General features: G+C 40.2%; 1 protein-coding gene across 3 annotated transcripts; it reads right to left on the bottom strand.

Moving 5' to 3' along the window:
• Window positions 1-43865: 43865 nt before the first annotated feature.
• On the bottom strand, window positions 43866-67315 carry asb7 (ankyrin repeat and SOCS box containing 7). 3 transcript variants are annotated; one of them, XM_039794585.1, is made up of 5 exons: window positions 67094-67315; window positions 66170-66280; window positions 59425-59636; window positions 57605-58210; window positions 43866-45934 (listed from the first exon to the last, which is right to left on the bottom strand). In XM_039794585.1, exons 2-5 carry the CDS (start codon window positions 66205-66207, stop codon window positions 45795-45797), a joined length of 996 nt encoding a protein of 331 aa, XP_039650519.1. In that variant the 5' UTR covers window positions 66208-66280; window positions 67094-67315; the 3' UTR covers window positions 43866-45794. The 3 variants fall into 3 exon arrangements, with proteins under 3 accessions (XP_039650519.1, XP_039650520.1, XP_039650518.1); XM_039794586.1 differs by lacking the exon at window positions 67094-67315 and having other exon boundaries at window positions 59425-59673; XM_039794584.1 differs by lacking the exons at window positions 66170-66280; window positions 67094-67315 and having other exon boundaries at window positions 59425-61494.
• Between the last annotated feature and the right edge of the window lie 4774 nt (window positions 67316-72089).

The raw sequence follows: 72089 nt of genomic DNA, 5'->3' as shown, positions 1-72089 counted from the left end.
CCGTGTGTGTGATACTAGGCTCCACAGCAGCATTTCTTCAGACAGACACTTCCACTCCATACCTGCTATGTGTTCAGGGCCAACATATATATATCAGATACAAATCACAATGTACTTACATGTTTTTTTTTAACCTACAGTTTAATATTTATTAGGGCTGGGTTAACGCGTTATTATCACGATAACTCATTAATTAATTTATTGTAAAAGTCTGTTGCTCACAGGCTTTGATTTTGTAAAAGTCTGTTGCTGACTGCTGCCGCGCTTACAGGAACCGGAAAAGAAAAGAATTGGTGGATAAACAAACATGGAGAAGGGTACAGAACTTTTACATGGCCATTTTCATTTTAAAGTTTTTCCAGACGGCGCAGTCGACAGAACCAAAGTTATTTAGTACTTCCAGTCTGAAATATTGCCTAAGTGCAATACACACAGTTGATACCAACAAATCATTCAACGAAACAAACAGTGGCGCGTCGGCAGACTACGTTAGATGCAGCGTGTGGGAGAAGTATAGATAAACAAAGGCAAGAGAAGCTAACAAATGCCATAGCGAAGTGGATAGCTACAGACAGCAGGCCGATTAGTGTTGTGGAGGACGTCTGTCTGAGAAACATTCTGAGAATCTCAACAAATGACGGCAGTTATGAGATTCCCTCAAGACGCACCATCACAAGAAGAATACACGAGTTGTATGAAAAGGAGAGGACTGCAAAAGTGACAACTTTACAACGTTCACCCGCTGTTGCTCTCACTGGGGACTACTGGACATCACTGGGTAATCACCATTACCTCGAGTTACAGTTTTAATGTTATAATTGTGGTTCAGGATTTTGTTTTTTTTATATATATTAGGGCTGGGCGATATGGCTGAAAACTGTATCACGATATAAGTGTTTCATATCGGTCGATATCGATAATTATTGATATTTTTTATGACCTATTTAAAATAAGGACCAGGAGAAAAATATATTAAATTTAAACATTTTTATTTTAAACTTAACCTTCCTCTGATTATAATCCCCTCAGTTATAAAAGCAGAAATGTCAACACAACCATGGAAACCACTCAAATAATTAAAATGTAAACATAAGTCTAAAATCACAGTGAAGAAAGAATAAGTAAGAATTGCTTAATAAGGTGTAATAAAATGGTGCAAAGTGTTAAATATAAACATAGAGAAACCTGAAACCTGAGAAGAACTATTTTCTGCAGGTTTAGTGCTAGGTTGGTAACCTGGCTTCTGGACAGTGCTCAGCACGTCTGCCTCCGTTATTTCTTTGTAGCGTTTAGTAAGGCGCTGATGCAGAGTACCTCTCCATGGCGGTCTGCTACTTGTGCGGTGTAGCAGCTGCAGATGTTGTTGGACGTTGCTGGCGAATACGGCTTTGCTCCAAAGTGTGAGCGCGGCTAAGGTGGTTAAACAAGTTTGCGGTAGTGTTGCTGGGGACGACGGTCAGACTTATAAAATCCCCAAAACTGCCATACTGACTTTTCCTGTTTTATAAACAATTCCCTCGCTCGCTGCAGCACTCACTTTCCACTTATCGCTACACGCCGCCGGTTCTGTTATTGTAGAATGGTAGAATCCAACACGAGACAGCAATGTGGCGCAACCAAACATGATACTGTTACATGATTGGCTGTTAGAGTGTCACTCCCTACGTTGCTAGGTTACCAGAGAGGGAGTGCCTTTGTTCATGCAACCAAACTTGCTTTGCAACTTCTGGTTTCTTCCGAAGAAGAAAAACAAGTTATCGAACGTTTTATCGAACGCATTTTCTATTGATATTGATTACGTGTCTATCGCGATACATATCGTTATTGTTTTATCGCCCAGCCCTAATATATATATATATATATATATATATATATGTGTGTGTATAACAAACAGGATAACATGAATGCCCTGGCAGTGGCAATAAGCTTTAATTTTGTATTTGCTTTGAATACATTGTTTAGATTTACACTAAATATTTTATTTAACTGCTACTGTATTAACAAAATGCTGATGTTAAGTGTTTGCAGAACAAATGTTATGGCACTTTCGTTTATATGGCAGAACATTTAAAACAAAATTGCGCTATACACTACTTTTGACTTCATTATTGGATTTTCCGTATAACAATGCAATTAATCAGGGAAATCAGGGAATGGAAAACTTTTAATCGTTGCCCAGCCCTAATATTTATACAAGATTATCCATAAAAAACATCAGTGAGGGACATCCACAGTAGAGTACCAAAAATAAATCTGTGCAACCCTGGACCCCAGCAAGCCGGACAGAGACACGTGGCTTTAACACTAAGTACGTTAAATTGATTCCATAACAACAATGTTGAAGTATGTAATAAAGTATATAAAGTATAAAAAAATAAAGTATGTGATTTCAAAGAAGTGTTTGAGAGAGGCTGTGTCAGGCAGGCAGCAGTGGAACAGAGAGAGGCTGGGATGCCAGCAATGTTCTGCCTCAGTGGCCTGTGCATCTGGCAAGAAGTGCTTTCACAACGAAATTAAGTCTTGATAAAATGGTCCATCTAACAGCTGCTTATGGTATCGGGACTAAGGCTATCAGAAAGAGCCTCTTTGTTTTCTCATAGTTGTGCACAAGGTGGCCAAACGTCACACAGCTGACCCCTGCTAGCTGCTTGTCTCCTGGACCAAGCGATAAGATAAAGAGTCCCTTGAGTAAGCCCAGTGGAAATGAGCCAATGGCAGCTCCTGGAATGCCTTCTCATTTCCTGGAGGACTAATATGTTCCATTCATCTTGCAACAAGTCAAATCTTTTTCTTGACAGTAATTTGCTTAGGCATTGCGGGGGGGAGAAGACAGTGTCCCCCCTCAATATTTAGAACACATGCATTTATTTTCCCAATGAAACATGAAAGTAGTGGAGGACTTTTATTTCGACAAACTGCTAGAGCACGACTCATAGACGCAACAATGCCTCTGGTAAAGTACAGGCTGTATGTAACCTTGAATTCAATGCTTGCAATCTGCCATAAAAAGGAAAGAAGAAGAAGCGATAATGAGGCTCCGCTTCGATAGATACTGCAGGGAGAGCTGCCTGCTGCTGCAGGAAGAGTCTCGGAGATGGACTGGAGTAAACACGGCAAAGCTGCTCTTATACAGCTGTAAATTAGAAAAGGAAAAAGATACATAAAAAAAACACAATTCTAAGGCCCATCCCAGTTCTCAGTTTGTACATCCCTTATTCCTCTAATCTTGTCTTATTCCCACCTACAGGAAATCCAAGAGGAGGAGTTGAGGCAACAGGCATATGAGACATCCTTGCCTCAGAACTGTCATTTTAGAGCAACATCAATTATTTATGTCGTGTGATACGCCGCTGTATTTCATGATCCGTCAGATGAGCATTAGTGTTCATGACAACTTCATACTTTTTTTAATTTTATTTAACACACACACACAAATATAATATATATATTGCAGCAAAGTGGATATTGCAATAGCAAGAGGCATCAGTAAAAAAATGCTAGATATAATAGATCAGAGAATAGATAAAAGATATAATAAATATGTACAGTAAAAAAGCAGTGAACGGTAAAAAAAAAGCAGTGAACAGTAATAAAGAAAGTAAAGAATAAAAAAGAAACCTGGGGTTGTTCTTATTTTCCTCTATTAATGATGAGTAATAACCATAGGCTTCGGCTTAGGCCTATGCTACCTTCAGACTCAGCCAAGAGTGCATGAATACACACTGGTACACTTGTCCACGGCACCTACTACTCAGCTTTGTAGTGGTTTAGTAGTGGAATAGTACAGTATTTAAGGGGACCGCAAGGATGGTGTTCGATGGGGGGCCGGTCTGGGCCAAAAATACCAACGCAGATTGTTTTGTCCCAGTCTAGTCCTGAGAATCCTGAGAATGGTACCAACAAGTCTGTACTCTTCTAATACAATATAAATACATTGGCAGACTGTGTTATTTTGATGTGGCCTGGACCAAGGGGCTCCCTTTCTCACATAACATTACCAAGACTCCTACAGAACTTTCCAAACACAATTATTTTGCATTAATCCATCATAGGGGATATGTGGACATACTTGACATATTTGATTTAGTTAGGGCAGTATGGAGGTGCACTATCAGGTAGGACAGGAAGAAACATTTTGATAATTTTAGACAGCACACAAAGCTGTAGAGACTCCTGACAAAGCTGCTATTGTTCCTACAGTCTGAAGGCTTGCTGGCCCACAGAGGGATGGCATTGTTTTATCATGTAATGCTACCAGCGATCTGTTCAATGATAGCACCCTATGTTTGGTAAAGTAAGACAGAAGTATATCACAGCCACTATTGGGTCACCTCAGCTCAGTGTAGTGTTTGAATGAGTCCTGCTGAAAACAAATGGAGGCGAAAGCAGAAACCACCTTTTAAGATGGCATTCCGGAAGGAAAAAAGAAAGGAGAAATAAAGAAAGAAAAGGGAAAATGCCTTTTGTAAAATGATACAGAGTTCAGGGGAGATGTCTAACAAAGTGCAATTTTTAGATTGTCCTGTTTCTTGTATATTTTATTATTTGGTGGGGGGCAGGGTGACCAATCAAATATGCATGAATTAAAAATCTTACAGCCCCTCCAAGCTAAGCAGGCACACACATGTTCACTGCTATCCTCTGAAAGATAACGCCCTGGCACTGTGCCAGAGAGAGCGGAATGACTTGAACAGGCTTGGTAGTGATTATTATCTGATGATACTTAGTTTCCACACAGGAAAAAGAAAGTATTGTCAGATTATCTTCCAAATCCTACTCAAATAGTCCCAAAATATCAGTATATTTGATTTGGTATTTCAATATGTAATAAATCTGTAATACAACTGAAATAATGACACTGAAATAATGACACTTTTTTATATTGCTGATGATAATCAAATGATACCCAAAATGAGAAATAACCATTATCTCTTGTCTAGACCACACAAGTCACAACTCCAGCATTAAGCTTGATTTATACTTCTGCGTTAAATCTGTGCCATTGCTACGTACGTAGGTACGTGGAGACACGCCAGACCCTACGCCATAGCCTAACGTGCTCCTCTAGAAAAATGTACACGTTGCGGCGACGCACGTCGCTCGGCCGTGGCTTGGTAGCGTTGCATTTCCCCCACTCATTTCCTGGTTCTCCTTCTCCATAAACCACATGAATTTAAAGAGAGGGTTAACTTTTCCTGCTACAGATTTCCCACTGTAGTCAGAAAGCACAGGGGAGACACTTTGGCTACGTTCAGACTGCAGGCAAAAGTGGCCCAAATCCGATTTCTCTTCTTCAGAAGTAGTGTGAACACTCAAATCTAGCCCAGATCAGATTTTTTCAAATCAGATTCAGGCCACTTGCATATGTGGTCCTGAATCCGACCCAGATCAGATTTTTTTCAATGCGGCAACCAAGGCGGATTTGATGCGACTTTTACCTCAATAACCCTCGCTGTGCCCTCTCTCTCCGCGGGGAGGGTCGGGGCCCCCTGCTCCCGGTGCAGCTGTCAACCTGGGCGGACTGTCCTCAGTGTGCCACAACCGCGTTGCGTCGCTAGGGCGGGGATCGGCTCACGTAAAAGGCCATGTCAGCAACCCACCCGACCCGTCTGTAAACATGGACCAAGGAGTTTAATGTGCTTGCAAGTCAGAGGTGGTGCCGGCTGAGGTGGGATCCTGGTCCCTCGGGGTCGGGTTAACCACCGGCCTGTCTTGTAGTGTTAATTTCGTCAGACGAGACAAGACTAAATATGTTCGTCAACGACCTTTTTTTCCATGACTAAGACGAGACGATGACGAGACTGCGGCAATGTCCAAAAACGCTGACTAAGACTAAATTAACATGCATTATTGTTGACGAAAAAAGACGAGACTAAAATGTTTGGCATAAAATAAAAACTAAGATAAAATCTCTCTTCATTTTCGTCTACAATCGCTTCACTTTTTCATCATGAGATAGAATATTCAGCTGTTACTGAGACCCGTACGTTACGGGACGCGCGACAGGCCCCTAACGACCGTATTCACCGGACCGAATCGCCTGCGCTTCTCTCTGATGCCCTAATCGGACGTTAGAGTCAACCGAAACATCGCTGCACGGGCGCTGGTAGTTAACACTACACTTGGCAGCAGGTAACGTTAGCCTACCGTTAGCTAGCAGTTGGATTTAACACAGTTAAAATGCTGACAGCTAAACGGTGTAAGGTTTGTCTCTATTTTCAACACGAGACGTACGACAGTCTGCACCTCGCCAGTTTCGTGCTGCATTTATTTTATTGTAAAATATCCTTTCCTCATGCAGTGGTTGTTTTTGTCGTTAAGGAAGAGGCTCAATATTTATATAACTTGTTTATTTATATATATATATATATATATAAATATATATATATATATAGCATTTATTTATTTATTTTTATAACTATTTGTCTGAAATGGTTATCAGAAATAATTTATTTAAAAAAAGACTAAAATGGCGAGACTTTTAGTCGACTAAAACTTGACTAAGATACCTTGAGTTCTCTTTTGACTAAAACTAGACTAAAATGATGAGACTTTTAGTCGACTAAAACTTGACTAACAAAAATTTTTGGCACAAGACTAAGACTAAGACTAAATTAAAAATAGGTGACAAAATTTACACTACTGTCTTGCCCGCACCGTCGGGGTGGTGGAGCGTGAGGGCGTGCGAGGGCGAAGCCAGAGGAAACTCTGGTGCAGGCCAGTAGCGGTCCTGACGTGCAAATCGGTCGTCCAGTCACACAGACCTCTGGAGTGAATTTGCAGCCATAACCCCGCAAAAGGCCAAAATAGCCAATTTGTACCTCTTTCTCTTTATTCTTCTCCTCCTCAGCATCTGCTCATTAATATTATGGCTGCCATTACACAAACATTTTGAAATAAAAGCGAAAATGCTTACTTCCTCCATAACCTTCCTAACTTTAGTGCAACAGCGTGCTGTATCTGATGTCATTGTTATTGTTCTTTTGCGCATGCGGGTCATTTCAAAACCACAAACAGTTCACACTGGAATCTGATATAGGCCACATTTTAGAAGGTAATGTGAACAGCCAAACAAAAAATCGGATCTGAGCAAACGTTTTTGACGCCTTTTTTTCAAGGTTTTTTTCCAACGTTTTAAATTGTAAAATTTTTCAAAAATTGAAAACGGGTCAATGTGATCCGAAGTCAACACGATGGTATTAGACTTGCGGTGTGAACGTAGCCTTTGTTTCTTTCACTATGACTCTAGAGTCGCTACTTTCTCCGACGCTAATCAACGTCACTTTCTCCCTCGCTCTATCACCCACTCCCCACACACACACATGCCGGGTCGACGCACACACCAACGGATAAGTATAAACATCAACGCGTTACTTAGTAACGCATTACCGGCATCACTGCTTTTAACCATATCTCCTGCCCTGCTCCCGATTGTTAATTTCTCCTGCTAATCTCCCAATTTCAAGTAACATGACTCAAACGGGTCTTTCACAGTTTCTGTGATATGTCCAGACTGTAGGTTATGTCGTGGTACTACCTGGAAACCCAGCACAAACAATGCGCCTTACGTGCAATGCTATTTCTGTCCTCTTTGTAACCCTAACAAAAGCCATTACTATCTGCCGCATATATGAAATGACTGAGGAGAGTAATAAGGCTCTAGCCCAGCCCCAAATGGCCACCACTGTTGACACGGTTCAGCCAAACTCCGGTGGGTGGCACAACAGGTCAAGACATAAACCTCAAGCAGGCCAGTGTGAGGCCAGATCCATTACAAACTGCAGTAACTGTGGAGGCAACCACGCAGCACAGAAAGACAAATGTCCTGCCTTTAGGCAGCAGTGCCATAACTGTAAAAAATGTAATCATTACAAAAAATGCTGCAAGTCCATGTCACGCAGCCAAAGCTATGAACACAAGGGCTACGCAAAGAGAGGGGACTGCAGAAAATCGGTTCACCAGTTAGAGCTGAAAGAGCCTGATAACTGTAGCAGTGATGACACTTTCTATGTGGATGGTGTTGAAGTGGACACTATAAATCCCCAAGCAGAGGATCAAGATGAAGGGTTTGTTACACTGGATGTATACGACCAACCAATCGAGATGAAGGTTGATACAGGTGCAAAGTGCAATGTGATATCAAAAGACACTTTCCAACAGCTGGCTAATGGAAAGCGGCCAGTGGAGCACAGCAAAAATGCCAACCTAGTGGCTTATGGAGGCAGCAAAATAGAGACTATAGGCATAGTCACACTGCCTTGTTGTTTAGATGGACAGCAACACACATTGCCCTTTTTCCTAGTGGACCGAGATGTAGTGCCACTACTGGGATTTAGTGCGTGTGTGCGCTTAGGAATTGTCACAATGAGCCCACACGTTCATCAGGTCAGCACCGAGAGCAATGCTGATTTTACCAAACAGATCCATGTGCAGTACAAAGACTTGTTTAGTGACGAGCTTGGAGAACTCCCTATTACATACTCCATGACACTGGATCCGGCAGTACAACCAGTAGTTCGTCCAGCACACCGCATCCTGGTTGCAATGCAAGCACGAGTCAAAGCTGAGCTCAACAGCATGCAGAACAAAGGCGTCATAACCACAGTTTCTGAACCTACAGATTGGGTTTCTTCCATGGTTGCAGCACACAAAAAGGACAAACAGGAAATCAGGCTGTGCATCAATCCAAAGGACCTCAACACAGCCCTGAAGAGACCTCACTATCCAATGCGCGGCGTGGAGGACGTTGCTACCCAGATGTCAGGTGCTACAGTGTTCTCTGTGCTAGATGCAAAGAGCTCATTCTGGCAAATAAAGCTTGACCATAAGTCATCATTGCTGACCACATTCAGCACCGCCTTTCCGGCTACAGATTCCTCCGCGATGCCACCGCCCGGGTAAGCGTCAGCAAGCGAAGTGTTCCAGCGTTCAATGGAACAGCTATTTGCAGGGTATCCATGTGCCATCATAGTTGATGACATCATCATAGGAGGCCGTGATGCCGCAGAACACGCAGCGCGCCAACCTAAAAAGGCGCTTGACCGGGCACGAGATGAACCTCAGGCTAAACCCTCTCAAGTGCAGGTTCCGCCTGGACCAGGTCTGTTATGTGGGTCACATATTCAACAAACGAGGGCCTCAAGGCCGACCCGCCAAAACAGTGGCGATCACAAACATGCCAGTCCCTCAGGATGTCCCAGCCATGCAGCGATTCCTTGGTATGGCAACTATCCGGAAGTTTATCCCAAATCGCATGATATCGCTGCAACCTCTGATACAGCTCCGACACGTACACACAAAAGAGCTGCGTGGTGGGTTTCCACAGCATACACGAGCGTTTGATCTCGCTTGTTCCAGCTATAATTCTGTCTGTCCTGTCAGCATTACGACGTCACACCACACTGACCTGTGATGCGTCGTGTTATGGACTCCCATCCTGCATGTCTGCAGGATGGGAGGCCTGTTGCTTACGCGTCTCGCACGCTCACAGACGTGGAAACCCGATATGCTCAATTCGAAAAGGAGCTGTTGGCAGTGGTGTTTGCATGCACCAAATTCAGGGATTATGTGTATGGGAAGCCTACGGTCATTGAAACAGACCACCAACCCCTCGTCACAATCCTGAAGAAGCCCATTCACACTGCTCCTGCCCGACTGCAAAGGATGTTACTGCAGTTACAGGCTTATGACATCACACTAGTCTACAAGAAGGGGAAGCACATGTATCTAGCAGATACCCTATCACGAGCTCCAAACAAAACTGTCTCACAAAGTCAAGCCGCAGACGACACGTTTGAGGTGATGTCTGTTAGTTTCATCTCAACCAACAGGCTGGAGGAGCTCCGGACCCACACAGCACAGGATCAGGTGCTACAGACTCTCAGCACAGTCATCCACCGAGGATGGCCTGGCAAAGAACGCAGCGTCCACCCTTCCATTCGTCCATTCTTCCCTTACAGAGACGAGCTGGTAGTGGAGGATGGGATAGTTATCAAGGGCCACAGAATGGTGATTCCCCACTCTCTATACAGGGAATACATCAATATCATCCACAGAGGTCACCCAGGCATAGAGTCAACCAGGCGCAGAGCCAGGAGCACAGTTTTTTGGCCGACGATGAACAACAACATTGCAGAGGAGCTGCTGTTGTGTTCTGTCTGTAATAGCACCAGACCACATCAGCAGAAGGAACCCCTACAACCGCATCCAGTTCCAGTCTTGCCGTGGTCCACGGTGGCCACTGATATGTTTGAGTGACACGGACAACAATACCAGGTGCTGGTAGACTCATACTCAGGGTGGTTTGAAATTGACCTCCTCCGTGACGCAACCTCAGCAGCTGTGATCACAAGGCTGAAAAGACACTTCTCTGTTCACGGTACGCCTCACACCCTCATCACAGACAATGCGAGGCAGTACACAAGCCAACGTTTCAAAGACTTCGCCGGGCAGTGGGACTTCAGCCATGTTACCAGCAGTCCGGAGTATCCACAGTCAAACGGTCACGACAGACACGCTCAGCTCTTCCTGTCAGCAACAGACACATCAAGCCGCCCACTACAGCCGCTCGCGGAGGGACAAGTCGTCAGGATGCAGACCATCAAGGGACACGACCGTCTGGGCACTGTGAAAGGAAGGTGCAAGGAACCACGCTCCTACATCATTGAGTCCGATGGAGGGACCTACAGGAGAAATCGCCGTCACATCCTTCCCGTCGCTGAGCCACCACCACGACAGGTCGACCCTGCGGACCTCAATCGTCAATATGCTGACCCAGTTGCACCAGTCTCCCTCCCACGCTACAGACACCTTGCGTGACTCCGGTTACACCTCAGCGATCCACCATTGAGCAGCAGAGGCCTGCAGCTCAATCTCCCACAAAGGTAGCACAAGGTAACTCGCTGTATATGACATGCTCGGGTCGCATTTGCAGGCCAAATCCAAAATATGAACAATGAACATTGACTTATCATAAGCTAAAAAAAATATAAAAAACACAACTTTGCACTGGACTCTATGGAACTTTGTTTATATGTCTAGTTGAAGTGCTTAGTATATAGCCTTCATTGTTGAAAATGTTTACAGCCACCTATTCAGGTACTGAGTTCACCTATGCAGTATAATTTGTTCACCTATGCAGTATAATTTGTTTGATTATCGTTCGAGAATATATTAAGATGGTTCTTTGAAACTGCTACTCATTTTCATTCTATAAAACAATGTTACCAGGTTAAATAACAGCCATGCTATTGTTTTGCTAGTTAATGCCTAGTCTTTCAGTCTATTCTCTATAGGAAACACATACTAAAGAAAGGGGATGTAGATAATTCTGGTGAATTATTATGTTTGCTTTCTGTATGGACGCTACGAGACACCGTACTTTAGGAAGTGCACATGCGCAGTGGGATTATAGCTCTGTGTGTGCACGGCTCCCCGCTAGGTGATGCATGAATGCAAGATGACGCCCATTACTTGACTGAATAAGTTCTACATGGTTTCTGGAAGTTTATAAATAAACTCAACCACTTGGATTCATAAATTAAAGACTCCTCATATATTTCAACACTCTTGTTGCAAAACCTCACCGTTTCTAGCTGCTAGCCAAGTCAGCAAACACCATGCGTTGGCAAAGTATGGCAAGCAGACTTTAGCCTAGAACATGGTGGGGAAAATGACGTTAGCAAACATGCTAATTATAGCAAACAAAAACAGGCTGTAGTAGCACAGGGGGGAACTGCTAACATCGTCTCTCTCCAGTGAATACAGACGTGAAGCCCTGTTCATTACAATTAGAGTTGCCCAGTGGCGCACAAAGCACTCATGGAGCTAAAAAAAATACCTGAACCTTTGCTTTGCTTCCGCATTGTGCCGCCCATGACATAATGATGGACATGCACACTAGCAATTCCTCTAACATCTGCCTCCCAGCCACGCTATCTTCCAGAACGACAGTTTGCATTGTAATAGCAACACCACGTATTTCTTTGGATGTATTGGATGTATTTATTCTCTAACGTAAAAACATTGTGTTTTTGTTGGTCCTCATTGGTTAAATGCTTACCAAAATAAACCCCTGAATGTATTAAGAGAACCAAGAAGATGTAATCACTATGTCGTACTACTAGCTACCGATAGCTACTAGCCGATAGCTGGCAGTTTGGTAACAGAGACATTAATTACGTTACATCCACGCTACAGGCTTTACGGCATACCACCCTGTAATGTTACTTACGAAACTGAGCTGAATATAAACTTATTTATTATTCACGGTGACAGCATACACATTCAGCAGCATGGCTTCAATCACTTCCTCTACTCCACTACTGGCATACTTATATACTGATCAGGTAGCTATGCCAACACTACACTGTAAAAAAAAGAATTCACTGTATAATTTTACGGATTTTTTCCGTTTTTTTCTACATTAAGTTTTAATGCCATAAAAATACAGAAAAATACAACATTAAATTATTATTAAATAAAGGTTGTAGTCTGTAAATTGTTATAATTAGATAATATAGTTGTTTAACAGGATAATTCCATTGCTTAATGGTGTCATGAATCCAGCATCCTGAGCCTGTTTTGCCTCTGTTTTGTTTGTTGCTCTAACCTGAAGTTCGTTTTCCTGAGTTTTCCTGAACACATCCCGGCTGATTCACCAACTGATTACACCTGCTGCTATCTACACACCCGGTCCTGATTACCATCCTCTGAACTACATAAGCCGTGACCAGACATTCATTCCCTGCCGGATCGTTAGTGTAAACAGTATGTTTTTGCTCTTGTATCAAGCTCCTAGTTTTGCTAAGTCTTTTGCTGTTTTTGCTCTTTTTTTGCCTATCGCTAATCAGCCGCCTGTCTTCTGCCTACAGTTCTACACCTGGATTATCACTCACACCTGCCTGGCTGTCGACTTCACTGCAGTACCTTTGGATCAGCACTAAACCCTGCCACCTTCCAGCCTCATTCCCTGCCGACCAACTGGACCAATCAGTTTCCACATTCTATTCCAAATAAATACTCACCTTGTACTCCTACTTACCTAGTCCTGGTCTGCTTCTGGGTTCCTGCACTAGACTAATCCTGACAAATGGTCTTGAAAGTTAAACTACAATGAATGTTATGTAAAAAGACAAAAAATAACCATAATTTTACTGTGTAAAATTGAGGCATCTTTCTGTTTTTTTACAATTAAACCTTAAATTTAATGTAAAGAAACGTTAAAAAACAATCGTGAAAAAAACGGTAAAAAGTCTGGCAGTAAAATTTGCTAAACACTTACCGTGAAATTACAGTAAAAAACCTTACATTATTCTACAAAGAATTTCTTTTATAATACAGATATCTACTGTACATTTTCTGTATTTCCACAGTCCAACTACTGTAGAATTAAAAAGAATTGTAATCATAAAACATATCAAGAATGTTAAACAAATGTATAAATGTGTACAAACACTGAAAAATATTGCAAAATACCTTAAAATTACATAATTTAAATAAACTGCTGTTTTCATATGGTTTTCTTTGGTAAATTCACAAGATTATCCAATCCATACACAAGAACTCCCTGTCAGTGCAGATTTCTGGATGTAAAACACAAAATGTCATATTAACGTAAACTTACCCTCTTTGAAAGCCCATTAATAGTATCTTAAAAGCTTTAGGCATTTATTTTATATGATTATCCAATCTATTTACAGTAAATTCCTGTTTAATACTGGTTTTATACTTTACAAAAAACACCAATATATGATAATAACTTTCAGAAACATTATTTTATAGTCATTAGTTTATATAAACATTATCAGTAATTACAAGCAACTCTTCAATAGGTCTACAGGCTTTTCCCGTAAATGTATAAGGGTTTACTTTATATAAACAATACTTTATAGTGATTAAACGCAATTATTCAATATATCTACAGACTTATCCCATTAATGTACTGTATGTTTACTTTGTAAAAACATTTGACATTATTTTCAATTAACTACCAATATATGCATCAGAGACTCTTCAGAGGGTAAATATTGGTAAATGTATATGGGTCCATTTTAGCTTATTCAATGTGGTCTCATACATACTGTGTGTTAGTGTTTTAGTCACTGTCAAACATCCAGTATCTCTTAATGCAAGTCTACTAAATTCTAGCCATATAGGACTTGTATTTAGCTTTGCAGTTATTTGAAGAGAGGTTAACAGAGGTACTGAGACAGGTAGGACCAGCCATACCCATTTAAACCCTCACTGCATGGCCTCAACAACTCCACAGCACAAACCCACAAGCAATTGTTTAAGTATAGTTGGATCAATGTAATTATATTAGAAACTACAATACTGTAATATTTTGCAAGCATATTTATTGTGATGCAAGCAGTAAAACAACTTGGCAGCAAACAAGCTTAAAAGCTGTACTGCACAAAATCACCACTGGGGCAATGCGGAGAAAGATGCTGTACAATAATTTTAAATAGACACAGCAAACATTGTATTTTAAAACTAAATGCCTCTTTCACATGAATATTTTGGCACAGTGACATGTCTTTAAATAATCAGACATTTGGTACCTTTTAATAGAAGCACAAACTGTAAAACAACTCGGCAGCACACAAGCTTAAACAAACGCTAAAGCTGTACTGCAGCTAATCACCACTTGGGTCCCATATGTGGTATTAAAATTGGTAACTATGGAACAATAGCCACAACCATTGACCCAACTTTCTTCCAGTGTTGACAAATCTGGTTTCCCTTTGTGCATTCCTCTAGTCCTGGTGTTTCTGGATTCTCTATAAACATACAGAAACAGAAAGATAAGGGACGCAATTATAATTAAAGCTGCCAAAGTATTAAACACACCCTCATCCCTATCCTAAAAAGGGTTTTGTGACTTTGAGCATCCTGCCTCAATTCTGTTTAAAAAAAATTGACACAGGAAATGCAAAATGGCGGACTTCCTGTTGGGCAAAATCTCGTAAAAGAAACTCAAGTGTGAAGTTTCTGATGTGAGCAACGATCCACCAAATTTCATGAAGGTCAAAGTAACTTTGTCCAAAACACAATTGAGCCCCCAGGCCATGCCCGACCCCAGTCACTGCAGAACATTGGATTTCCCACCAGTTTTAAGGTTCATGAGGACCATGAAAAATGCTTTGAAAAGAATATGAGCAAAAACAATAGGTTCCTAATTAGGGCCCTAAATTAAAATAACAGACAAATTGAGCAATGGCTCGTTACCTTGACAATTAACATTATAAACATAGCTTCTGTTGAGTGTAGGTTCAATTAGGTGGGTAAAACCTTTCTCACCAAACATAAACACCTTCTTCCTTTCATTTCATTTTTTATTTGTGAAGGGGACATTAAATCAATCACAAGTAATCAAATGAATTAACAACAAACATCTCACCAGTCACTCCATCCAGTCATGCTCTGAAATCTTCGATATGAGGGACAGGACCAGGGGATTGACTGCGAGAATCTTCTTCTTGCCTTGCTTCTGTACTTTTGAGCCCTTGTCCAGATTGATCTTGAACATGCATCTGTTAGAACAGAAATAGCCTTTTTATGCACTAGTAACCACAATCTTGACTTCAGAATAAATGGCTAGCACAAGTTAAAATGCTCATTTTACTCCAAAGGATGTTGGTCTTGCCACTGACGAGTTGACATAACATATGTACATTGCTAAATTAATTTCCTTGTTTCTGATATGAAGTGAGATGTGTGAAACGAACATCTCGCATTTACACAAAAAACGTACAGCAAAAGACATTCAAGTATGGTGCAACAATTGGTCACTCTAAAGTCGCTGAAAGTTGCTTCTGTTTCAGTCCTGTCGGCTCTCCACAGCGGGCGGGGCTGCGGCTAAGTTCTCCTTGTAAATGACGCACACAAAGTTATTCACACACACGAATGGTGGACGCAGGAAAAAACGGAGAGGAGTCTGTTATTACATGATGTAATATGACCGTTCCCTAGAACTGCCACACAGTTTCAGAAATAAATCTGCCATCAAGTTTATCAACAGGGTAGCGTCCATCACTCAACTACTGTAACATGTACTTGCACATGAAAGGGTTAATATACTTCCATCACTTACCACACAGAACTATGCATGGGGTTGTGGGAAGATGTTGAGTGTCCACCTCTGTTGAAATAGAGGTATCAACACTGAAGAACATCTTGTTCTGATCTTCCTTGATGTGGGCTAAAAGCATCAGCACAGCCCCACAGGAATCTTCACCCACAGCCTGTATTTGAGGTAGTAGTTTTGCTGCAAGACTTCCTTTTCCCGGGCACTGACACTTGAAATATCCCAGGACCTTTTTGAATTTGTTTTTCATGGCCTCTTCAAATTCGTCATTTATATGGACAGCTGTTAGTTGGCAGAAATGAGCCTTCAATCCAGTAGTGAGGAAAAGGTAGGACCATTCTTCTTTCAAGGTCTGTGTGTCTTTTTCATTTAGAACATCTCTTCTCTGGGAGGAAAATGTGTTGATCATCAATGTCTCTATTTTCTTCTCATCTTTCTCATTTTCCTCAAACATTTTGTGTAGTTCCTCTTTCATCTTCCTCTGGGCTTCATGATTTACAGGTTGCAGATCTGGGTTAACACATCCATATGCATCCTTTCTTCGTCTCTTCCTTATAGTGTTGTCATCACTGCTGGGCTGAGTCATCTTTGGTGGCTCCATCCTTTTGTAGTTGTCCACTCTGCATTGTAGTTGTTTGGTTATAGAATCATAGCCGCTACCCACTTGATCTTCAATCACATCCTTGAAGGAGTTAGGATAGGCCAACACCATCTTGTGGGCAATTTCACTCAGGTGCTTCTTCACAGGATTTTTGCAGACGGCCAGGATTTCTGCAGTAATCAACCTGATGATCTCTCTTCTATCCCTCGAAGTTGGCCGTTTATTCTTCTCCAGAGTACTCTTTATATGCGAAGGCATTATATTCCATGGTATGTTGAAGTTGAAGTGCCAGTTATTGTCCAGTTCTGGTTTTCCCGTCTCACAGATCCTGGAGCTTTCAGTGGTAGAGGCCATTTCATTTGTATCACATTGACCTGTAATACAGTAAGCCATAATAATTATTAGTAAAGACATGAAAAATTAGGGCTGGTTAATAATTTAATATAAATTTATCGCAATATAATATTTTTCAATAACGGTAATATGATTTTAAAACACATTTCCGATATTTCGATATAATGTACATTAAAGCATTTGTTACTGACAGCAAAGAGCAGCCATCAGTCCATTTTATTTAATCCGCGCAGATGAGAAGCCCCTGACTGCAGTGTGCAGTTCGGGGTGGTGCTTGGCCCTTCCGTCTCCTTAGCCAAACCAGCGGCTGTAAAACCATGGATAAATTCTTTTGAGTGCCAATTACCAGTTTCACTATCAGAATGTGATCCATTTGGCCTAAATTGGATGTAATGGAAATTAGCTGGCCCGGTCGGCGGAAGTCAACACAGCGGAACAAAGAAACCTCAACGCCAACTACCGTTTTGGAGGTGTAATTGCAGAGCAAGACAGACACTAACACACAATGCTATAAATAATACTGTTACTAATAGTAATAATACTAGTAGTAGTATTATTAGCAGTGGTGGACAGTAACTAAGTACATTTACTCAAGTAACTAACTGTACTTATAGATACTTATTAAATTACACGGATTGAGGGCCAAAAAAAACAGGATCAGGACCTCCCTATTGTCACAGAATGACCAGGAGTCAGACTGGAGGCAAGTGAAGCTGAGCTTTATTTACAAAATCCGGAGATGTTTTGAGCCAGGTTTGCACCACAAATCGCCCCATCTACAGCATTAATTGGATGAAACCATGAACATCCCCTACAGTTAAAAGTGTACATAGCAAATGTACGCACGTTTATTTGTGTTAGGGCAACATCTTGGAGTGGACAGGGGTGAGGAGGAGCTTGCAGGTGAGCCTTGGCAAGAGTCGTCCAATGGTACATCACTTGTACCATTTCTCTCTGAACTGCTACTTTGCCCTGTAGAGATTCAGTGAAAACATTCATCTTTGCATGTAGTCAAAACAACAGGCACAGAGGAGTATCTTATATTGTTGTGTGCTTGCACTGGCCACCACCTCTGGAAGTGCACTACTGTGAGCATGGTTTGGATGTACATGAACACTGAAGACAACAACAGTGAGCGCACAAACTGAAACTTAAATAATGAAGATTAAAAGGTCTAGTGTTTAATATTTAGGAGGATCTATTGACAGAAAAGCGTTATGTTTTTATTACCTTAGAATGAGCCATTTCTATCTACATACACCGCTGGTCCCCCTTACACTGACGTCACCATGTTGCACCGCCATGTTTGTACAGTAGCCCTAAACAGACATCTGCTCTACATAGTGAGTTTTGTCGATTGATGTTTAGAGGCAGCTTACGTCGTCACTAAGTTGAATACGTACAACGAAGAAATAGTAGTGGTAACTTAGTAGTAGTAGTAGTAGTAGTAGTAGTTTATTAGAAGTAAGAAGAAAAATGAATTGTGTCGGCCACTTCTCCTATGCGCTCATAAAGGAGGGGTGAGCGGTGGACTAAGATGTTGGTTGTAATTTGCAACCTCTCCTCTAATTAGTCATTTTCCTACTTTTATGTATTAGAATTATTTTTGAAAAATACACAAACGTCCAGTACCGTAATAACAGTGATCTAATATTAATCCCAAGAATAATAACATGTATTGTTGACTCTACACTGTCTACTATTGGAAAGTCATAAAATGTACGGACGATTTGTTCTTAATTTTTGTATAATATATTTGAATTAGTTTTGTTATCAGGTTCATGTGGAATGTATTAGGTTTCAGCTTTGTAACACAAGAAAAGAAGAAACGTTGAATTTCAGGTAAATATTAACACATATGCCCAGAAACCCCATTATATTCCAAAATCTGTGTTTATATTGGTCACAACCTTCATTGCTATTATATTGCCGTTTTCTAACCACAAAATAAACACACACCCAGCTAACAGGGAACGTTCCCAGAACATTCACTAACGTTCTTTAAAAGTTGTGTAAATGTTAGTACAAAACGTTATTAAAATAATGTTTTCGGAACGTTCATATAACGTTATTAACGTTCTTGTCTTCATGACGTTATTTGTGATTGCTGAACGTTCTCATAACGTTGATAGAAAACGTTCTTAGAACAACATTCTCAGAACGTCTTTATTAGGGGCCAAGCCCGAAGGGCAACTAAATTATCTTAAAATTAATTAACTTAAACTGGACTAAACTCACTGGACGGTTATTTCATAGTTTTCACGTGACGGAATGCCCACCTGGAGGGCAAATTGGGGTTTTATAATGCCATTTATGCCTAGTATTAACATGAATGTCACGCAACCGCTTAATTCACAGGTAACGTTAACGTTAGTTTCAAGTCAGTTGAATCAACGTTTTATATGAATGTGCTATTTTAATGTGACGTTAAGCATACAGCCGCACACACACACATACGTTACACACAGATGAAAACGTGAAAACGGACCAAAAAGGGCTTAGTCCCCAGAGGGTTAATATTAATTATTAGTACTTAAGTTTCGGCAGCTATCATTAGACAAGTAAATTATCTTTCATTTTGTGAGATGTGTTCCACATAGTAGAAGTCCTCACTGATTTTGTTATTCCTGTAGGTTGCAAGGTTTGATGGTTCTCTGAATAAGTGATGGATTCGGCAAGTCCCTGCAAAGGCATCCTGCCAAGGAAGCAGTCCTGCATGGATTGCATCATCCACTGCTCTGACGAGGATTCCAACTCACACTTGGTGTCACCCAAGAACCTGGACACATGGAAAACTTTGTTGAGAGCAGCAGAAATAAGAGGACATATCCCAATTCTGGACATTGCCAAAGAGTTGAGCGAGCGAGAAATTCCACCAGTGCTATATCATCGCAAGTGCCGCAGCATTTTCACGATGAAGAAACTCTTAGATGCTATCACAAGAAAGCCATCTTCCTCAGCTTTTGAGAATGCAGAAGAAGGGACTTCAAAGAGGGCATCTCGGGGTGTTCCAAGCACGTCAAGGGTTTATGATGAACTGTGTATCTTCTGTGTGAAATCAAGCAACTACCAGAAGGGCCAAAACAGGAGGGAACCTCTCGTACAATGTTCTGAGTTACGTGCAGATGACCGGATCCGGAAAGCAGCAGGCATCAAGTTAGACCAGCGGATGCTTGCTATCACTAGTAGAGAGCTTGTTGCTGCTGAGGGACATTATCACAGATCCTGCTATCGAGCCTACACTCGTGTTGCGAGCCTGCCGCCAGCTCCAAGGCAAAGGAACAAAGTGGGAATGCAGAAGAACTATATCAGACAGCAGAAAAGTATTCCTATGAAGAACTGTTCTCGTACATTCGGAACGAACTCTTTACAATCCCACAGTTACTGCCAATGACATACCTTGCATCACGATTCGAGTCATCCATGAAGCCCTCAACCAAGAAACAACTTCGCCGTAGAGTGGAAAGTGAGCTGGCTGAGTCCATTCATATCATACCTGATGACAATGGGAGGCTTCTTCTCTATCCCGACAGCCTGACCATGGCCGAGCTTGTGAAAACTGCGTACTCTTTAAAGATGGAACTACAGCACACCAGATCTATCAAATCTGAGGATGTTGTAACGAAAGCGGCGGTGCTGATGAGAAACGACATAAAAAACCAAGACACCAAGGAGGAGTGGCCACCAGATGTAGAACGAGATGAAGCCATCATTCCTGAATCCGTGACCCACTTCATGCACACACTTCTGACTGGAGGCAGTGAGCACGGAAGTCCCCCTGAAAGAGTCCAGCAACTTGCTACCTCCTTTGGCAGTGACCTAGTCTTTGCTGTCACTTGTGGCCGGATCAAGCCGCCAAAGCACGTTCTTCTGCCATTTGCTGTGAAGTCTTTGACGGGTAACACAGAACTGGTGCACACTCTGAAATGGCTCGGTCACAGTGTTTCCTATTCTCAGTTGGAAGAAGTTGACACGGCTCTGTGTCTTCTGAAGATGGAGCTGTCGAAGGATGGTATTCCACTGCCAGCGAACATCTATCCAGGCATCTTCACCACGCTGGCGTATGACAACATTGACCGACTGGAAGAGACCATTAGTGGAGTAGGAACTTCTCACAGAGTGAATGGTATTGCCATCCAGGCGAAAGCGATCGTACCGTCATGACTAGTCGAACGCCATGCAACGTGGAATCTCCATAGACAGTATGGGAATTTACACGGCGCTCGTTTTTCAACTAGTCATGACTGGTTTCCAAGATGGCTCCCGCAAGTAAACATGTTGGATCGGATCACGGTTATGAGTCACAAATCAGATCAATTTTCGGATCGGCACAAAAAAAGGTGGGAATTTAAATGATTTAATAAAAATTTAATAACAATCACTTTTAACAATAACTTCTTTCAACAGTAAATTGCTGTTAAACGACAAAAACAGATGAGAAAAGGGTATTTTACAATAACTGTGAATGCACCACGAGTTTTACCAGTTTTATGTAAACACCACCTTTATTCATGTCTGTGTTGTTTTTCCAACAACAGCAGTGACCAAGTGCTAGCTAGTTTGTGTCTTTTAGCTAATAGCTTTAGCAGCAGACTGTTGTACGTCCCGCTGTTGGAATCCTCTACAATACAGTCACACTTTTACACCATTTAGCTGTCAGCATTTTAACCGTTTAACCGGGACAATCTCATAGTGGTTGGTGTAAACCGGGACATTTTAGCGAGACTCTGGACAAGCAACTTAAAATCGGGACTGTCCCGGTCAAACCGGGGCGTCTGGTTACCCCAACCTAGCATGATCAGCTAGTGTGCTAGCAGACTTGTGGTGGTATGAACTAGCCTAAAGAGCTAACGTGTAGGCTAAACAAGCTAAAAAAAGATAACTAGCATGACCAGCTAGTGTGCTAGCAGTTATTAAATTGGAAAGGGTTGAGCTACCAAGTGTGATATTGATAAGAAATTGTTGAATGTTGCTCTCAATTATTGAATTTTCATTTGTGTTTTCATTTAATGTTGAGCAAACTTCATCTGTGATTTAATTTGTGATGAACACCACGAGCCACCTGTCTGTGGGCGTGGTTAATAAAAGTCCACCTACACGCAGCTGATTGCAGTGGCAGTGTGAGTGCCATGAGAAGCAGCAGAACGTCTCTCGTCTCTTCCTTTTTCCTCCATGTTCGGTGCTAAGTAAATGGGGTTCACAACGGGTAGCCACTGTAACATGCTGCTCTGCCAACAGGTTATGGGCCCAGAGAAACCCAGAGACAGTTTTAGAGCATGTTTCCACCTGTATACAGGTGATGATTAGCATGCTGTTAGCACCATGAGAGGACGGGCTGCTGATACGAGCCGCCACAGTAGCTGCTGGTCGTGGCTCCTGTTTTATGGAGATGAAAAGAGTTATGAGTTATGGGAGGCAAAATTCTTGGGCCACCTTCGTTTGGAAGGGTTCAAGTTTAACAGAGCCCACTACTGAAGACGCAGATGAGCTGCAAGAGGATGAGAGAAAGAATGCTGAGGCCTATGCTGAACTCATATAGTTTCTGGACGATAAAAGTTTGTCGCTGGTGATGCGTGAGGCCGCCGATGACGGGCGGGCAGCCCTAGAGATTTTAAGAGTCATATCAAGGTAAAGGAAAGCCACGCATCATAAGCCTCTATACCGAACTGACTTCACTTGTGAAGTCAGACAGTGAAAGTGTGACGGAGTACGTGATCCGGGCAGAGACCGCGATCACAGCGCTAAGAAATGCCGGTGAGACATTAAGTGACAGACTATTGGTAGCGATGGTTTTGAAAGGTTTGCCCGAGTCCTTTAAACCATTCGCAATCCATGTCACACAACGTGATGAGATGATGTCTTTTGCTGAATTTAAAACAAAGTTACGCAAATATCACTGTCCAGTTATATCTCTTAACAAGATGGAATGTCTGTCATTAGGCTAACCACTTTAATCCTATGGAAAGCCAGTGTGCTAGCAGACTTGTGGTGGTATGAACTAGCCTAAAGGTAGCTTACTACTAAAATGTTCACGCTAAGCCTGTGTGAGTTTGTAGACGTTTTTTGCATAACTAACATTACAGACAAAACACCTTAGCAATGTGTGTTTTAATCAAAGTTGATACCATTAGCAACTTATATGTGCAATGCTACAATTAGCTGCAAGTGCTTAAGTGTTGATCCAGGACCACCACAGCATCACATTCATCCTGGACTGTTGTTTGTTTGTCCTGGACAATCACAGCCACAGTTATTCTGTGCTGTCATTAAGTGTTGATCCAGGACCACCACAGAGTGACATTTATCCTGTACTGTCATTAAGTGGTAGTCCAGGACAATCACAGCATTACAGCCCCAGAGTAATTATTTGTTATTAAATCATAACTCTGACATTATGCGATCTATAGCCCTGTTGTTCGAGGTCACCAAGTGCTGTCCATAGGAAAAACAACAGTTTTCCAGCACCTAAGGCTAATCTATCAGGGGACTTGGCTTAAGTTTTGTTTTGTTTCAAATGCCCAGTTAGGTTAACTTTAGCTGCTGGGTTATTTATTAACTCTATAATGGAAAGTATTGAGTAAAGTCTGTGGAGGTAAAACCATGTGCTCTTTTCTTTCAGAAATGAAGGATATTATTAAAAAAGCAGTCATCACTGAAGAAAAAATAAAATGTGAATCCAAGAAAGCCAAACTTGATGTTTTTGTGATGCCACATCAGCAGAAAGATCACGATTCACAATGGGCAAACTGCAAAACCTGGACTTATTTTAACCTGCTGCTGCGTTTTACCTTGATCTCAATTGCTGTGTTCAAGGAACACCACCCTTTTGAGTACATGACAATAAAGTACTTGAACTTAATTAGTCTTCTTGTGTTTATTCATTTGGCCATACATGAAAATGTATAAAATGATAAAAAAAAAACTTTATTACATGTTTTTTATTTATAAACTAAAACTGTAATTGGTCCAATTTTCCAATTAGGTGGGAAAGAACATGCCCCAGTGCACGTGGTACAAATTAATGGGTTTCCAAATGTGGCGAGTGGGACTTTTTGGTGGGGAGCGCCTTTTTGGCCCACTCAATGCCAAGGAAGACACCGGCAACGGCACCCGGGGAATTTCACCCCGAGAATAGGACTAGCTCAATAGTTAAACCACCAAAATACAGAAAGCACACAGGTTCGACTTATGCACGAAGCCAGAGACATGGTTCTGTTAAAGACAATAATTTTATTTATACAATTACTAAAAAAACATCAAGTATAAAATACCATTAAAATACCATACACACTGAAATAGGGGAGATTAGTGCTGAGGCTTTACCAGTGGAGGGACAGGGTCAAGGGGTGTGGGATCTCAGGGAAGGATCACCCCAATCACACGTGAACACTCACACGGTGGTAAAAAAACTCAAAATAAACCAAAGGGGGAAAACACAGCACACAGGAGGGAGACACCACCACCACGGACACCGACACCACCACCTTCGGCACTCAGCAACTTTGGGAGAAAGGAGAAGAGACAGGCTGGAGAAAACGACAGAAAGTGTCCAAAGTTTGGAATCAGTTCAAACGTAATTAAAACGAAAACTCTGTACAGTGTGTCTACTGCAAAATCAAACTAGCTTACCACGATAATAGCACGACGTCAGTGCTTCAGCGTCTCAACAGAAAACATTGAGTCTAACCTAATCATTGAAGCGGACCCGACAAAAGTAAATCACAGAGTCGTATGGACGATAAAACTACACCAAACACAACAACTACCAAAAACAAAGACAAGAAAATACGTAGTGGTGACCACAATTTGATCTAAAGAGCTGACGTGTTGACTATCCCTTCGGAAAAACAGCTGATTGTTGCGCACCTCTCTCTCTCTCTCGCTCTCTCTCTCTGGAGAAACAGCTGATCAGTGATCTACTAGCATAAGTGTAACAGAGCTGTGTAGCATTGTAATCCAATATATAAATGAAAATAGGTTGAGTATAACTAATATTTACATATTGGCCTATATACAGATCAGTCTCAGGTTGAAACGTGTAGTTCTGAAAGTTAAGTTGCACAACTTAAGGTAATGTTTATGTATGTTTAATGTATGCCTTAGTTTGAGGTTGATATCATTTGAAAAAAAAATCTTTAAAAAACAATGTAATATGGCACTTAAATGCACTTAATATGTTTAGTTTTTTGAGATATGATAACGTAGGCAATAAAAACTGTGGCTTTTTCCGAAAATGTAACCAAGCTATTGTTTATTATTGCTCTCCAATAAAACAAAAGTATTTCTTATCCGATTACTCGATTAATCGATGAAATAATTGGTAGAATACTCGATTACTAAAATAATTGATAGCTGCAGCCCTAGTTTTGGTTGTTTAAAAACGGCAAAAAAAATTATCCGATTAATCGATCGATAAAGTGCTAGATTAATCAATTACAAAAAGAATCGATAGCTGCAGCCCTAGTTTTTATTGAAATTCATGCAGTTCAATGTCTTATTGTACTCTGAAATGAAAGAATAGAACAAATTAACAATTTAAGTTAAAAAATAAATCATGGAATCTATTTATAAACCAAAATGTATTCTAAATTTTGGACTCATCAAAGTAGCCCCCTTTGGCAGATATAACAGCTGAACACACTCATGGCATTCTTTCTACAATGGAAATCAAATATTCTTCAGAAAGTTCTTCCCAACTCTGTTGCAGAAGTTCCCATAAATGTGTGGCACTTGTAGGTTGCTTTGCTTTCACTTTTCTGTCCAGTTCATCCCAAACCAGCTCAATGGGGTTTAAGTCTGGTGACTGTGCTGTTTTTAAGCTTACCATCTTGTTCTTTTTTCCTAAGGTAGTTCTAGCATAGCTTGGACTTAGGTTTTGGGACATTATCTTGCTGTAGGATGAACCCCTGACCAACTAGGCGCATACCCAGCCCAGTCTCAAGGCAGTTCGTGTAAATGTACACGTTATTCTTAATCTATTGAACGTGTTCACGGAAACGTTTTTCTCGTTTTTTACGTTGTGGACAACACGAAATTGTGAACCAATGTATTTCAATGGGAAGCATATTACGTTGCCACAGAACAAAATTGTAGGGAGTAATATAAGAAGCCGAAAATCCGCGTAGGGAGGTTGGTCGGGTTGGTGGATGGGTAAAACACAGGGCTTTCACACCGGAGACCCGGGATCGCGTCCCGCGTGTGGCAGTACCTTTGTCCCGCGCGTTGCAGTTCCTTTTTCGGCGTGTCCCGCGTGTGACGGTTCCTTTCCCAGTTCTTTTTTTTTCCTAACCCCAACCGTCTCGTTATTGTGGCGCTTTCTTTCCCCCCCCCCCCCCTTTCATTTTTTTCGGGGGGGGGGGGGGGGTTTTGGCCAGCGTGTGGCGCATCGTTTCCCCGATCGCGAGTGGCGGCCGTGCCGTTGTTTTGGCCGGCATGTGGCGCCTCATAAGGCCGCTTCCCGGCGTCCTTTCCCCGGGCACCTCCCGGCCGGCGTGTGGCACCTCATGAGGCCGCCTTCCCCGGGCGCCTCCCGGCCGGCGTGTGGCACCCCGGCCGGCGTGTGGCGCCTCATGAGGCCGCCTCCAGGCGTCCTTTCCCCGGGCGTGTACATTTACACGAACTGCCGTGAGACCGGGTTGGCATACCAGAGGATACTGCATGGCGCTGCAAAATGCTGTGGTAGCCGTTTTGGTTCAGGGTGCCTTTCACGGTGTATAAATCACCGACCCTGGATCCAGCAAAACAGCCCCAGACCATCACGCTTCCTCCTCCATGTTTGACAGTTGATGTCACACACTGAGGAACCATCCTTTCGCCTACTCGACGGCGTACAACAATCTTGCGTGATGAACCAAAGATTTCATTTTGATTCATCAGTCCATAACACCTTCTTCCAGTCTTCAGTAGTCCATTGACGATGTTTCTTGTCCCAGGCAAGCCTCTTTTCCTTATTCTAACGTCTTAGCAATGGCTTTCTTGCTGCAAGTCGACCTGTCAAACCTGCAGCTCGAAGTCTTCTCTTTACAGTTGAAACTGAGACTTGCTTATTACGACCACTATTAAGCTGTTGTCCTGTGAGCTGCCTATCACGCAAGCTGTTGACTCTCAGAAACTTGTCTTCTGTTTCTGTTGAGGCTTTGGGTCTGCCAGACCTCTTCCTGTCAGAGTTTCCCCCAGTTCCTAAGTGCCTTTTGATGGTGAAGAATACTGTACTCACTGACACCTTGACTTTCTTCGCAATTTCTCTGTAGGAAAGACCAACATTCTTAAGTGTTATGATGGTCTGACTCTCTTCCATTGTTAATTGCCTTTTTCCCGCCATTTTTATGGCAACACACTACTTTCTGCAGTACAATACTGTTCAAATAATGCTCACGAGGTACGGTACCACAGTGTGTTCCAACAATACTTTTATACAAACAGAGGGGGTTGTAAGTAATCCAGACAAGTTGGAACACCTGTGGGAATTGGTAGCACCAACTTTCAAAGCTTATTCAACCTCAATTGCTGCAGAACAGCTTTACGTTGTTTACCCATTTCTTGTTCCCTGAAAAAGGCCTTTTTGTAAAATTCTGAAATGTACATTATTTTTCAGTTTTGGGTAACCTTACTTTTTTTTTAACCTCAGGCAGTTCACCCCTTACCTTTGTACCATTTCAAGCTATTCATTGGACTTGAACTGCTAAAATTTCAATAAAAAACAAAACAAATTGGGGTGTTCTAAAACTTTTGACCGGTAGTGTACATACCCATCAGGGAGCTTCGCACCAATACACCACCAATAGTGCCGATAGTACAGCTACACAGAGCCTACAATAGAACGGCCGATTACTTAAAAACTCAGTCAGGAGAATATCCAAGAAGAGAAAAGATTTTCCCAACCTACCAGCAGCAAAACTCAACCCGGTTCCATTACAGGATAGTCGGGTTTGGGACAGGGAGACACTGCAAAAAGACAATGCACGCTGTAATGCCCATCCTAACACAAACGAGGCCTATAGGTAACAAACAAATTGAAAACATAGCGACCAATCAACCTGGGGCCTGTTTCACAAAACCAAGATAAGGGATTAAGCCGGGATTTCCCACTTATCCTGGATGAATTAAGCCTTGATTCGGTTTCACGAAAGCGGAGGCACATAAATCACCATGGAGATTTATTCTGTACAGCTAGCCTGCTCCTGACCAGGCTAACAGTCAGGATTTATTTAATCCTGGAGCCTTTTCTGATCACCCAGCAGTGGTTTTACCCTATTGTTATTATCAGCCTGGATTAAAATACAACAGGTGCATATTGCTGTTTATTTAAGTACTGTTATTATTTAAAGTTGTGACCATTATTTTTTTTATTTATAATTATTCATGTGACAGTCATTGTTACTGTTATATTGCTGTATGAAGACTGCTGTTCATATTGTTGTTAGAAGTTTGATGAATATATTATGGCAGTTGTTGAGATAATTAGAAAAGGCTGATACAATTTCAAATGTGTTTTAAATGAAGTCTGTTACTAAGGGCAATACATACAATGCTGTACATTTCTATAGTTGGCCAATGCACCTTGAATTATTTTAGTTGATTAATTTTTTTTAAATTCTTTAACAATAAGGATCATGTTTGTTCCACTTCCATGTGCATTGTATTTGGCATTCTTAGCACACAATTTATGTTGTCCAGTAAACTGGGAATATAATTTGGGAGGATTGTACAATTTAAGAACATATCCTAATTGTACAATCCTCCCAAATGATAGTCTTAGTTCACTGGACCAGTAACTATCTAGTGATGTAGGCTACTGTACATTCATGTAACAACAGGGAGAGGACACCTCAATGGTTTTTGACCTCATATTTGGGGGGAAATAACTGATGAATATCACTCTGTTCCATTCAGTGTGCATGGAATTTATCACTTAATTATCTTCATAGTTTCTAGATTTTAGAGTCCAATTTCTTCAGTGTCTTTATTTTCTATGTCCATATATACAGGGAGCAAGGCATATAATATGTAGAGAAGGAAACTCGGCCTCTATAAAAAATAAAAAAATGAAACGCGAGAAAAAGCGTGGCAGATATCGGACCGACTGAATGATAGCCTAAAAATATACATTTATGAACTACTGCTCTTAACTGAAACCATTCACTGAGTCACTGTCATTTGCAAAAACGAACAGTTGTACACTTTGCATTAAAAGCGAGCAGTGGAAGTTAATATGACTTAGGAAACTTATATTTTAGCCCATGAGAGAGAGGGAGGAACAGAGTGAAAGAGATATTTACGCATCATATTCTGGCGTTGTAGAAAATTGATCTTCATTGTAAATTCCCTGAGTAACATTATCTTCTGCTCACTTTTAAGGCAAAGAGTACAACTGTTAATGTGTGCAAATGATTAGTAGCCTAATCCTTGAATGGAATGATTATGACGGCTTCAATTCAGAGCCGTGGTCAGTTAATGTATATATTTCGGCTACAATTACGCATTCAGTCGGTCCGTGATCGTCTGCTACGCTTTCTCTCGCTGTTTCATTACAGCGGGCGTGTTTCTTTTCTTTTTATACAAATAATGTGTTTCACGTCGTCATACTTCCACAAGAAGCTGCTGCTCACTCTGTATAAAGTATGTACAACGCGTATTCTCCATTTTGGCATCAGTAAATCTGTGATCGACCTCGCGGTCTTTTGAGGAAAGCCGTGGACGCGCATCTATCTGAATTACTTCAGCCTGGCTCGACCTAGTCGCTCCTCCTCAGCCTGGCTTGGCCTTCGTGAAACGCACCAAGCCAGGATGCACAGATTAGACTAGGTCAAGCCTCGCTTTATCAGTTATCCTGGATTTATATATTCTGCTTTTGTGAAACAGGCCCCTGCTTCATAAACTTTGTTGTTCTCCAACATCTTCAACAGAGTTTGTCTGTTGAAAAAACACAGCAAAATTAGTTGGAACCTCATCTGAAATTTACAAGTCCTCAAATAGAGTCTTGAAAGAGGAGACATAAATTGTGTGAGGTCCGCACGTTCCCACAAGGTAATCTATCCATCCATCCATCCATCGTCAACCACTTATCCCGCGCACAGGGTCGTGGGGGGGCTGGAGCCAATCCCAGCATACGTCGGGCGAAAGGCAGGGTACACCCCGGACAGGTCGCCAGTCCATCGCAGGGCCACACATAGACAAACAACCACTCACTCACACATGCACACCTACGGACAATTTAGGGACACCAATAAACCTAGCCCGCATGTCTTTGGTCGGCGGGAGGAAGCCGGAGTACCCGGAGAGAACCCACACAGACACGGGGAGAACATGCAAACTCCACACAGAAAAATTCTTGAATAATTGCATATATTTGAGTGATTAAAATAAGGTGTGGCCAAGATAAGGATGAATGTCACTCTGTGTCGGTCCAGGATGAATGTGATGCTGTGGTGGTCCTGGATCAACATTTAATCACTTGCAGCTAATTGTAGCATTGCACATTTAAGTTGCTAATGCTATCAACTTTGATTAAAACACACATTGCTAAGGTGTTTTGTCTGTAATGTTAGTTATGCAAAAAAATGTCTACAGACTCACACAGGCTTAGCGTGAACATTTTAGTAGTAAACTACCTTTAGACTAGTTCACACCACAACAAGTCTGCTAGCACACTAACTGGTCATGCTAGGTAGCCTGTTTTCCATAGGATTAAAGTGGTTAGCCTAATGACAGACATTCCATCTTGTTAAGAGATATAACTGGACAGTGATATTTTATTTCTTATCAATATCACACTTGGTAGCTCAACCCTTTCCAATTTAATAACTGCTAGCTCACTAGCTGGTCATGCTAGTTATCTTTTTTAGCTTGTTTAGCCTAAACGTTAGCTCTTTAGGCTAGTTCATACCACCACAAGTATGCTAGCACATTAGCTGGTCATGCTAGGTAGCCTGTTTTCCATAGGGTTAAAGTTGTTAGCCTAATGACAGACATTCCATCTTGTTAAGAGATATAACTGGACAGTGATATTTTATTTCTTATCAATATCACACTTGGTAGCTCAACCCTTTACAATTTAATAACTGCTAGCACACTAGCTGGTCATGCTAGTCATCTGTATTAGCTTATTTAGCCTACACGTTAGCTAGTCATGCTAGTTATCTTATTAGCTTGTTTAGCCTAGCTACACGTCAACTCTATAATGTTTTTGAAGACGTTCAAACTCTTGGAAGTAGGCTAAATCTTACCTGTCGTTACCATCACGTCACACTATAATGACATCACAATCAAAACGTGCCACTGATTGGTTGGTTATAATGTTAATCCAGGGCAAACAACTTTGTCATTGATCCTGGACTGTTAATTACTTAGTGATATCAGATCATGCTTCTCAGTGCAGGTAAGTCAGTCTGTTCAGTTGTTCCGCTGCTGTCTAGCACAGGTGGTGGTTCAGCTGATGCGGTGCAGGTTGGATCTTCCTTTGCCAATGGCAGTAAGATTTTTGTTTACTTTTCATAGTTTGCTTTTTGTCTCTTCTGTAGAAGCTTTTGTTTCTCTTTCACTTTATTCTTCTTTCGTTCTGCGATGTACAGAATTGTGGTGCGTAGCCTATGTCCCATAAGAAGCTCAGCAGGAGACACTCCATGTTCAAGAAGCGATGCTTAACTCAACAGAGCTAGCTAGGTATGGATCGGAGTCAATTCAATTCAATTTTATTTATAGTATCAAATCATAACGCAGGTTATCTCGAGACACTTTACAGATAGAGTAGGTCTAGACCACACTCTATATATATAGAGTCACTGTCTCGCGCTTTCTTAAGCAGCTGTTTGACTATGTGTACGCCTTTCTCTGCTTTACGGTTTGACTGGGCATACAGAGGGCTTGAAGTCACATATCGAAAATCATATTCTTCTGCCAAATTCTGAAACTCTCTGCAACTGTACGATGGTCCATTGTCACTGTAGACAATCTTGGAAATCCCATGTCTTGCAAAGATTGACTTCATGTGTTTGATCACACAGGCCGCAGACATGTTCAGAAGCAGCGCCATCACTGGATAGTTTGACAGGTAGTCAGTTACCAGCAGGTAATTATTTCCATCCAAGTGGAACAGGTCTGTCACAACTTTCTGCCATGGTTCCTCAGGTAAGTCTGTAATTGTCATGGGCTCTTTTGGCTGTTTTGCTTGATGTTTCAATCAGGTGACACAGCTTGAGACCAACCTGATTAGGTCGGCATTGATTCCTGGCCAGCGGTGCGGGCCCTCCTCTTGCATTTTTCCATGCCGAGGTGTCCTTCGTGCAACCTTTTCAGCATTTCTGGTCTGAGGTATTACAATCCTGTTCTTTCTCAGTAGAAGCCCGTTGACCACACTCAGCTCACCTCTGATGTTGTAATACTGTTGGCATTCACCTCTTGGCCAAACCTCTATCAGAAGCTTGATGACTCTCTGTAAGCCTGCGTCTTGCTTTGTTTTAGCAGCAATCTGCTTGAATTTCATGTCAGACACTGGCAGCGACTCAGTGATCATGTTCACATGGAGATTCACATCAGTTTCTGTGGAACTCTCACCCAGTTCATCACTCAGTATTGTTGCTCTCAACAGAGCATCAGCTAGCAGTATGTGCTTGCCCGGTGTGTATATCAAGTTGAAATCATAGAGTTGTAGCTTCATCATTAGCTTTTGAATGCGTGGTGACATCTCACTGAGGTTCTTCTTTATGATAGCTATTAACGGCTTGTTAATGGTCTGTCTCTGCTACCAACTTCAGTAGGCCATAGACTTAGCCATGGAATTTCTGGAATCCATATACCAGTCCTTAAGCACTCTTTTTCGATTTGTGCATAGCGACATTCTGTGCTGGTCATTATTCTTGAAACATAGGCGACTGGCCTCCAATCCTCTCCAGCAGCTCCAATCCCATTCATGGATGAGTCTGTGGATATTCTAATCTTTTTAGACAGGTCAAAGAACGTCAGCAATTAAATGAAATTGATCATTCCAAGCACTCTTAACACAGCCTTTTTATCTTCTGGTCTGGGCATTTCCAGTATTGCCTTAATCTTGCTCTTGTCTGGCTCCAACCCTGCTTCTGACAGCTTGTCCCCTAGAAAGGTGATTTCCTTCAAACCAAACTGACATTTTGCCCTATTCAGCTTCAGTCCATACTTCTGGATGCTTTGAAGCACTTTGATGAGCCGGTCATTATGTTGCTCCAGTGTGGATCCCCATAAGACTATGTCGTCCACGTACACATGTACACCTTCAATGCCTTCTATGATGTGCTCCATGGTCCGGTGAAAAACTTCAGGAGCGGAGCAGATTCCAAAAAGCATCCTCTGGAAACCGTAGCAGCCATACGGTGTATTGAAAGTGCAGTACTTTGTACTGTCCTCATGCAGCTTTAACTGCCAAAAGCCCTGGGATGCATCCAGTTTACTAAAGCACTTAGCACCAGCCATCTCACTTGTTATCTTATCTCTGGTTGGAATCTGATAATGTTCCCTCTTTATGTTGTTATTCAGATCTTTCGGATCCATACAAGTCTCCATTCTGCTTTTTGACACACACCAACTTTCTTTATAACTCCCAGTGACGCCATTCTTCAGCTTTTCCTGCAGTGGCACCGGAACCCGCCTGGGAACATGTACGACGGGCTGTGCATCATCTTTCAACTGTATCTTATAGGTGAATGGTAAGACACCAAACCCCTTGAAGATGTTGGGTTACTGATTCACTATTGACTCTACGCTGTGTGTGTTGCCTTTCTAAAACTACATACATATGCCTGCCAATGTAAACCTCTGAAAATAATATTTCACACAATTCTGTCACACTCGAGCCCTGAATACAACGGAGCAGCAAACAGCAGCAACAGAAAGCAACGGACACTGTGCACGCTTCGGCCTAAAATGCTCAGATCACAAAATCACACAGCCAGTTACCAACACTAGTCTAATGATGAATCAGCAGTGTTCCTATTGTTGGAGCATCATAGATGTAACTATGAAGAGCCAATATTTGTGCTTCAACCACCAAATTAATTAAATTTGTAATAGCCAACAGGGGAATATCAAGCACTTACCATAGACCTCTTCACAACAAAACAACACGTCTGTTGCTGTGATTGAGTGCGAATGCATCAATGATGTTGTTGCAGTCAAGGGTCCTCGTTCTCTCCGTGTTTATAGCCAAAAGTGCCAGATTACTGGTCCTAGTGTCTCCACTGCTGTTCCTCAGGTAGTTTCCCCCCCAAAAAAAAAACCCCCCCTACACGGGGGGGAAAAAAAAAAAGGGGGGGGGGGGGGGGGGTGGGGGAGAAAGGGGGGGGGGGGGGGAGAAAAAAAGGGAAAAAAAAAGGGGGGGGGGAAAGGGAGGGAAGGGGTGGATGGCATGTACCTGTTCTTCCTTCCTTTGCAGAAGCCGCCTCACTTGGTAGAGCTCTGCTGACAGGTTATCCTAACTGACACCATAGTGTCGGGCCATGGGCAGCAGAAGTTGTTTGTCCAAAAACGATGTGTTTTGGGCTGAGAGTTGGCACACCTCTCAGTACGTAATTTGTCTCTGTTGAAAAACACAGATTCATTTCCACCATCAACCTGTCTATAACTGGATAGAAAGAGTACGTTTTCATGTCATCGATGTTGTCTGCCTGTGTTCTCTCTATCAGGGCCTCCACAATAAAATCCTCCAGGTGTCGAGTTTTCTGGGTCTGCCTTTTCTCGCGTGAAGTATGTGTTGTGCCTGTGTTTGCACACAGAGTCTCTGCTTGTTGTTGGATTTCTTTCCACTTAGTGTCTGTGCGCTTTTCTGATAGAGCATTAAGTACAGACTGGGCCAAATCCTCTGCCGCAACAAGGTCAAAATTGGGGGCCTGTAGCTGATCTGACATGAACTTTGTTGTAATAAATCCTCAAACATGATGAGATGCAAAACAAACTTCTCATCGATGATGGCACTGATGGCTCTTGCCTCTGCCCTCCGATGTGGGTTTGACTGAGTGATGACATCACGCAGGGTGGCTCGGATAGCGGGGAGAGTTTTCTCGACAAGTGATGTGACGTGATGAAGCCCAGCGAGTATCGCACAGTCTCTTGATTTCCACTGGTTTTGCTGTCGGGTCGAGCTCTTTTTGTTTTCTCATGAATAGATCGTGCACCACGGATCCAGAAAAAAACATGTAGAGCATTTGTAGTGTCTCAAAAAACTGCTGCAGCGCTGACATTATGTACACAGTCCACTAACACTAAATTCAGCTTGTGTGCATGGCAATGTATATAGATGGCTTGCGGCACCTCCTTTCTGAATTTGTCCTGCACACCATTATTACATCCTGGCATCACAGATGCTCCGTTATAGCATTGACCGACACAGCGATGTAAATCAATATTACACTGACTGAGTGTATGTTTGACTGACTCTGGCCCTGACTCTGGCTGCAAATACCGCACGATAACAGAAATCTGCTCCTTTTCCCTCATATCTTTACTCTCATCCACCAAAACAGCAAAGCACTCGACATCTCTCACCTCATCGCTTATCTTTCTTATCATTTTTGCCATTACAGCAAATATCAAAGATCAAACTTAGCTATGATATGCAGCAGCTCACGAAAGTTTCCTAAGTTGTGTGACTCCTCACCCTCTCTGTGGCCTCCACCACAGCTTTAATGTATTTTCTGTTCCCCATAACTAACGCAGAATGTCCCTTATCAAACATGTTTGCTATTTTAGATCCGCTTGTCTCTTTTTGCTTGAACTCACTCCATCCTTCCATTGCAAATTTGTGCCCAATACTTTCATGATGGCTCTTCAGAGATGCTTATGCAGTTGTTAAATCCGTTGCTGGTAAATGTTGGCTCTAAATGAAATCCGTGCCCTCGTTTCAGAAAATGCCTACATGCAAAACAAAATGCTGCATCTTTGGCCACGCTGTATTCCAGCCATGAATACTGATCCATCCAACTTTTGTTAAAACTTCTCTGCTGATTCCCAAATTGCTGTGTGGGGTATTTTTGAAGGACTGGCCTTCTTGGGCCCTCTTGAGGATGGTTGCTAATATCACCTTCAGCACAAACCGTAACGTTAGCATCCTCAATGGAAATCGCCGCTGGCGATTCTCCTTCGTCTTCATCCCCAGGATTTTCTTGTTCCTGGGGCTCTGTGACGACAAGCAGTGTGTCTGCACCTTCAGAGTCTCGTTTCCCTTCAGGTTGTGACTCAGAATGTGGACGTTTAGGGAGCAAAAAACGATCCATTTTGGTGTATTTTACTTTGCTAAAAAAAACATGCTGCCCTGCGTTAAGGTCAAAGGTTCACCGGGCGCTGCACCCATTGGCCATTGTGTGTGTGGTTATTTTAGACTAAAATATATATATTTTTAATTATTATTTAATTCCCATTTTTAACAACATTAAAAGACTATTCAAACATGACATTAAAATATAAATATAAAAAATTACAGACATTTCTTGGGGGTGCTGGGCGGGAGCTATGGCTATTATAAGGGAAGCCACAGCACCACCTAGCTCCTCCCTGGCGCCGCCACTGTCTCTAACTGTGACGTTTTGGGGCCGATTGGTGGGATTGCTGTGAACGAAGTACACGTGATACACTGGTAAGAGCAAATGAGGTTTAACCATGTATGCAGCTAATCTAATATAGTTCACTTTTCTGTACTGTGTGAACAGTTAACTTTTCTTTTGCGGGGTGCATACAGTACAGGCCAAAAGTTTGGACACACCTTCTCATTTAATGCGTTTCCTTTTTATTTTCATGACTATTTACATTGTAGATTCTCACTGAAGGCATCAAAACTATGAATGAACACATATGGAATTATGTACTTAACAAAAAAGTGTGAAATAACTGAAAACATGTCTTATATTTTAGATTCTTCAAAGTAGCCACCCTTTTGCTTTTTATTAATAAGGGAAAAAAATTCCACTAATTAACCCTGACAAAGCACACCTGTGAAGTGAAAACCATTTCAGGTGACTACCTCATGAAGCTCATTGAGAGAACACCAAGGGTTTGCAGCGCTATCAAAAAAAGCAAAGGGTGGCTACTTTGAAGAATCTAAAATATAAGACATGTTTTCAGTTATTTCACACTTTTTTGTTAAGTACATAATCCCATATGTGTTCATTCATAGTTTTGATGCCTTCAGTGAGAATCTACAATGTAAATAGTCATGAAAATTAAGAAACAAATTGAATGAGAAGGTGTGTCCAAACTTTTGGCCTGTACTGTATATTCCAACAAAACAAGTTCCTTCCCGAGACTATTCTGCTGTCCAAGACGATTGTGACTGGTTTAAAGAAATACAAATAACCTAGAGCGTTTTTCTCTCCTATCCTGGAATGTATCTGTGGTGTAGCCAGACCTTACTCCACAGCGCTGTGGAGATGGCAACGCAAGACTAGGGGCTCAGTTACTGAAGATATAATCTTTAAAAGGTGCTATACTTGGAACTGACTCTTTATCACAACCCTCGGCATCCGATACCGATGCACAAGGCACGTGCAGCCGAACTGGCTTTCTAAACAAAGAAGAGACGCTCACGTCACAACACACACGGAGGGAGTGTGACTTCATTCTCTGCTCAGGATGCCATTACTCCACAATATCTTTACATAGCAAATATGTGTTTGCTGCTATATTAATGTTCTGAATATTGAGTACAGCCCCTTTACAGACAGTTAAATAAAATATACATTTTCCAAGCTCTACTTTTGTCTATTAGCTGTCAATGCTGCAGCCCCTTTGCTGGCTAGAGTGAAAAAGGGTGTATATATTTACCTTTTTAAATAATCTGATAAAAATCAAGCTGTTTTTATTTGATGGCCATTTTTATTTTATTTAAAACTTGGTAAATGCAGTGTTATTAATAGTGATAGGAATGAGCTGTTGTGTAAATAGTATTGAATGATCGCCTGTATAAACCCCATATTTTGATCTAAAATTAGTTAAAAAGTAAATTAATCACACAAAAGAAACAAAAAACAGCAGACAGTCTCAAATCGTTAACTTTAGTTTATTCATACATTTTGCTTTTTACCTTTGAAAATCTGCATATTCTGTATATTCAGTAGTTGAATAGTGTGGAAGACTTACAGCCATTTGATAGCCACATAAGACATGTATGAAGTGTTTCCCTGACGTCGACGACCAAAGTCTGCTGAGGAACCGATTGGAGAAGGCAGTCAATGTGTGACAAAGTCTTTCACACGCAATACAAAACTGCTGCTGCAAAATGGCCTCGTATTAAATCCAGAATCAGGTACAGAAAGACTGACAGTAAGGAACATGAAACGGAACTGAAATGTGGTGAATATTCTGGCATGATTAACACTTAACCTTCAGTGTTTATTTACACTCACATCTGGGAAAACTGCATTATCAAAATGATTGGTGAGTCAAATGGGAGTGCTGCATCCATTTTGCTTTTCAGAACGAATTAGCACTAAAAGTAAAATTAATTAGATTGAAGACATCAGTAAAACTACTTCAGGACCAACAATCAAAAACCATGGCCTCTTTTAGAGAATACATCCTACAAAAGTGTGTCATTATGAAGACTACTGGGTTGTACCTGTACTATACACCAAGAGACTCTACCCTCACAAAGAGCAAACTAATGTACATGATCCTCATCCAAATAAAAGTTTAGCGTTCAAACGGCTGGCAGTAGTTCAGAGGTAAACTATATATGTGTAACCTTCCAAATCTGTAATGATTGACAACTTAATATCATATTTCAACTACTGGCAAATGATGACCAACTGGACCCAATCAACTGGTAAATGCAGTGTTTACAAAATACTATGAGACTACAAGGGCATCATTAAACAAAAAAATTAATGAATTCATTGAATTAGGGCCTCTATAAACTGGGTGATAACAGCGGTCTTACAGGTTCATCTTATCTCTCATTGTGTGAGATGGTCCAATACAATCTTGGTTGCAATCTGTGTTATCAATTTTGAGGCATGTCAGATGAAGTTTGGTGACGCTAGATAGAAAAAGAAAAGATATATGCAAGCAGAGATAAGTTATCTTGTCAAGCTACTCGCATCATGTTTTCAAAATGCAGCCACAGCACTGACACTTTACTAAAATAAATAAGAAGCACCTATCAGATAAGCCGGCGGGGGAGGGTGTATATCTCCAGACACATCACCCCTTCTCTTCTCTGCTTCTCTTCATAGTTGTCAGATTCATCTACCAACCCTTAGAGTTTGCCTTGGACCAGCTCTTAATTATGCTGTTAGACTGCCGGGGGACTTCCTTTGACACACATTGAGCTCCTCTCTCTTTCCATCTGAGTGCATCCATGTCCCATAAATGCTTGTTACTAACTTAGCTCTAGGGGAGCTTATTCCCTGGAGTTCTTATGTTTTTTCTCCCCACAGTTTTCCTTGGATTAGGGTGGCACGTAAATCATGGTTGCAACTGTTGCCGTGGTCCTGTTCCACCCTTCTACGTCCTGCTACACCCTATGCCTTGCAGTGCCCTGCTACAGCCTGTAATGCCCTGCAGTGCCTTGCTACGCCATGAACTACAACAAATACTATTTCTAGTCATAGCTCCATTATCTTTATTGTGACTATAATCACCACTGTTCATCACACCCCCAACCGGCACCGTCAGACACCGCCTACCAAGAGCCTGGGTCTGTCCGAGGTTTCTCCCTAAAAGGAAGTTTTCCTCAACACTTGAGGTTTCTGCCTAAAAGGGAGTTTTTTCCTGTCTCACTAAATGCTTGCTCTTGGTAGAATTACTGGAATTGTTGGGTCTTTGTAAATTATAGTGTGGTCTAGACCTACTCTATCTGTAAAGTGTCTTGAGATAATTCTTTTTATGATTTTAAACTATAAATAAAATTGAATTGAATTAATAAGATATTGACTTGCTAAAGTGGTTTGTACAGTGTTGGAGTAACGCATTACAAAAGTAACGCAATTACAGTAATGTATTCCTTTTTGCTGTGACGCAGTCATATAACGCATTTCTAATTACATTTCGGTAATATTATATCCATTACAATCTCAGTAACGCAACATTTAGTGGTGTTTTGTTTTTTTAAGAATTCACCAACACTGCGAAACATTTCTTCAGAGGAAAAAAAAAGCTGTATTATTTCCTGTTGCTGTATTCAATGGTTGAGATACATTTGGGAGATGGACATTATTTTCAGGAGTTATTACACTGCGTTGAAGCGAGCTGTCCCGTCACTGTTCCGTGGTGGTCAGAGCCAGAGACGGTACGGACAACATCGGTGTCCCAACAGGTGACGGTACATCAGTGCGGACAGCAGTGTGTCCGAGCTGCTGACATGTTCGGAATTAATGTTTAGGCTTGCTACACGTAAATATCATTGCATTTTATCAGCCGTGGAAAGTAACTATGCCGTACTTCAATACAACTGTAAGGTACTTTTGAGTATTTTCATTATCTCCTACTTGCCGGTTGTACGCTTTACCTTTTATTTATATAGCTTTAGTTAATTTGCATATTCATATTAATTATAAATACAATACAAAATATTATGAATAATCTATGATGTATTAAAGTGGATAAAGAGGAGACTTTATTGATCCAGTAGTGAAATTCACAAGCTACCTGCCAAGTCAAACTTCCGCTGTTATTTTGGTGAAAGTAATGCAAAAGTAGTGTAAAGCATTACAATTCAGAGACAGTAATATAACTAATTACTCTCAAATTACAGTAACTAGTAATCTATAATGCATTACATTTTGGAAGTAACTTGCCCAACACTGGGTATGTACGTATGCTTATGGGCACTTGCAATGTTGTGTCAGACCGTGTTATCTGTGTCATTTCACGCTGCATTCTGATTGGTTAATATGTCAAAGCAGTCAGATTTTGGTCCCCACTTCATTTGTCTTGTGCACACACACAAGGACACATGTAAGCGCATGCCATCAATGTGATCAACAGTCCAATGGTTTCACACTATTCCACTGATCAACAGGTGGCAGTAATGCTAAAGAAACGCAGCAATGCACCAACAAAGGCAAAGAAGCAATAGTGTTAACTATTAAACAGAGATGTAAACAACGCAGGGTTCAAACCTTTCAAGAAACTTAAATGTTTTCTGAGGGAGGAAATGCACCACACGTTTGTTATACCTCAAGGATACACACAAGTTCTTTCAACTTTAGTCAACTTTTGTTTTTTTCGTGACACAGTGTAAATGGGCTTTTCGGAACACAAAGAACACTCTGGCAGTATCCATCACATTCAGGAAAAAGGGTATTTGGAAGAGCCTTTAAAATAGGTCAGGTCCTATCAATCGGTTACACTGTATTCAGTTTAGAAAGGTAGACTTTGACGGATGCGGCCCCTAAAATCGGATACACAAGTGTATGTTTGTGGTCTTAGCGGTGTATAAAAAAAATAATCTATTCAAAGCAACTCCCCTGAGCTCCACACTCACTTTTCATATTCCTATAGTAGCCCATTCACTGCCTGTAGTCTTGTTTAAAGAAATTAATAAAAATAAGTTTTAATCTCAGTTTACCTGCATAGAGCACGCAGTTAGCAGTTCATAATGTGCACCCCTTTCACAAAATGTACTAATGCAAAGTTGCAGACAAACACTGACATGTTACTGCAGATGAACATTGTTACAATGGATTTGTGTATACAACATTTTAGGAAAACCAACTTTAAGTGCCATATAATGTTATTATGAATTTAAACACATGCAGAAACAAAGAAAAACATATCCTGTGGCATGGGCATTATTTAAATCCCAAATCCTACATTTTATTTTGAATTGTCAAAATTAAAAATTCACAGTATAATCTCCACAACAGTTACCTGCAAGAGATGATGAATTTTAAGAAAGCACCCAACATTTCTGCCATAAAAATCAAATGTTGATTCCAAATTATTCTTGTACAACAAAGTACTTGAACTCAGACACACAGAAACTTAAAAATAATCACAGCAAAGAGATCACAATACTTTCCAAACTTTAAATACATTAAGAATACCAGAGATCATTGCTTAAATAAATTCTACAAAAATATTTGTTGTACATGTAACATATTTACATTGACTGTAGCTTCTAGCGATTGCGTCAGTGTTATCCAAAACAGACCTTATTGTTCATGATTTCCTCAAAAACTGCTTTAGTGAGTAAATGTGGGGCTTTCAGAACATAACTATCACAGTGCATTTTCTCCAAACTTGAATGTATGTCTACTTTTAGTGTAAAAAATGAAATGATTTATAGTTGATCACTGCAGAACACTTTTACTGTTCAACTGGTAGTATCAACATATTTCTAACCATCAAGTTCCAAAATTATTTCAACTGCAGGTTATAATCTTGTTTGTGTCATTATAAAATACCAATGTATCTGTGCTACTTATTTTTGCAAAACACATGATGTCTAATCTAATCCTGTGTATTATTTTTAAAGATACACTCTCCGATATTGTTATCGCACACAGTGGCAGCCTTAACCCTTAAAAACTTCCTCTCGGCTTACTGCGGCTATTTGAAAATTCCAAAGCATCAGCAGTGAGCTTGGAAGACATTTTGTAGCCTGATAATTTAGACTGAATATTATCAATCTCACAGTGTACAGATTAAGCCCAACTCTAAACTGGTGGGCCCCCACTAATTTTAGAATGTAACTGTTAAACTGAATTTACGCCAGACACATGATTAACTGCTTGAGCAAAGCAGAATTGCAACAAGTGACACTGCTTTTCTCTAGCTAGCTAGCTCTGACCAGTCAACTGTTGGAAATAGTAGTCAATGGGCACAGGGCTTTCGAAATACCCTTCTTAGCAGTAAAATATAAATATTACAATATATTTCCATGGCAATTGCCAGCTATGAGGTAATGTGTGGACCTCGATAATTATTCCCTTTAAAAAAAACTAAAAAAAAACACTTTCTCTGCATCTGAATGACGTGAAACTTAAGCTATTAAAGACAGATACCTGTAGCACCGTGGAATCTCTTACTTGTCATTTCGGTGCCCACGTTAACAGGTTAAAGCAGTCGAAGCATCCCTGCAGTGAAGCAAGTCTAGCAAGTCTTCTAGAGTTTTGGCTTTGAGCCTATTTTTTCTGCGTAAGGTGCACAGTTCACAGAAAAAATAGACAGTGAAAATTATCTGTTAATACAGATGCAGCCCCCTAGAATTTCCTTCCAACCAAAGGCCTGTTGACAGAGTTGAATGTCCAGCCAACTTTCAGGTGCCCCCCCACCCCCTCCTGTTTTTTGACAGAGTGCATCTTGCTACTGTAAAACACGCCGATTCATTGTGTAACCATGAGATGGAGCTTCCTTTACAAAAATGTAAATAGTATATATTAGCTGCAAAGATTAATCGATTAGTTGTCAACTTTTAAATTAATTGCTAACTATTTTGATAAATCGATTAGTCGGTTTGAGTAATTTTTTAAGACAAAAGTAAAAATTCTTTGATTCTAGCTTCTTAAATGTGAATATTTTCTAGTTTCTTCTCTCCTCTGTGACAGTAAACTGAATATCTTTGAGTTGTGGTTAAACCAAGACATTTGAGGACGTCATCTTGGGAATTTGGGAAACACTGATCCACATTTTTAACCATTTTCTGACATTTTAGAGACCAAACAACTAATCGATTAATCGAGAAAAAAATCAACAGATTAAATCGACTATGAAAATAATCGTTAGTTGCAGCCCTAGTATATATACGTTTCAGCAAATCATTTCTGGCAATTATTTTGTTGTTGAAACATGTTTTTTGGATTGCTTCAATTTGTTTTTTATTTTCTTTATATTAACATATTATTGTATTAGTTTTGGATTGATGGGGAGTGCCCTTTTAGTATGGTTTTCAAAAGGTTTGCTTTGTGGTTCTGTGAATACATTTACAGTTTTAATAACAGTGGTCTCTGCATATTTACTTGAACTAACGTTCATAATTTACAGAAACAATATTGGACACATGACTACATGGACTATTTTTTGAAAGTCCATGTTAAAAATGTGACCGTTGGTCACTGTGACATTCTGTCGCATTTTTGGCACGGCAGGCTGTCCAAACAGGAACACTGACCACTCAATTCAAAAGTATGCCAAATTTCAGAATATAAGGAACTGAGCCTAAAAGTTTGACATTTGGCATAAGCAGTGTTCCCATTTGTCACTGTGACCCTGTGGGGAGTTTTATGCTGCCAGCAATGGTGCTAGAGGGTCCGAACAAAGATGGAAACACCCCATTTGGGGGTGGCAACAACATATTACAAAATCAGAGCTTTGACAAGTTTAAAAAAAGATTTTCCCTGACCATTCCTATTCCGGAACTTTGAAAAATCGTAGCTCGAGCACAGAGACTCGGAGCAGAACGATGTCTGTCGTACATGGTCCTTGCCGGATATTAATGCGGATTTGAATCGGTTCCGAATTTTGTAGGGGTACCCGTGTTGACAGCAAGGGGCTGACAAATTAACAAATGTCCCAAACGCGTTAATAGGCATGCTTGCTAATTGTCAAAGTCTCCAGGTTACAAGTTACGTTACAGTCTTTGACCCTACTCAATTTGTAACGTCCTTGGTAAAAGCTGGCCATCGTCACAATGTTGAATGAGATGATGTGGAATGTTGATTTATTTTTCTATTAGACAATTTTCATAAAAAAATTATATTATTGGGTGGTTTAATGTTAGTCAGGAAGGGGCCTAGATGCTGCATAACGACACATCTGCCTACCTGGCATGTCTTTGGTTTTGGTACAGCATTGTGTGTGTGTGTGTGTGTGTGTGTGTGTGTGTGTGTGTGTGTGTGTGTGTGTGTGTGTGTGTGTGTGTGTGTGTTTGTTTCTGACTTGCTGGCAGTTTTGCTCTAGAATACATTGTTGGTGACCCCTGACTACAAAGGTTGTTGTGTGGTACATGCCCCATAATGGATTTGATTTATCCGTCAGGTAATTTGAGAACTCAATTGTTAAAATGTGTACAGATTAATTAGTTTAACCTGCACACAGCATCACAGTATCATTACATTAAACAAGCAAGATGTACTGTAAGGATTGTAAGACTTAGGTTCACTGAAGCACGCCCCATTTACGCACTGGAGAAAAAGTTGATCCCCCCCCACCCCGAAAAGGGGCACAACACGAGTGCTATTTGCTTAAAAAGGCTGAACAATTGGAGATGTTGGTAGTGAATCAGAGGTTTGGAACCAGGCTATTATGGGAAGTAGAGTCACTATTGGGTGATGAAACAAAATCAGAGAGTGTACCTTGTCATTTGTCAAGTAGCTCAACACTTTGCCAATTTTGAGACAGAAAGAAAATCATCATCACTGCTGCAATTTGAGTTTAGCCTATAATAGTATAAAAAGACTCATTGGCAAGTATGCACTTGATGACAATCAGACACAGCGAGGATAACATCATGCACATGTTTACAGTGACAACATAAATGTTTATAATGCTAACTGTAGTAACAATGCTATCTGTCAAATGAGGTTTTCTTTTTTCCAAAATAACCCATTACCTTAGCTTACAAGGTGGGTCCATTTCCATTCTTCAGCCACTGTTTGAACTGTAAAAAGGCTGAAATGGAAAGCGGGCAGAAATCTCTGGATGACCAAACTGGACTAACTTTCCTTCCTTCAGTATGTACACAACAGACCTGTGGACATTCCTTCCAGCGAAGAGCATAGTGATTGCATAGTCTTTATAAATGATAGCAGAGAGTTTTAGTCACCCTCTCCTTTTCTATTGTTGTTGCCTTCAAACATTGTCAAACTTGTGTTTTAAATAATCTTTCATAACCTTTGCAATCGGTAGATCCTCCAACAATTTCAAACTTTGAAGGCCAATGCAGTGACGGATTTTTATTCGACACAAGTCTTGTAGAGTCCGAGGTTGTCCTGAAAGAGGAACAGAAACAGTTATCACACAGTGGAATTACACCTGCAGCTTTATATGGAAGAGCAAAAGCATTAAAAAGGCCAATGGGTGTGGATTTTAAAAAGTCTGACTTTGCCATATTCTAGTGGTAGTATCAAAACGACACCATCTCAGTGAATGCCATCTCAACACTCCAATGTTGTAAATCAATCATCAAGCTTAAATGTTCCTCTTTCAGCTGTATGGCTTTGTAAACGCCTTCCACACCCTTTAATCAGTACCCCAAATCACTTAGCATTCACACTGTTATCAGCTGTATGCAAACAGGTGGGAAGAATCCCATTGATTCCAGGAAGTGATGTGTGGGTTTGTTATCCATCTGATGTGGGTTAAGTGACTCATCTGCCATAGACTCCTCCCCCCCAAAAGAAACACCTTGCTGAGCTCCTACTCCACGCCCCAAATGACTGTTCTCATGCTATTGTAACTTTGGCGAGCAGGTAAAAGCGTAGTGCTTCACACTTTAAGGCACTACCACTGATTTTGGTGAAATGATTATTTTTTTAAACGATTAATCTAGCGATATTTTTTCGATTAGTCGACTAATCTAACGTTAAATTATTTAGATTAATTTTTCAATTAGTGATTATTTTCACATTGCTCAATTATTAACAATTTACACAAAACAAATTTCAGTAAGGTTCAAATCCCTATTTATTAAAATTATTTAACACTGCACTGTTCAAGTAAAATTAATTTGTAGTGCAACCTGAAGCCAGATGTAGGCTATCAAACCACAAAATAAAGTCACTTTCAGGAGGAATACAAAAATAAAAACTTAAAGTAAACAGAGCAAGTGCAAAAAAAGAGTAGCCTGTATTTGCTTTTTTTAAACAGTAGGTAAAATAATGAATAAGCTCTTGTTTAACATCCAAGCTCTTCTCCTTTTAATTTAACTTTAATTATTTGTATCTAAAGGCTGGTTAAGCACTGTAGGGAGGAGAAGTTGGACAGTGTTTTTTGTCTCGTTCCAGTGATTGGCACATCTGGGTGATGGTGTTGGATATGCGTTAGCATGTTAGATGTATTTCCACTCACATACCCAACAACTGCTGAACAACGCAGACACACAGTCCTCGTCTTATCCCCCACTCTCTCGCCTGTAGCCTACTACTGTAACTGACCTCGACGCAGCGGCTGCAGGTTAGACTCCGACCTGCGGCTCTTTGCTGCATGTCATTCCCCCTCTCCCCTTTCATGTATTAAAAAAAAAAAAAAAAGAAACTATCGGTAGATATTACTGGTTTTCCCTCTTATGTTCTCTGGCTGCTCTACTCTGACTCTCAGTGATTTTCTGTGAATTTTCCTTGTTGCTAAAGTGGATTGTGCTAACCGCTAACTGTAGCTGCCGTTAACTAGTAAGCTCAGATCACTGAACAGAGCCGTGCGAGTGTAAAGAAGCCGCTATGGACATCATGGCAAAGGCAAGGAGACCGAAGAGGACATTGACGGAGAAAGACCGAGCAAGAGGCCGCCTGGACAAGAGTACATTTTGGACTGGCTTTTGGTTGTTGGCGAGAGCTTTGTGAAATAAAAGGCTGCAAGACAGATGCCAAGCTGGCCATCTTGCTGTTGGACTAGTAAGTAATATTTGCTAGCTTGATATGACGTGTTATGTTGCACCTGCTCGATGTTTGGCTGTGTTAGCAAAGTTTTGGACTCGTTAGTTTTTGATCATAACAAATGCACATTAACAGCCATATTGCGGCGGGGGTTGCAGCAGGGGTGACACCAAAATAGAAACGCAGCGGGCCTGCGGTGAAAAGTTGAGACTGACTCAACTTTTGGAGAAACGCAACCCCGCGTCACACAGCGGTGGCCAATCATGTAACCTGAGATCAGACTTGTCAGTGTGTTTTGAGCTATCAAGCACTGAACCGCCCGGGAGTTTGTGTAATAGCTGAATGTTTCTTTCAAAAACAAAGCACTTGCTATGTCTCAGTTGTCTCTTTTCTTTCTCCCTCTCCTGTGAAATAAAGATGCCTTCAAGTGCGGTCAGAAACGTTGAAATCTATAAACAATCTGATGGAAAATAATAATTGTGAAATATAAAGTCTACTTGTGTTTTGTTGGGGGGTTTAGGAACACAACAGGACATCACACAAATGGGCTGTTGCATTGACACTCCGCCCGCCGCACAACCCTGCGGCAAATCGCCGGATTGTTTTTTTTGGTGTGAATGCCCAGTAAAACTGTAGGGGCCACAAATGCCCAAAAACTTAAATGTTACGTAATTCTGCTGGCCCCCCAATTTCATCTCGCTTTGTTTTCTCTTTGGACTTTCAATTTGAATTATGAATAAATATTTCCTCCATATAGGATATGATCAAAAGCAATTATAAAAAAAAAGATTTGAGAAAATCCCGCACACTGACCATTACGTATTTTTCTAAATAAATTATTGCTTGCGTAATGGTGTGCGGGATTTTCTCTAAATGAATTGTATGAATAAAACCAAACTCCATACACCTAGTTGGCCACAAAACCAAAGTACCAGGGTTGCTACAATTATTAATTTTCCATTGCAGGAAGTTAACAAAATATAACAATATATCTAAAGTCACAGGTTCTGTTTTTGTTTCCATAAATGGGGCATGCTCAGGAGGTGATATTAAATGCAAGTTCCAGGTACTTTTGGGTATTGGTAGCAGATCATGCTATCATGATCATTATGTGAAACACCAACACAGCCAAACAGTGCCGGAAAAGACAAAAGATGAAACAACATTATAGATGGCCGATAAAACTCGATACAGCATAATATCACAATATTTTCCGTGGTAATACTGTATCGACACACAGATGCCAAGTATCCATCTATTATTATATTTGTGTTGGTCAGTTTGTCTGCTTGACAATCCCATTTTCAAGCAATAAAATGTAAGCAAGATAAACAAAAAGATAAATTAATCTTTTTAGATAAAACAGATGTTGACAAAATTTCCTTTTGGGGTCATTATTTGAAATCGTGAAAAAATTTAAGATGGAAAAAAGGTAATACATTGCAGAATATTACAATATGTTTAAAATCGCAATAATATCATATCGTGACATAAGTTTCGTGATGATAACGTATCGTGAGGCCTCTGGTGATTCCCACCCATAATGGTCAGTGGACAAACTTATATCTCAAGTTTATGTAAATATAAAAGAAAATCAACAATATTACTTTACTCGCCTACCAAACGGACTGTAAAAATTATGACGTGATAGGGGTTGGAGGAAACAAAATAATCTAATATCGTACTGTATGTATCATGATTAGGTTCCCCATTTTTTACCAATGATTGACGTAAATATTATTAATTAACACATATGGAATTATGTACTTAAAAAAGTGTGAAATAACTGAAAAAATTTTTTTTGATAGCGCTGCAAACCCTTTGTGTTCTCTCAATGAGCTTCATGAGGTAGTCACCTGAAATGGTTTTCACTTCACAGGTGTGCCTTGTCAGGGTTAATTAGTGGAATTTTTTCCCTTATTAATAAAAAAGCAAAGAGTGGCTACTTTGAAGAATCTAAAATATAAGACAAGTTTTCAGTTATTTCACACTTTTTTGTACGTAAGTACATAATTCCATATGTGTTCATTCATAGTTTTGATGCCTTCAGTGAGAATCTACAATGTAAATAGTCATGAAAATAAAAGGAAACACATTTGAATGAGAAGGTGTGTCCAAACCTTTGGCCTGTACTGTGTTGTTGTTGTGTGTGTGTGTGTGTGTGTGTGTGTGTGTGTGTGTGTGTGTGTGTATATATATATATATATATATATATATATATATATATATATATGTATATATATATATATATATATATATATATATATATATATATATATATATATATATATATATATATATTAGGGCTGTCAATCGATTAAAATAAATTAACTAATTAATTGCACAATTTGCTGTAATTAATTTTAAATTGGGACTGAAGCTTGTAATAATGGATATTTAAATGCTAAATCACTTAACTTTGCAAATATGAAGAAAAAGGTTCTGCTAAGTTCAGAATGTTTAATATCTTTCAGAACAACAGCAGCAACAATTTGGCTTAGTCCTGCTGAAGGCTGCTGGAAACGGCTAGAAACTGTCCGACTTGAGAGCAGATTTTTGTCACCGCCCCCGGCTGCTGTCGCCTGCTCTCGTCTACTTTGGGTCAGGCGCAGTTCATCTCCAACGAGTCTATGTTCAGTCGGGCGGTAGGGCAGTCGGGACTCACCCGGAAATGGCGAGCGGAATGAGGTGACTAGTCTCTCAAAATCTGAAGAAAATCTTCTAAACTGACCTTTGTTGAGCTGAAATAAAGACAGATTCAGCAACTACAAGGCCTATCTCGCTTAAAATGTTTTCAGAAACATGTTTCAGTGAACTATTTTAGTACAATATGAGATCGTATTCTGAAAGGCCGCCATGACAGTCTGGCTCTCAATATCCGGAGAAAACAAACCCATGTGACGCGTTCGTCCAATCAGCTGCCGGTTTTCATTACTTGGGCAACAATACAGAGTAGCGCCGCCTGCTGTTATGTAGACGTATTTACGTTTCTCAGCCGACATGAAGTAAACAAACAGCAGCTCGTTAATTTCGCGTTAATTTTTTTAACGAGTTAAATATAAAAAATTAACGCAAAAATTAACGTTAATTTTGACAGCCCTAATATATATATCTATATTATATATATATATATATATATATATATATATATATATATATATATATATATATATATATATATATATATATATATATATATATAGTCACTAGAAGTGTATTATTCAACTTTTGTTTTTGTTAAAGAAGGAAAAAAAAAAAAATGCAATACTCCATACTATCGAATCGCTGTACTTCTAGAATGGCAATAAATGAAAATCGCAATACAAACCGAATCAGTACCCATGTATCGTGGAAGAATCAAATCAGGACAAAGCAGCATATGGTCCCAAGGTCCAAGCTCAGATTATGAGAGGTCCAGGTAATGAACCGCACTGACGGCACAGAGTGATGTTCTTTTGTATACAGCCAAAGAATATGAATTATGTAGGCTAACTAATAATCAATTTACTTTAACTAAGTATAGTGTTGGATTAAATGACATGTTAGTCAATCAATGAATGCAAAAACTAGCATCAGGTCAACAGGCCACCAGAGTCATCAGGAGGTTGATGCATTTTTTTGATGACTCATGATCATTGAAGATCACAAATCTAGATGTGTGTGTCGAAAGTGATAGATACATCTGTATGGCGGTAAGATTTTGGCTTTGCTTGAAGTTGGAACCTTTGTATGAGGACACTTGTACATGTTGCAGTATTTGACATGAGGAAAACCTACGGGGAGCAACAGTGACGTGTGCAGCAGTTGAAAAGGGCTGGGTGCCTTTCATACTGCGTGGGACAAGCCTTTCATGGCATATGAGTTAATCCAGGATGGTAGAGGTGTAATCAATAACCCAGCAGATATGTGATCTGGCTGAGGGTTTGGAGTCTCTGAAAGGGCTTGTCTGAATCAGTGCATAGCTCTTTGATAGCTTTGATATCAAAGTGCATGGGGCAGTGGAGGAATGCAGCCATTGTTCCCTCTCAATCATAATGCTTCAGGTAATGTGCTCTCCTGTTCCTCCACCCTGGGATTGTTCTGGGACTGAACAGTAGTCATATAACCTTGTGCTGGCAAGCAACCCTCTTTCAATCTTCACATTTTTCTACTTTTTCCTCCTTACACTTAGAATAAAAAAGCTCTCACTTTTTGTACTAATCTCAGAATCCTTTTCTACACTCCATCTACCTTCACAGATTTATTTTCATGGTTAAAGACTAGTTGAACCCATACTGCAAGTCATTATGTCTTAAGAGAGAAAGAGAGAGAAAGAGAGAGAGATAGAGATAGAGATAGAGAGAGAGAGAGATAGATAGATAGATAGATAGATAGATAGATAGACATACATATACACACACACATACATACATACGCACACATATACACACACACACACATACATACATACAGAGATGAATAGTAACAAAGTAGAACTACTTCACTACTGTACTTAAGTACTAAAAGGCTCTATCTGTACTCTACTGGAGTATTACTTGTTTCTCCTACTTCCACTTTTACTTCAGTACATTTTTCAATGACTTTCAAAAGGACTATTCCGGCGCAAAACGAACCTAGGGGATATTAACAGATGTGTACCCACTCGATCGCTCTCTGGGACATGTTTTCATGCTAATCGAAGGTGTTTGTAGCTTGAAAGAAGCTAGCGCGGACCGCTGATTAGCTTACAACGCTAGTATTCGGGGCACAGGGAAAGTAAAAACAAATTGCTATTTATACCACTAAAAAGGCTCAAAATATCACCAAACTTCAACAGTAGCATAATGAAGGTCCCTAAATGTTGAGAACATTGTAAGTGTACAGACTAAGGGCTACGAGAGAGAGAGGAGAGAGAGAGAGAGAGAGAGAGAGAGAGAGAGAGAGAGAGAGAGAGAGAGAGAGAGAGAGAGAGCTCAATGCCGCAACAAAGCTTCGTACTTCGGGAAACTGGTGGTGTACCTGCAGACATTGTGAAGCTATGGCCACGGAACAGGAGGTGTCTGTGTTGCACGGAGTGGGACCGGTTGCATCGCGACACCCAAGAGATGCTGTGTTTTGTACAGTCTGAAAATTTCCCCTCTCTGATAAACAGGGCTGTACTTGAAACTTTTTTTCCATGTCCCGAAAATAAATTGGACACAGCGACCCAGAACAGAGGGACAGTTATCCACTGAGTAGCTACACTAGACAATTTTATTTATAAATGTTATAGTTATGTTTTACATCGGTGCAATTATTTCAGATATATTGAGCAAATTGCTTTTGATTTTAGTTTGCATCGCCAGCTGTAAGTCATGACTGGTTTTCATGACAGCGGCCAAATGTAAACATGAACGCGAGTCTTTATAGTCTCTTTTCAGTAAACTGTCTGTACACTTAGAAACTTCTCAATGCTTCGGTTAACATTTAGTGACCCTCATTATGCTACCGTTGAAGTTTGGTGATATTTTGAGCCTTTTTAGTGGTATAAAATAGCGATCTGTTTTTACTTTCCCTGTGCCCCGAATGCTAGCGTTGTAAGCTAATCAGCGGTCCGCGCTAGCTTCTTTCAAGCTACAAACACATTCGATTAGCATGAAAACGTCCCAGAGAACGATCGAGTGGGTACACATGTTATTAATCCCTAGGTTCATTTTGCGCTGGAATTGTCCTTTAATACTTTTACTCTGATACATTTTTTATGTGCTGCATCGTTACTCGATACAATTATAAAAACGTTACGAATCATTCCAAACCCACATTATCACTGCCAGAGCGGTAGATGGCTCTGTCACCAGGTTTGATGAAGCTGACTCATCATTGAGCGAATCAAGCGATCAAGCTGTCTTATAAGAAGACAGCGCATGCTCCCGTTCTGCCTTTTGCTCTGCTGCCTGCCTGCATTGAGAACACTTGAGCTTTGTTAGTTTGTTTCGAGATGGAAGAACCAGAAACACCACCTTCAACTTCCAGTGATCGTGGCAGTGAGACTGAGGAAGGAAACCACCCCTGGCCCTACTTAGAGTCCATGTTTTCATTTGTCGGAGTGAAAGACAATTCATATAGAATGAAATGCCTACTCTGCCTCCCAAAAGATTGCGAAATAATGGCCTTCAAAAATTCACCGTTGAATTTGAAGAAACATATCAAAGTAAATTACAAATATAATACACAAATGGCACACCAGCTTGAGCTATCAGTAAGCGCTAGCTAACTAGCTACATTGCGGATCATGACATGTTGTACATTCCTGTCCTTGTACTGCTGCTGCAGCCAAAGGAATTGAGAGTGTCCTTTAGGCTAAACATTTGAAATAATATAAACAATATGATATTCAAACTTTTGACAGCTTTCTTTAATAACTACATAACACAATACTTGTACTTTCAGTACTTGAGTAGTACATCTTAGAATAAACTACTTGCAATACTTAAGTACAAAAAATGTTGAATACTTTAGTACTTCCACTTAAGTGTGGTGCTTAAAGAGCACTTTGACTTCTACTCAAGTCACTTTTTTGATAGAGCACTTGTACTTTTACTCAAGTCTGGGTCTCTAGTACTTTATACGTGTATGTATGTATGTATGTATGTATGTATGTATGTACAGTGCCTTGCGAAAGTATTCGGCCCCCTTGAACGTTTCGACCTTTTGCCACATTTCAGGCCTCAAACATAAAGATATAAAACTGTAATTTTTTGTGAAGAATCAACAACAAGTGGGTCCCAATTATGAAGTGGAACGAAATTCATTGGCTATTTCAAACTTTTTTAACAAATAAAAAACTGAAAAAGTGGGCGTGCAAAATTATTCAGCCCCTTTACTTTCAGTGCAGCAAACTCTCTCCAGAAGTTCAGCGAGGATCTCTGAATGATCCAATGTTGACCTAAATGACTAATGATGATAAATAGAATCCAGCTGTGTGTAATCAAGTCTCCGTATAAATGCACCTGCTCTGTGATAGTCTCAGAGGTACGTGTAAAGCGCAGAGAGCATCATGAAGAACAAGGAACACACCAGGCAGGTCCGAGATACTGTTGTGGAGAAGTTTAAAGCCGGATTTGGATACAAAAAGATTTCCCAAGCTTTAAACATCCCAAGGAGCACTGTGCAAGCGATAATATTGAAATGGAAGGAGTATCAGACCACTACAAATCTACGAAGACCCGGCCGTCCCTCTAAACTTTCAGCTCATACAATGAGAAGACTGATCAGAGATGCAGCTAAGAGGCCCATGATCACTCTGGATGAACTGCAGAGATCTACAGCTGAGGTGGGAGACTCTGTCCATAGGACAACAATCAGTAATTGTACTGCACAAATCTGGCCTTTATGGAAGAGTGGCAAGAAGAAAGCCATTTCTTAAAGATATCCATAAAAATGTGTTGTTTAAAGTTTGCCAAAAGCCACCTGGGAGACACACCAAACATGTGGAAGAAGGTGCTGTGGTCAGATGAAACCAAAATCGAACTTTTGGCAACAATGCAAAACGTTATGTTTGGCGTAAAAGCAACACAGCTCATCACCCTGAACACACCATCCCCACTGTCAAACATGGTGGTGGCAGCATCATGGTTTGGGCCTGCTTTTCTTCAGCAGGGACAGGGAAGATGGTTAAAATTGATGGGAAGATGGATGGAGCCAAATACAGGACCATTCTGGAAGAAAACCTGATGGAGTCTGCAAAAAGACCGCGGGGACGGAGAATTTGTCTTCCAACAAGACAATGATCCAAAACATAAAGCAAAATCTACAATGGAATGGTTCACAAATAAATATATCCAGGTGTTAGAATGGCCAAGTCAAAGTCCAGACCTGAATCCAATCGAGAATCTGTGGAAAGAACTGAAAACTGCTGTTCACAAACGCTCTCCATCCAACCTCACTGAGCTCGAGCTGTTTTGCAAGGAGGAATGGGCAAAAATGTCAGTCTCTCGATGTGCAAAACTGATAGAAACATACCCCAAGCGACTTACAGCTGTGATCGCAGCAAAAGGTGGCGCTACAAAGTATTAACTTAAGGGGGCTGAATAATTTTGCACGCCCAATATTTCAGTTTTTTATTTGTTTAAAAGGTTTGAAATATCCAATAAATTTCGTTCCACTTCATGATTGTGTCCCACTTTTTGTTGATTCTTCACAAAAAATTACAGTTTTATATCTTTATGTTTGAGGCCTGAAATGTGGCAAAAGGTCGAAAAGTTCAAGGGGGCCGAATACTTTCGCAAGGCACTGTATGTATGTATGTATGTATGTATGTATGTATGTATGTATGTATGTATATATATATATATATATATATATAAAAAATGATGGGGATTAAAGCTATAGTGAGTTTCTTCCACCCCTATGAAGCGCGTCCACATGATACTAGCCTTCCGTGATCGCGCACCACCCCCCTCCTCCACGCAGTTGCTGGTAGCCAAGGAGGACACAGAGGATTAAAAAACATAATGGACTCTTCAGAAGAGGCAATTATCTTCTTTCAAGTTTCTGCACGGGAGAGTCACCGGATGACAATCTTCTGAACATAGCCGTACTGAGAAACACAGTTGTGTGGAACTGATAGTCTTAATTAGCTTTGTATCAACTCATTTGGCAATGGCTTGAATGTAACGGACATTCATATAAAAAAGTTACGCACTAAAGCTTTAAGCCAAATCTTGAAAGTCCAACTCAAGTAAAATAAGTGCAAAACAGCTAAAACTCAAGAAGGCAAGATTTATCTATATTTAAGCTTTATTATTTTCCTGTCTATTAAATTTGAATTGTATCTATAAATTATTAATTTAAAAAACTGCATGAATGGCGCACCAGTGGCCACTCTTTAAACCTAAGGAATATTGTGAAAAGGAGAATATCAGTAATCAAAGTATTAGTCAACAAGAGAGATGTGAATAAATGGATATACCAAAGATGAATGGATAGATGTTTGTAACATTGACTATGTTTAAATGCACATAATATTCAGTTTTTTCCCTAATTCCGAAAAAGAAGATATTCCGACTAAGCTGTTTACATGGCTAATGAAAGTGAGTATCCCACTAATATTCACGTTTACATGTAGCCGTGCAAAACAGGATTTTTTCAAAGTTTACCAGCGGCGACGGACTTTTTGGACCGTGGGAACACAGCGTCTCTCTTTCATTACTTCAACCAGATTATGGAAAATGACGGCGTAGCGATGTGTTCGCATATCCAAAAACCTGTTGATATCGAAGTCTTTGATAATGTTTGAAAGTAGCTGTGTTTCTCATTTTTGGGTCTCCAACCTTGCAAACTGTAGGCTGGTTGGTTTGTGTACAGAAACCATAGCAACGCACAGAGGTGACCATAAGCCTGCGTTAAAACCCCCAATTGAGACGCATATTCCGAATGCGCTGTATACATTTCCAAAGAATGCCTCTAAAACTCGAATAATACCGGAATATCCCAAGTCTTAATCGGAGAATGCTATATTCGGAAAAAGGCCTTATTCGGAATATCCAACAAAAATATGCTGTTTCCATGACCTGTATCAAATTCGGAATATTGTCATATTCAGAATAATAGTGGAATATTGGTGTGCATGTAAATGTACTGACTGATCCTCATATACATGTCAACTGAACTTCAAATAATAATGCTGTCAAAATCAATTAATGTAATAGCACCTGAGGACAATATTTTTTCCCCCCTTATTCAAGTTCCAAACCAATTCAAAAGATTATTGGTCAATTGATCAACAAATTGATTGCAGAAAACTACTTGATGACTAATTATTGAAGGATTTATAGCTGAAGTAATTAAGTATGTAATGACACCAAATATTTGCTGGCTGCAACCTTCGGAATGTTTTGCTTTTCTGTGGTTCTATCAAGTACATTTAATACCTCTAGGGTTTTTAAATGTCGGTCAGATGTAAAATGTATTAGGATTGTTATTATTAGCCTAATCAATTAAAATAATCAAACGGTTATTCATAACATTAATTAGTTGTTTACACAGGTATCCTATATGCAACACTGAAAGACATGCTTGTGTGAAGGGTAGTGTGTGGGTAAGACTCACTGGTGATTTCCTGTAGGAAGTCCAGACAAGGCCGGCTGATCTCAGACATGCTAACAGATACAGCTACCGGTGTCTGGCCCTCGTAGTTCCTGGTGTTGGTATCAGCCCCGTATGTGTAGAGCATCTCGGCGCACAGCACATCGTCCCTGAGGGCAGACAGGTGCAAGGGGGTCTGGCCATCTTCAAGACGTCCGAGATTAGTGTCCGCTCCCCTCTGCAGGAACATGCGACAGTACGAGTGATTGCCTTTGATGACGGCGTATCGCAACAGGAAGCCGTTTTGAATGTCAATGTTGGCACTGTGGTCCAGTAGGATCCGTACACAGCTGGAGCGCTCACGGATGATGGCCAACTGTAGTGGTGTGGTCCCTTTGTCACTCAACGGGTCCACCTCGGCCCTGAACTCGAGGAGGAGGCGTACAAACGAGTCGCGGCCGTAGTGGGCGGCCACGTGCAGTGGCGTCCAGCCATCGTTGCTTTTTGCGTTTATAATGTCACTGCGAAACTCCGATTCCAGCATGAGTCGGGCGATGCGCGCTCTGCCATGCATAGCGGCATAGTGAAGTGCTGTGAAGCCACCGATAAAGTCCTTCACTGTGGGGTCAGCTGCACAGAGGAGAGTGGGAAGAGTGGAAATGAGAGGAAATTTAATACAGCAGGAGTTGTGCTTTGAGGCTGTGGTGATATGATCTGTGACCAGCTAGGACTACAGTCCACCTGAACTCTAATCTGCCACAAAGAACCTCTTCACCAGTTCACACTAGTTGTCCTAACGTAAAGTTCCCTCTAGCTTTTATACTGCAGGCACACTATTACACTGCAGGATTCTGACAAATACAGTGCATTGGAGTTTAGACACAGTTAGACATTATGACTAGGACAAATGATTTCCTCAGTGTAAAACCTTAAAATCCATTTAACTGTTAGTATCGATTTCCAGTGGACATGGATTAGGCTACATGACTTCAGAGCAAAAAACAAAGAGTACTGGAAAGCTTGTCCACGCCCCCCGAGGGTAGACTGCAACACTGCAGAATGATATCTGTTAAGAGAGCGGCACTGCGCTTTGATGTCGGTTTAGACTGACAGCAGACTTTTTTCCTTTTGGGCGTATGTGAGGAAAACACGAATATTGAACATGTGGAGTTTGTCATGTAACACATTGTAAGACAAATATATGTGTTAGTTTAACTATTTAAAGATCGTAGTTATTGCAGGACTTATTATGAAAGGTCATTTTCCAGGACATTTCAAGAATTTAGACATTTTTAGATCATTGTACGGGGGCCAGCCTGTACAATGATCAGCAACATCCAAGGACAGAACTCCCAATTTCTCCCCATTAGTAACAGTAAGTTATCAATAAATGTAGCTGTTTTTTTTAGTCTGATGGGGACATGAGAAAATAAAGTATCAATAAAATCTGCATTTGATTATTATCTCTGGAGTTAATGTTGATAATAAAATCACCCATTACCAAACATCATTTTAAATGAATAAGTTTAAATGCTTTTCACAGTATCATGTGTATATAGATTTAGAAAAGAGATTATTTTAGATCACATTTTCTGTACATGTAAGCCATATTTAAGTGGTTTATGGGCTATTTGTCTGACTGTATGTAAATATAATGGTTCTGTTTCCTTGCCAGATGAAGAACCTGTGTGACATCATGTTATATACTTTTCAACTTTAATGACTAAACTTGCAGAGAGGTGAATGAAAGGCTTTTATAGTAAAATACTGACCTCTAGTGTTAAGACCTATAATGGCAACTTCAACAGCAAGACAAAAAAAAAAAAAAAGACAAAGCCTCTGACCTCCATGCTCAAGAAAGACTCGAACACATCTCTCTTTTCCTTTGGCGGCGGAGAAGTGGAGCAGTGTCCAGCCGTTAGCATCGCGGATCTTAGGGGAGTATCCTTGCTCCAGCATTCTCCTGACGGTGCAGACATCCCCAGCTGCCACTGCAGCCTGGATCTGCAGCTCCTCATGAAGCTCAGGGTTCCTTCTGCAGTGATGGTTCAGCATCCTGTCACATTTCGGAATGGGAATGTTCATCTGTACCTCTGTTAGAAAAAAAACGCTGTTCGACCATACAAAACAATATACAGGTTCCACATACATGTCAGTGCTATTTCAACTTGAATTGAACATTGTCAATGCACACAGGCAGATTGGTGCTTAGTAGAATGAAGCCCTTGAAAAAAAGGTTAGTACACATTGTCAGCTTTAAGTTGATAATAATAATAATAATAATAATAATAATAATAATAATAATATTTCTACACTTATATTGTCCACTGTGTTTTATCAAAACCTCAACCAACTAGTCTCGCGGCACATCTCTCCTTCACCATACCAAGGCCCATACAGTGTTTACATTTCACTTAATATGCCAGTGAAAATTAGACCGAATGCAATCTTTAACAGAAATTATTATTAGGCATGTTTTGCGTGAGGAACATACTTCAATTCCGAGTTCCCACACAAACATATTAAGTGGCGGACCAGAGGTCGGTTTAGTCCGCCATGCACTTTGAGCGCTTTACACACACTTTGCACCCAGTAAGATTCTCCAAGCCTCTCGCTAGCTAGCGTCATGGACAATGTAGAGACCCTCGGTTATCATTAAGGTCTACTGTTTGGGAACACTTCGGTTTCCGGGTGAAATACAACAACAAACAAAAACAAGTGAATAAGACGAAAGTAGTGTGCTGACATTGCTCATTAGTGATCGGGTATTTGTATTTGGGAAAATTGTAAACTGATTTACAAAAGTTCATAATAAACAACAAGCACATGTTTTTGATCCTTTTCTTTACTTGTTGGGAGTTTTGCATTTTTTTTCCCTTACTGTACCCAAAATGAACCAAACCGTGACTTCAAAACGAGGTACATACCGAACCGTGATTTTTGTGTAGCGTTACATCCCTACAAAATACAGATTCCCTAAGCTCTGCTAATGTATCTTTAGCAAAGAGCAGTGTACAAAACATTCAGGTATCAGCTGCTCACTTTTAGCCAGCATTAACCAGGGCTTGACATTAACTTTACCTTTCACTTAACAAGACACAAAAGTCAGGGAAAAAATGACAATTTACTTTTGTTTGTTTTTTAGTGTCAAGACCCTGAGTACTTGTCAGACAAGTTGGGTTGTCTATATCCAAAACCTTCCACTGGTGGGATTGCCCCGTTGCCACTGGAAATTCCACCCTATGTCCTTTTTTTCGTCTGGATTTCTGTTACCTAACGCTTCCTTTGTGATGGCGTTCTAAACTCCAGTGGATTTATGAGGACTATGGTTAACTGCTCCTCAGATGTCTATAGGGTAAATCCAGACAGCTAGCTAGACTGTCTGTCCAATCTGAGTTTTCTGTTGCACAACTAAAAACAACTTTTGAACATACACGTTCCACCAAAAAAAAGTTCCTTCTCAAGGCTATTTTCCAGCGGCAACGGGGCTCCGATGATTTTGATTGGTTTATAGAAATGCCAATAAACCAGAGCACGTTTGTCTCCCATCCCGGAATGCTGTGTGGACTAACCACACCCTCCTCCACAGCGTTGTGGAGGAGGGTCTGGCAAAGCATCGCAGAACGGACATATTGTGAGGAAAAATACAATTGTTTCGATTATGTATTCTGAATGTATTCATTTAACTAAGTAGCGGAGTAATGAGTGGTACATAATAGGGCTGCACAATTAATCAAATTTTAATCACGATCACGATTTTGGCTTCCCACGATCAAATTTGCGTGATCGAGCGATATTTAAAATGCGTCTTTATCTTCATAGAACAGCTTTTGCAAAGCCAATCTAGCGCTCCATAAACCACTGTCTGATCACATGTCTCCATGAGCCAATCAGAGCTGTTCCCTGCACCGCGCAGCTTAGTTTCTAGATGTAGACAGTCACAGAGGACAGAGTAACGGGAGGAAAATTCCACAACAGGTAGCAGTCGGTCATCATAAGCCGGTCACAATGTTTACCAGTTTACCAGTAAACGCAACGTTTTGTCCCGTCTGTGTTGTTTTTCAGACAACAGCAGTGACCAGTGCTAGTTTGTGTCTTTTAGCTCATAGCTTTAGCAGCAGACTGTTGGACGTCCCACTGTTGGAATCCTACAGTGAAATACAGACACCCTACACTGTTTAGCAGTCAGCATTTCAGCCGTGTTTAATCCAGTTACTACTGTGGCTAACGGTAGGCTAACGTTACCTGCTGTGTAACGTGTTACTAGTGTTTACTAGCGTGACATTCAGCAATGTTTATGTTGCCTCTAACGTGGGTTTCGGAGCATCAGAGCGCAACGCAGACATGTAAGTGGCAGTGTAATAAGCCACCAAAATCCGTGTAGCTATTTTGTCTGGTAGATACCAGGCACCACATGTGCCGTTAACGTGAACAGAAAATTGCGTTGCCTGTATCTTTCACGGCAAACATGCATGTGTGGAAAGCGGTCGCACAACAGCTGAAATGGCATACTCCTTCACAGTATCCTTCAATAAAGGAGGAATGTAGCACAATATGGATGCATTAGTAGGAATGTAGCACAATATGGATGTAAAAGCAGTTACAATTATATAATTATGTGACAATAAAATTAGTTTTGGCTAAAATCAACAAATAAATCGTGATAATTAATCGTGATCTCAATATTGATCAAAATAATCGTGATTATCATTTTGGCCATAATCGTGCAGCCCTAGTACATAACATAAAGACAGTATTTTCTTGTTGAAGACTTTTATATGTCTGTTGGAACAAGTAAACTTCTCTTCCACTTGCCCTGAAAAAAGTCCAATTGTCGCCGACAAGCCTTAATGTCAAGTCCTGGTTAAGTTTTTCTGTTTAAAATGCGAACAGCTAGGGCTGAACGATTTTGGAAAATAATCTAATTGCGTTTTTTTTTTCACCAATATTGCAATTGCGATTTAATATGCGATTATTTTTTAAGCCCTTTGTCTTCTGTATTATTCAACAAAGACAAGCAATAAAACATTGTATAGTATGAACAACACAAGATTAGATAGATTAAACAAACTTTTCTTTCCTGGAAGCCAGGCCTGTATGTGATGATGGAATTAGGTGATGCATGAATTTATATGACTGACATCTTTTATTTAACTACAGTGCTCAATATACTAGTAGTATATTACATTACATACATTTTTTTTTTTTTTTTTACAGCGCACGGCACACAGAGGAGCTGCCTCCAGCCACTCCCCCTCATGAAGTTGCGTGCCAAGTGCAACGTTGCACTTGCTCAGAGAGGCTATCGTCACGTTAGTAGTAGCATGCTGCTGGTGGTCTTGCCGTGGGATTAACTGTACTAATAAAACCGTTGAAACAACGCGTCCACGCTGCAGTGAAAGCTCCCCGAACGTCATTTATCAGAGTCTGGTTGTTACCCCTCTCAACAGCAGTCTCCTCCACTCCATATCTTTGTAACGGAGCTAGCTAACTGGAGCTAACTGCTAATCAGAGCTAATCGTTGCTAACCGAGCCTTCATTTCTGCATGCCTGTATCCATTAACTGCACGTATGGACTCGAGCCTGAATAAAACCCTTAATTTTATTAAAATTGTTCTAAATGTTTTAAACTACAACTCAGACTTGTTTGAATGACAGAAATCTGCTCAAGGTACGGTGTAGCGTTAGCATGCCAAGTTGATGTTTTCTCTGCGGAGTGCAGACTGATTCGCGAGTCACGTGACCAAATCACAGCCTTTGAGATTAGGAAATCGCATTTTAACATATCGTGAGTTTAGAATTATAAGGTTCTATCTCCACTTTTGGTCGAAATTGAGTTTTTGACAATCTGATCCATTCGGTGTTTATTAATGCCTGTGTGGTGTTATTTTTGTAAAAAAATATTTGGTTAGTTAGTTATTAATAGTAGATCATACTACATAACAGTTTCGCCAGCTGGGATGTAAAAACTTTGATGCTCAATATCTCAGAACTACCCTAAACGGAGATAGAACCTTATAATTCTAAGCTCACGATATGGTGATATTATTGCAAATGCAATTAATCGTTCAGCCCTACTAACGGCACACATCAGCTGTCAAACATTAATGTTAATTCAGTGAGTAACTTGATACAAGGCAAAAATTTAACCATTTTCTGGTTAAAGTTCTCTCTGCCAGCTGGTGTCTGTACTCGACCAAAGATATTTCCTATGTTGCTTATTGTCCGACTAACTCAGCTGTGATTTAGACAAAATTCAGCAAAGACAGCTTTTACTTTTCTGATTTTCCAGTGCAACCGACAATATTACTAACTGTAACTGCAAAAAAGAAGAAAAAAAATTGGAAATACTTTATCATTTAGTCTAGTTGCACTTCTGACGGTCAAAAAAAAATTATTTTCTCTAACTAATTAAAATGTAAATCATATCATAGAAAATTGGCCTTACAACAATCAGCTGTCTTCTTATAATCCACTGCAATATCAATATTCTTTCAAATGTATTAGCTTCTATTGCAACTGCAATTAGAATTGGGAATCTTCAGTTAGTAGGGTTTCCCTCAAAGAAATTCTTAGTCAACTAAAACTTATACTCATGTCGACCAATCAATTAGTTGATTTAATCAACAGATCTGTGAGAACTGAGTTTCAACACAAAGAATCATGCAAAGGCTACACTTTAAATCTTGTGTTTACCAGAGATGTGCTCATTGTAAATAACTTTGTCAGCATGAAAAAAGTACAAATGATAGTTGATACAAAAGTATCAACTATCAACTAAAGAAATCTCAACAAAAGGCTGATTTGTAGTTGTATATAGGCTTCATGCAGAGCCCACGACATAGCCTACGTAAGTGACCTACACTGTTGTAATGATTTATACGTTCTAGCGTATCTCTTTAAGAGGATAGCAGAGCCGTGTGAGTGTGTGCGCGAGGAGTGTGTGGTAGAGCCTTCATACGTACCCATACCTTCTGAACGTAATTACACGATTACATTTTTCTGACATCAAAACAAATTTTGTCTTAATGAGAACATACATGGTGAGAGATTAACAAATATTTTGATAAAAATACTTGGTCTTCAAAAACGTGTCATTATAATGGACTCTATGATCATTAAGTTCAGTTAAATAGGCGTTAGAGTAGGTTTAAGTTAAACTTCAAATTCAGTGATCTCTAGTACCATTAAGGTGATTTAGGACATAGCTATGGGACCACTTGACTTTGTTCCAGACCACACAGGTTTAACTCTGACTTTAACTGCAGCTAAGCTAATGACCAAATCAAATAACTTCTCTTGTTGTGAGAAATTACTTAGGGAACATTCAGTATTTATGGAATGGGCCACCGGAGGAAAATAGGGGAGGGTCATGTCTTTTTATTCTTTGTTGATGGGAGGCTCATCCAATTTTTCTTTTGTCTAGGTAGGAGGGTCACCCAACTTTTGTGTTCATGAGAACAGCTAAATTTCAAAGTGGCTTGTTTGGTGCATATTTATCCACGTAGCTCTCTATCGCTAGCAGATGGGTCCCTCCCTGTTTAGTCAGCCAGACAATTTTGAGCTGTAGCTTTAGAGACTGCGGGTTTTCCCAAACTGAATAAATCCCGCTCTCACATATAAACACAGAACTGTTTTGCTAGCTCCATGGTGTTGTAACTAAGACATCTGCTGAAAAAATAATTTTATTCATTAGCATGATTGCCGTACTGTTTAGTTCAAAAACATCCAAAACACTGTACAAAAACATAGCGGACCAGACGCAGGCTTTTATTTTGAAAAGTCGAAGCTCGCGCTGCGGACAGCACCAAGCCGGGAGGGCACGAGAAGGGAGGTCTGCAGGCTGCAGCCATACCCGACTCAAATATCCTTTCGGTCCCGGTGATTATTTGTGAAATTGTGCAAACGACAGCCTTTTCAAGGCATTTGAGAAGGAAGGAGTGGTAGCACGCAAGCTCCCAAATTTATGCTCGTCTGAGAAATGGAGTTTTGGATAATGTTCAGCTTCGGCAGCTTTACCTATGCTAAAATATACAATGACTGAGGAAGCCGAGTGACGAGTCCATAGCAACCAGTTATTACCCAGTGTGCTTTGTTGAATGGTTTCAATGTTTTATTTCATGTGAATACTAGTTTAGATGAGTAACTTAGTATTTGAAGTAATGCGTAAGTGTGCATTTAGTTTCCATGCTTATTGTGTTTCCACAACAATGTTAGTGAGTAAATCTACTGAAATGGCACCATAACAGAGGAGTGTTATGCCTTACAATGAGAATGCAGAGGTTTAGTCACATATGCTATGGCTGTAAAAAATATAATGGGCAAATGTACATCTTTGCCAAGAGAAAACCAGTACAGAAGGCATCAACAAATTGTTGGGGAGGGTCATCCCTTTTTTCATAATCATTTTGGAGGGTCACCCAAAATGTATTGCTGGTGAAGGGAGGGTCAGGTCTATTTTGACTAATGATCCCAAAACTTCTCCGGTGGCCCCTGAAATAAATAACAAACAGTCCCTTGCTTAAATTACAATTTTTTTTATTGTCTACTCTTAAGTATAAAGACAGTAGGATAAAAATCCAAATGTACCTTTTGACAAGCTGAAGAGATGGGCTTCTCTTAGTCATATCGAAGCTGCACCTGTAAATACACAGCTGCACTGTGAGAGAGGAGACAGCACTCTGTCTTCAAATGGTTTTCCTGCAAAACACATACAGGCAAACACTTTTAGCAAGTCAGCAAAAAGGTGGAAAGCTGGAAACAAAACACAAAAATAATCAAATTATTTTATCAACCCAATTAACGTAACAGCATATTATAGATTTGGTATGATACATTACTACTGCTAAAAAAATAAAAAAAATACTAAAAATAGCAACGTTAAATGACAGGTATGTCAATTGAGAGCAATTACATACAAATGCACAACTTGCAAATAACAATAGCTCAGGTTTAAAAAATTACCTAGCTAACGCCTTATTGTTAAAACAAATGACTAAAATGTTGCAACAAGGCATACAACTCTACGGCATGTCCGGTCGTCACAACACAAAATGTTTTAGTGGTTAACGTTAGCTTAACTGGTTGATGAAAAACCAATGGACAATAGAATGGCTTTAATGTTAACGTTACTTGCTAACATAACCAACAATAAAAAAACACGCACAAGTAAACCATGACGATAACTAACAAAAGCCTAGGAAGCCAAACGCACAGATTATGACAATTAGTTTCACACATTGCAGAAGATGTAATGAATAGGATATACTTTGACAAAGCCCTTGATTTAAGGCTATATTAATATCCCAGTCTGTTAGCTAACCTGGCTAACCAATAAGCTAACAAACTCACTAACGCTAGCTCGCTAGCTTGTGTTGACTTTTTGTAACGTTGTTTGCAGTGGTGGGTACAGATATACCCCAATACACTGGGTGCATCGGTATTAAAGTTGACTCTACATATTTACTGACAAACACAACAGCTTTGATACTATAAAACAAAGATTTAACATACTTGGCAGACGGTGAGCCGACGTTTAACTCAGCCAATCGGCTTCCAGACAGGAAGACTTGGAGTTGTCAAAGCTGCATATTTCTGTGCCATTCAACTCAAATCCATCAACTAACAGCAACATTAACTATTAAAACTTCCATAAATGTCAGTCTCCGCAATGTTGAGGATCATTTTGCTGATAAACAATCCGCTTTAAGAAGTCTCACATCAGTTTGACCCCAGCAGCAAAAACAATACGACTTCCGTCTCCAAACCTTCAGAATAAAAGCATAATTTCCTCCAATCTAAACCGACTACAAAACGAGTTGAGCTAGACTCTCTGGAGACGGTGACGGAGAAGAGAAGAGGAGGCTGCTGTCCATGATGGTTAGCAACGTCTCACAAATCCTCCATAAGGTTGAGAAAAGTAGAGTCTTTGGCCTAACCTCCAAGGTATGCACGCACGCACGCACACAGACACACGCACACACACACACACAATTATTAACCTACTGATAAGCACACATGAAGGTGGTAATCAAAATTTGACTTCAACCTAGAATTGTTGGTGCTGGTGGAGGATCCTTTACTCCAGTAAAGTAATACCACACTGTAAAACACTGTTACAGTAAAAGTCCTGCATTTTGAATGTTACTTCAGTAACAGTAGGCCTATGTGTTATCAAGAAAGTGTAGTTAAAATTATTAAAGTGTTACGTGAGGGTTCGATATGTGGCGGTTGTATCACTCTAAATAAGAAGGGACAGCTGGATGGAGACGGATAACTTTGTTAAGCAGCACTTCACTGTTCTTCACCATTGACATATATAAAAGTTCTTCACACTTTATCAGCTCCGCAACAACAACACTTCCTTGTTTTACTTAATCACATGTAGCTGAACTAACCAATCAGACGCTAGCAGAACTTAGACTCAGGCAAATGTGAGGAAAACTACAGAGGTAGATTCTTAACTGCTGATGTAAATAATTAAAAATGAATGTGCATAAGTACTGACTGTTTAAACACAAATATGTAAATAGTTAACTGTATAAACACTTTAAATACAGTTTTAGTAAATTAACTCAACTTAACTTTTAAATCTTACAAAGTATAAAAATGTCCCCATGTTATACTAATGTTCCACTGTACAACACTGGTTTTGAAAAGTGCTTTATAAATTTAAGTTTATTTACTATTGTATATTCTATCACTAGACTATTATTACTCACGCATTAATGTAAAAGCAGGATTTTACTCTGGAGCTCATTTTGAACTATTTACTAATGATTATTTTCATTATGGATTCATCTGCAGATTCTTTTTTCCATTAATTGATTGATTTTTTTGGTTTGTAAAAAATAATGGTGAGAAATGACGTCACAATTACCTAAAGCCTAAAGTGACACCTTCATAATGTTTGTTTTTTCCAACCAACAGTCCTCCAAACCTCAACTTTATTACTAATACATTACAATTATTAAAATCATGAAAAGAAAAAAATGGCAAATCTTCACATTTGTGAAGCTGGAACCATGAAATGTTTTTACATGAAAAATGACTTAAATGATCAAAATAGTTATATTCGGTAAAACAACTGATCAACTTATCGCTTGAGCTGTGTGTGTAGAAAATGGTGGGCAGTTCAATTTATAGTAAACTTCTTACTTTAAAAACTCATATGTTTTGTATTAAAACATCTTAATTTGTAAACGGACTTGTAACTAAAGCTGTCAAATTATTATATTACCTAAAGCAAAACGTACAATATTTTAAAGTAAAAAGCACCATAGGGCGGGGCACCGAACGTCGATACTTTTATGGCACCGACCGAAATACTCAGATCCTATGAGTATCAAAAAATGATTTATCTTTCAGTGTCAAATTTCGGTTCCAAAAGCATCTGTAAACCAATAATCATGTAGCATACTTGCATGGCTGTCTAACGTAACCTAAAACACGTCATGTGAAAGAGACCCCACCACCACATGGAGGTTTTCTGAAGATACTCGCAGTCGCACAGGTGTAGTTGTTTTTTCCTCGTGTTCTATCGAATAGTTTTACAATGCCAAAGAAGTCTAAAGTGTGGCTACACTTTGTAAAGGTGGATGCCGATGAAGCAAAGTGAAACGTACGTGCTAGGAGTCTTGCAACCAATTTATTAAAGCACTTGACCATGCACGTCATCAATTTGAGGGCAAAAAGTTGCACAGTTTTCGACTGTAAAAAGATGGAACCACAGCCTGAGCCTTTCACCTCCTCGCAGTCAAGACCGCCCCCTTCAACATAATCTATTCAATTCAATTCAATTTTATTTATAGTATCAAATCATAACATAAGTTATCTCGAGACACTTTACAGATAGAGTAGGTCTAGACCACACTCTATAATTTACAAAGCCCCAACAATTCCAACAATTCCAGTAATTCCCTCAAGAGCAAGCAGTGCGACAGTGGCGAGGAAAAACTCCCTCTTGGGAAGAAACCTCGGACAGACCCAGGCTCTTGGTAGGCGGTGTCTGACGAGCCGGTTGGGGGTGTGATGAACAGTGGCGATAGTAGTCACATTAATAATGGAACAGTGACTGGATGTAGCGGGAAGCTGCAGGGTTCAGCAGGACGCAGCATGACATTGCAGGGCATCGCTGAGCTCAGCAGGGAGTGCAGCAGGACCCCCCCCACAGCTGCAACCAGGATCTTGGTGCCAACGTTCTCCAAGGAAATCACGCGCTGGGGAAAAAGCATAAGGACTCCGGGAGTAAACTCCCCAGAAGCTAGGATTAGTAACAAGCATTTCTGGGACGGGCTGCACACAAATAGTAATAGTAATAGTAACAGTAATAGAAAGGGAGAGGAGAGAGCAGCTCAGTGTGTCAAAGGAAGGAAGTCCCCCGGCAGTCTAGAACTATAACAGCGTAACTATAACAGGTAACTAAGAGAGACAGGTCATAATCTGGCATTTCTGGGATTGTAGCAGGTAAGAAAGATAACCTTTTTTAGCGAACAGAAGTTTAAGTAATTGTTTAGGCTAACGCGAGTGGTTTGAAAGTGTGGATGCAACTCTAGAAGCTATACGACTTGTGATGTAACGTTACCTAGGAGCTATAACGTTACTCTTTGACTAGGCAACATCTTTGTTTTTCCAACATAACGTTAAGGTTACACATTTTAGAAATACTTCACAGATAAGTGTAATTTAACTACTTAAACCGAACGCATCCCCATAACGTTGACTACCACTCTCTATATATTGTAACGGACTGTGTTAATCCTTCAGATTAATGTTAAATGTTAATGTCAAATGTTAAAGAGTATCACTGTTCAGATACAGATTAGAGATGTTGAGTTAAACACTGAGATTTCCGCCTGTCAGTGAAGTAAACTTGAGTTCAGATGTTGTGAACCTTCTACAGGTCATTTTCCTATGAGAGTGAGCCGCGGGAGATCGTACACCTGTAGTTGGCTGAGAGCTAAGGGGGACATTCTACCAGAAAGGTACATTTCCACTTCTAAAAATCTTTGATGAAAAAAAGTTTTTTTTTAAAATCTGAACATTAAGCCATATGAAGGACATGTTAAACTATGAGAAACACATATCGTGCCATCTCAGCATGTTTTTATGCCTGAATAAAAAACATTTAAACAGCATTTCACCCCCTATAATGTCAGGCCCTGTCACGGACAAATCTCTAAATGTCAGAAAGGTTTCCTAATGACTTTCTTTGATAGAAATAGCATTTTCTTATTGATCACATGTCCCTGATTGTATCTGGCATGATTTTGTAACTCCTATAATAAATACAAGTGACTTTTTGGTTAATTGTATAGATGGTAAGCACAGAATAACCGCTAGCTACTCATAAGATTGTAAAAAAATCTTCCTTTACATCCCAGATTTTTACAAATATGCAATAGTGGATATATACCCCCGCCTTTGTGTACACATTTAAAGAGATTAATTCATGAATAATTTCTTAAATAGTCAATTTTTATATCATAATGTGATGTGTGACAGGACTGACCGTGACGTGACAGGACTGACTGTGACGTGACAGGACTGACTTGACAGGATTTTCTTGATGCAGGAAAATTTATTCCTATTTGAAATTATTATTATTTTATTGTTAATGTTATGAGACTAATATGGTCATGTTCAGCCAATATAACATAATATAATATGAAACCTAATTTATTAAAACATGACCAACAACTGATAGTCGAAACATCTTTTTTAATTTAATAACTGATATAGTCCAAACATTTTAATTCAATAAGAATATTCAATATAACAACTTTCATTTAGAAATGATTTAACAATTTCTTTAAAATTCATCGAAATTTCCTTTAACAGTTCATTTAACAATTCACTGAAATTTCATTTAACATTAATTTCATAACATATACACACACACACACACACACTAATGATAACAATGAACAATTAGAATTCCATAAATGTATTGCATAAAAAACAAAAAACATGTTATGTTGACACACACACACACACACACACACACACACACACACACACACACACACACACACACACATTTTAATCTTTATACTCCGCAAGCTTTGCCCAAATGTCTTTTTGGATCTCATGGTGACGGTTGGTTACAGGCTGAGGAGGTGGAATGAACTGAATGACGTGCTCAAATAAGTACCAGATCATGTCCTCTCTAGTGGGCCAGAAGAAGCGGTTCACTCCTACACGGTGCATGCATCTTACTTGTACCTGAACCTCATCAATGGCAGTAATGATGCCTGGGTAGAGGTCTCCGGCCATTTTATTACACACCACTTTTCTATCACTTCTGGACCCCATTCAATTTCTTCTGTTGTTGGTGGTGAGCTTGTTGTGGCAAAGCTGAAGGCCCCTTAGTAGCATGTGCACTGTAGAATCTTGTCTACAGTGCACATGCAGCTCACATCGGTTACACCATCTGCCCAGGAGAGGTAGTAACCACCTGGTGTATCCTCATAGTGGATGGGACTTGGGGGATGCCGTCTGGCATGTCCTT

The sequence above is a fragment of the Perca fluviatilis genome, chromosome 3 (genome assembly GCF_010015445.1).
Source record: "Perca fluviatilis chromosome 3, GENO_Pfluv_1.0, whole genome shotgun sequence".
Lineage (NCBI taxonomy): Eukaryota > Metazoa > Chordata > Actinopteri > Perciformes > Percidae > Perca > Perca fluviatilis.
The sequence above is the reverse complement of the archived record's forward strand: the minus strand, read 5'-3'. Positions and strand labels throughout refer to the sequence as shown.

What these genes read in the sequence shown, in the direction of transcription:
- asb7 (XM_039794584.1), bottom strand. Translation starts at nt 59,731, where the DNA reads ATGTATGTGGAACCTGTATATTGTTTTGTATGGTCGAACAGCGTTTTT. An exon ending in AGTCTTTCTTGAGCATGGAG is followed by an intron (nt 58,211 to 59,424) that starts GTCAGAGGCTTT and finishes TCCTCTGTGCAG; the next exon opens with CTGACCCCACAGTGAAGGAC. An exon ending in CTTCCTACAGGAAATCACCA is followed by an intron (nt 45,935 to 57,604) that starts GTGAGTCTTACC and finishes TTCCTCTTTCAG; the next exon opens with GACAACCTCGGACTCTACAA.